The sequence below is a fragment of the Cornus florida genome, unplaced genomic scaffold, assembly GCF_030987335.1.
Source record: "Cornus florida cultivar Cherokee Brave unplaced genomic scaffold, ASM3098733v1 CherokeeBrave_3.0.0_Hap2_Chr01, whole genome shotgun sequence".
Lineage (NCBI taxonomy): Eukaryota > Viridiplantae > Streptophyta > Magnoliopsida > Cornales > Cornaceae > Cornus > Cornus florida.
Genome location: NW_026775571.1, coordinates 35218420 through 35290508, shown reverse-complemented (window position 1 = coordinate 35290508; position 72089 = coordinate 35218420). Strand labels below are relative to the sequence as shown.

General features: G+C 34.4%; 1 protein-coding gene across 1 annotated transcript; it reads left to right on the top strand.

Moving 5' to 3' along the window:
• The first annotated feature begins 42492 nt into the window (after positions 1–42492).
• Positions 42493–43182, top strand: LOC132294743 (monothiol glutaredoxin-S2-like). Its single transcript, XM_059792715.1, has one exon. It carries the CDS (start codon positions 42670–42672, stop codon positions 42979–42981), a length of 312 nt encoding a protein of 103 aa, XP_059648698.1. The 5' UTR covers positions 42493–42669; the 3' UTR covers positions 42982–43182.
• The last annotated feature ends 28907 nt before the right edge of the window (positions 43183–72089 follow it).

The window sequence follows — 72089 nt, the reverse complement described above, 5'->3', positions numbered from 1 at the left end:
TCTACACCTTTGTGTATCCACACATCACATCCGCACCTTTGCATATCCACTGTGATGACCCAAAACTAATCCAAAATGCGAAAGTTAGAGCGAAAATAAGGTCTTTAGGGATGTACGTCATCCTTAAGACACAAGAGTGGCCTCCCAAGGAGTTTTGAGACTCAACAGAAGCAAAGCGGAGACAAGGGTGTCAAAACCATACAAGAGAGGGACCAAGGGTAAAATGGTTATTTTACCCTAAGAGGAGTGAATTTAACTTACAACAAGTCAAATGAGATCAAAAATACCCTAAAACATCCTTTGGTAACTTCACATAAAGTCCCAAGGCCAAAAGAAGAGAAAACCCAAAAGAGCACTATCCCGGTTCAAACTAAATCTGACACCCTCTCACTAAACCAAAGATTTCTTAAGCTAGGTGAAGAATCTAAAACTAAAATTGATACCATTGGAAAGCTTACTTCGGCGTGGTCCATTTAGACTCAAGAAAGGACCAATTTGAAGTTAAAACAAAAAAGTTACGATAGTTCAAAGTTGGAAGACCAAAGTTGAACTTGCAAAAAAGGTTCTGAAGCACTTGAACCGGTTCAACATTCTTGAACCAGTTCAACATAGATAGAACACCCATGTTGGACCCAAAGCACACCTTGAGCTAATTCAGCCCCTCTGAACCAGTTCAACCCATCCAGAACTTAACCCAAACAGTAAAAATGCAGAAAAACCAGAAAAATGGGTTTGACACACGATTTTCGACAACAAAACGACATTTTCAGAAAAATTCCGTGAAGAAACTCCCCCTAAAATCACATTTTCTATGTGACAGTGTCAAGACCGAAATTTATTTCCTGAAGAAAATCTCCAAAATTCCCTTAAGCCAAAATATACAAGAAAAATGTGAAATGAGTCCATAGGAGGCTCATTTCACCAAGGAAGGAGTTTTTCATGAGAACAATCATGCACACAAACATAAATAGTGATTTTGAGTGTGCGAGAATGGTCTACAGCTCCCGAAAATGGCCGATTCAAAATCCGACCCCCCGACGACCAAAAAGGCGAAAATAGACTTGAAATGGAAATTTTGACATCCAAAATAATGAAATGGTTTCAAATGACCATTTGGCCCTTGGCCACACTTCATACATGATTAATAAGACCCTATGAAAGATAAACATGGAATTCCCACACCCGATGCAAGCATGGTGAAACAATGACTTGTCATTTTTCAATATTTTCATAATATTTCATGAAGTTAAAAGTTACATAGGATATAAGATACATGTCATTGGCCTCCAACCTCATCTCATACATTTCAAATACATTACAAAAGGTGCACTTATGTACAGATTACATATATGGAATCAAAGATACAAGTTTTGACATAAAAAGTTACAAAATGACATTTCATGCTAACATTTGCATGAAATGGAAACTTAAAAGCTACGAGTCATCCAAAGAATGATAAGAATCACGAACCAAGTCTTCATACCTGAAAAATGTCCCCGGTAACTTTGGGGTGAATAACATGAAGCTACTCATAGGAGATGAGCATGCATAGACCTAGCATTTTACAATATTATCACATCCATACGAAACAATTCAAGGGGTCATGCCACCTAACGTCTATGTTAAAAGTAGGACTAAGGGATCATCTCAAACTACTCATGTAATTGAAATAAAGTACGGAATACAAGTATACATGCTCAAGTATACTAAACAATGTTAAAACATGTTATATGACATATAAGCATACATTTCCAAGTATACTAAACCATATTAAGACAAGCTATGCAATGTATAAGCATACATACACAAGTATACAATTAATATGGAAAGCCCCTGAATCAAGAATACAAACATAAGTATACTAAAAAATGTGAGTTGGGCATGAAACAAATATACATAGTACAGTATACTAAATGAAGTCTACATACACAGAGTAAGTATACAAGTTCAAGTACACTAAAAAAGACTCGAATACAGAACAAGTACACTAGTCCAAGTATACTAAATGAGATCAAAATACATGAAGCAAGTATACAGTTCCAAGTATACTACATGAGGTCAAGATACACGAAACAAGCATACAGTTGCAAGTATACTAAATGAGATCCAAATACACGAAGCAAGTATAAGGTTGCAAGTATACTAAATGGAATCAAAATACACGACACAAATATACAGTTGCAAGTATACTAAATGGGATCAAAATACACGAAACAAATATACAGTTGTAAATATACTAAACAAGATCCAAATACACAAGGCAAGCACCAATTCACAAGGAACAAGTAATCCATGATTAGCTACTTGGAATTGAATGTGAAAATAGATAGTGGAAAGACTAAGATCCTTAGCTAAAGACCAAGCAAGTTATTCTAGGTTATTAGCCCGCAAAGTATTACCTACTGTGCACGTGTATAAGTTATTCCAGGTAATTACAACCCACAAGGTACTACCTGCTGCGCACTTCATATGACTTAGGAAACTCACAAATCCGTACTAGGGTCAAACCCTAGCCATCACATAAACATGGTCCTTACAAGCCTTCCAAAAATAATAAGTTCAAAACTTATGCAAAATCAATAAGTTAAACCAAACTTATACAAACTCAATTAATGCATAGGAATCAATTTACATGCACAAGTAAGGTTGAATCCACACAAACCATGTCCTAGAGTTCCAAGTCTAAGTAGTATATTACATGTCATGTCCTCAATATGAAATTTATATGCAACACAATAATATTTTACAACAATTGAGCCATATTACCATCCTAAGCCACAAGTACTAAATGAGCTTCAATTTAGTGACTAACTTTCAAGGTAAACAATTATAATATTCTACTAAGCTATATACCTATACTAGATATATTTAAACAAGTTATGCAAGTCAATGATATTCTATATCATGCCAAGTCCAATTACCATTTCAAGAGGGCACAAGCACTAATGCTACATCTAATTAGTAATATGCTCACAAGGTAATTAAACATATCAAGTTTCAAGAGGTTATCAACCTAACGTGAAAAGTCTGTAGAATTCAAATCAATTCCAAATAAACTCAAATTAATATATGTTAAACAATATAGCATGGCCATTACATATATCAAATCAAAAGTGCATAATGAGCAAGATACTATCATGTGGAATTTAATTAATTTAAATTAATTAAATCTCTAGATTTCAAAAGTTATTCAAATGATCCCAAATTAATATATAACAAGGACTAAGTCATGGCCATGCCATATATCAAGTCTAAAATGGAATACAAGTAAGGAACAATTAAGTAGAATTTAAATCAAATTAAATTCATTAAATCTTTAGATTTGAAAACTCATTCAATTGGTTCCAAATAAATATATAATAAAGATCAAGTCAAGGCCATGCCATATACCAAATCTAAAGTGAGTTATATGAAAGTTATAATTAATTATTAATTTCTCAATTTAATAAAAGACATGCATACAAGTTATATTTCACAACAAAAGCAAATAAATTCCTTAGATAATAAACTAGAACACCCCCTACCTCACTAGAGAAGTGTCTCTCTAGAATCCAAGGCAAACAAGCTCAAAATGGTAAACCCTTCTAGGGTTATGAAGAGGAAGGTGAGGCAAAACTTTTGTATTCCAAGCTTTATGGTCTAAGGTGAGTGGAAGGAAGCCAAAATGAAGTAATAAGCTCTAAGCCAAGCTTTTCTTCAATGGTGGCTAGGTTAGGGTTTTGAGAGGAAATGGAGTGAAGAAGGTAAAATAAAATGTGGTGAGTGGAGGATCTAGTATTCCTCCACTCACTAAGTGTTCTTACACTACCTCACGCACACACAAATGCAAGACTAAATTTGGTGCCTACACTTGTCACCAATCCATGGCTCCTTCCTAGGCTTAATCCTAATCCTACACTTCTTAACCATTTAAGCCAACAAGTGCACCTATCCTAGGCCAACAAGTGAGTGAATCTCCACCCTCCACATGTCATCATCCAAGACATCAAAGTGTCTCCACACTTGTCACACTTTTCAAAAATTACAAAAATGTCCTTTTTGAAAATATCTTCCAAATAAAATTGTAAAATGGTCCCTAGGACGAAGAATAATTACTTTACATAATTACACTAAAACATCAAAAATCAAAAATATTTCCGAAGAAAACTATGCATTCATGCCCTTTACGTAAAAAAGTAAGCAACTAGCATGTTTTTCCATAAAGTAAAAATACACATAGCTTGAAATTTAAATATCGCGGACGCATACAAAATAGGAATTAAATTCGAACACGAAAAACGAGGTTGTGCCAACAAAGTGTCAAACTGGAACAAGACGAAAAGTGAATAGTGTTAAAAAAATGACAATGTGGAAATGACTCGGTCCTTAAGGGAAGTCGTCAATCCAAAGGAAAGAGTCATGGAAACTATTTCCGAGCACTCGAAACGACACCAAGAGACAAGAAACCGAACTCAAAAAAGAAAAGATTAATGGAAAAAAAAATATCCATAAAAATCTGAGAAAAATGAAAGGAAGAGGAATGACCGGGTCATTACATCCACGCACAAGTCCCTCAGCCACACGACTCTATGCCCATGAATACCCTTATGCTATGCATATAAAATGCTCCAAATTCAAGATTCTTTCATAATATAATTGAAAATTTAACGATCACACAACAAGATCAATTAACAATTTATAGCATGCTTTAAGCATTGAAATATCATTTTATATATAACTAGCCAAGGACATCACAATAACCATATAAAGGTGATACATAATCTATCATAAAAACAAGTTATTAGCGTGTAATAAACAATTTATACACAAGATAGTCATCTAATCACATAAAGCACCTTAATTCAACAAATTTAAATATCAAACAAAGCCCTAGAATCAAATCACACATTTAGGCCTCAAATTGACATGCTAAAGAGGGCAAAAACCTACAATTAACTACCGAATTCAAGGAGTTCAACAATTAGACAACTCTACCTTGATTTGAAAAAAAAGTCCCAAATTTTTGAAATTTTGAAGATCACCCAAATCAAACTTTACTCGGATCAAATTAAAGCTCTCATCGTGCTCATTAACTTTGCCTTTAGTAGCAAACTCGAAATCTCGATGGAATGGAAGAAATCTAAGCTTGTTTGTGTAGCAACAAGAAAAAGAAAAATGGAAAATGATAGAGAGAGAGAGAGAATACCGCGTGAGAGGAGAAAGGAAATCCGGTCTGGTAATGACCTTATGGTCATTATAACATCCAAAATCCAAATGGGCCCCACTAGAGAAAAAAAAATCTCTAACGACGTCTTTTTAATATTTCTTCGTAGTATTTGTTGGCTGATGTAAAAAAGAATTCAGGAAACACAATATTTACATTCTATAAGTTTGGCATGCAAACACGAGAATTGGGGGGCAATTGATAAGGAGTCTTCATCCAAGAAGTTTGACTGTCACACGAAGCTTACAATAACTAAAAGATAAGGATAAAGTGATGTTTCTTGTTCGTGTTGGAAAAGTAAAAGCAATAACTCTCCTACTTGAATACAGCTTGGTACTTCTATAAAGAGAGGGTTCCGAGTCAACCAAAAAGGTATGACACAAATCCCTAATAGAACCTTTCCACCTTCCTTCCATCTTCCTAATCTAGCACTGACTTGATTGTCAAAAGCTCTTAGGTCAATACCGCACTAGTGCCTTCTCGATCACCTTTCCTCTTTTTTTCAAGTACAACGTCATTTCCGGTTTCCACAAAATCTTGCATCAATAATATAGATGTTGAAAAGACCTAAAAATACTTGGAAACCAAGACATTTTGTGCAAAAAATCTCCTAAAAAACTAACCAAAAATGAAACCAAGTTGGACTAGAATTGCAATTTCCATATAGGTTTCAGTAGCACCTGTTTTAGGCGCGCAACTAGCTCCACCAGACCAGTTTGAAATTCAGCAAAGCGAATTTGAAAAATGCCCAACGCAACAAGTTCCGCTTGAAACACGACCAGTCCTGTTAGCCCAAAGAATTTTAAATCCAAAATTGGATTTTGAAAAACAACTGTGCAACCGATTGCGTGTGAGCGTGACCTGCTTGGCTATGCAAGTGAGATATTCTTCACAAACAAAATTTTGGGAAGCAATGACTGTAGACAGTTGCGTTGAATCACAACTAGCTCTGGTGTGGCAGTGCACTTTTGAAATGTGAAACATTGAAAAATTTTTGAAGTGTCTAATACCAAAAGTCACCAAAAGTAAAAGTAACGTGTCCTCACGAACATACCTTTTCTAACATGATGTTTTCAGCCGAATCAAAATTGAATACGTATTGGTTGCACTTGTTGTTCTGCTTCTGATATCAAAACTCAAAAATAAACAAAAATTACAATTCAATTGAACATGTTGTGACGACCTTGGTTTTTTAGGCCAGCGCGTCCTGTGATGAACCGAAGATTGACCCGATAATGGATCCGAATGCAGAAGCGAAAATAGAAAATAAGACTCTAAGAAGTCAAAGTGACCTTCCATGAGGTCGTGGAACTCAATAAGAACTGTGCGGAAGCAAAAGATCGAAAACATGATAAATAAGCCCCCAGGAGTAAAATAGTCATTTCTGAAAACCGTAGATTCGGGTGCCACCGAGCACACCGCTGGAAGGACAACGAAAAACTAATCAAGATGGACTCAAGAATCGCATGATTCGGAGTCCGGACGAAGGAGAAACGGCATGACGAAGAAAAACAAGCACTTAAGACAAAAAGGATAAACTGGTAATTATCCAGGAAGAACCGGGTGTAACCGAGCATACCGTCGGAAAGACAGTGAAAAATTAGTCAAGTTCAAAAAAAAATTCACTAGAATCGGAGTCCGGACGAAGGAGAAACACCCAAAAGAAGAAATGACGTCGCGACGGCCCGACGAGGGGCCATGACAGCCCCATGCGCACGCCCATGCGCGCGCCCATGCACGCCGCGTGCGCGCTGGGTGCACCATGGCTGGCAGCAGCAGCCATAAAGCTGCTATGGGGTAATTTTTCAGAAAAATCCAGAACAGAGGCTGAATTTGGAGGCCTAGATGAACTTTTTTGCAAAAACACAAAGAAGAAACCCCTCTCAAAATCGAGTTTTCTACGTGAAACACGAGAAAAATCGAAAAAAAACTCACTGTGAAATGCCCAAAATGCCCTCCCAAGAAAACTGGTCCAGAGGGTCCAAAAAGCTGCTAAATTTAAAAACTGAGAGCTGAACTTTGGATGCGATTTCCGATGCCAAGATGGCTTTTTCTGGAAAAACACAGAAAAGAAACCCACTCTAAAATCATGTTTTCTATTCAACCATGTTGAAATAAGAAAATAAAACCACCGTGAAAAGTCTTTAATGCCCCTAAATCAGAATATACAAAAAAAAGTGTGAAATGAATTCACAAGAGGCTCAAAACACAAACGATAAGGTTTTGCCCGGAAACAACCATGCACGCAAACATAACTTACCTATTTGGATGAGCTACAATGGTCCACGACTTAAAAATACCACCGATACAAAATTCGACCCCCCAACGGGCAAAAAAGTAAAAATGGAACTTAGAATGAAAACTCAGAATTCAAAAATACAAAACGGGATCAAATGACCATTTGGCCCTTGGCCACATTTCAGGCCACACTTCAAACATGATTAATAAGACCCTATGAAAGAATGAAAATGGAATTCCCACACCTGATGCAACCATGGTGAAGCAATGAATTGCGATTTTTCAAGATTTTCATAATATTTCATGAAGTTAAAAAGTTGTATAGAATACAATACACATGTCATTGGCCTCCGGCCTCATCGCATACATATCAAATATATTGAAAGGAGTGCACTTATGTACACATTACATACATGGAATCAAATATACATATTTTGACATATAAGTCTACAAAATGACATTTCATGCTAACATTTGCATGAAATGGAAACTTGAAAGTTACACGACATCCAAGGAATGCTAGGCGTCACGAACCAAGTCTTCATACCTGAAATATGCCCCAGTATCGTAGGGGTGAGTAACATAAAGCTACTCGTAGGAGATGAGCATGCGTCAACCTAGCATTTTACAAATTTATCACCTTAAGGTGAAACATGTTAAAGGGATTCATGCCACCTAACGTCTATATCGAAATGAGACTCAGGGAGCATCTTAAGCTACCTTAGAGTGTTTCTAGCATAAATCACATCATCTATGCCATTTAAACAATATAGAAGCACGTTATACAAAGCAACAAGATATAAGTTCTTAAAGGTATTAACTTGCAATCTCGAATACAAAAACAACTAAAGTGATCATGTCACCTAACGTCTATGTTCTAAATACGTCTAAGGAATCATCCTAGGCTATGCTGAACAATCAAAACGCAATTTACAACTTCAATGCAATCTAACCACATAAAAGCATATTATACAAGGCAACAAAATACAATTTCTTAAAGCTATCAGCTTGAAATCTAAAGCACAAAAACAACAGAAGTGGGTCATGCCACCTAATGTCTAAGTTATAAATGAATCAAAAGGATCAATCCTGAGCTTTATTAGAACGTCAAAACATGATTTTTAATATCGATGCAATTTAACCAATATTGGAACTTTCAATACAACGCATAAAGCACAATTTCGCAAAGTTAACATCTTGTAACTTAAAATGGAATGACAATTAATAAAGAACAAGTTACAACATCATCTAGTTATCAACTTGAAAATGAAATGCGAAATCAAACAAAGTGGATACTCGAATGTCACGCCGGATCAGACCGACAACATAGTTACTTTAGGGTTACTAGCCTATGGATAACCTCCCTATGTGCGCACTAGACCATATAGAGGGACTATGCCCCGTACTAGAACCACGTCCTACCCATAGTTAAACAATGACATCCCCAAGTTTCCAAAATCAACAAGTTGTGCAATAACGCATATATCAACAGGAATATGCAAGATAATCAACTATCTACTAAGCACAACCAAATTTGGAAACCTATACAATACATGCTCTAAATCCACAACTAATATGATATGATGAATGTCGAATCTTTAGTGTGCGATTCATTACACGCTATGCATGAAAGATGTTAAACACGAAGTGTGCAAATCATTACACAAGGAAACAATATATTCAATAAGGAAAACATATTTTCATGAATACAAACATAGCAACTATGTTATCCAATGTTTAAAACATAACCAAATGAATATACAACAAGTCTAAGTCCATGATTTGAATATAGAAACCACTTCTAAAGCATAACTAGATCATGGAGCAAATTGATAGAATTTAAATAGATAAACACAATTAAATTCTATAGATTCTGATTCAATTCAAATTAACCTCAATTTAACACATGTTAAAGGACATGGCAAGGTCATCACCTATATCCATTCTAAAACTTAATTAGGTTGTTAGAACAACAAAGTAGAACTTTAATTAAATCATGTTAATTTAAATCCCAAAGTTCTAAAACAATTTCAAATAGTCCCAAATTAATATATATTAGTAAATAAGTCATGGCCAATACAAATATCCAGTTAAAACCTTAATTAAGCTAATGGGACCACAAAATAGATTTTAATTACTTCTTTTAATTAAAATCTCTTGATTTTCAAACTTAACCAAATGCTTTCAAATTAACCTATGTTGGAAAGCATGCCAAGAAGTAATGTAATATTACATTACAAATTTATTTCATTCAATTTAAGACCATGTGAATTAAACTTTCACTAAAATTAAATATAAATTAAAAGTTCCAATTCTCATACAATTAATCTCAATTTAATATATGTGAACAACTATACCTAAACTTAATTTTCTAGCATGCCACAATACAATTCCAAGTTGTATATCACCATGAGGATTAAATCTTAAACATGGAATTTAATTAAACAAAAGGTTTCAAAAGCTCACCGAATATTCTAAATCAAATATATGTGGAGCTATATGGCATGTAGATCAAGAATATTAAGTCAGAATTCAAACAGAGTGAATAGTGCACTCGGGGTAAATTAATTAATCAAATTAATTAATAATTACTAATTTTCAAAACACCTCCAATTACTTTCAAATTTAACTATATTGAAGAGCAAGCTAAGGCCTAATATAATATGCTAACACATATTAATTTCAAGCTAGTTAAGACCGTGTGAATTAATCTTTCACCTAAGATAAATATTAAATAAAATCTTTAATACTTATTCAAATGTTCCAATTTTAATACACGACAATGAGCATATCAAGGGGCAATATAAAATTATGCTACATGTTTAAACCAAGCCATGAGCAACCGGGAAAATTAGATCCCGGACAAGAAAAATAAATAATAAAATCTCTAGATTTTATATTTAATCATGCCAACAAGTTGTATAAGCATCACAAGCATGCTATATAACAAGAATTTAAACCTAGAACATCTCCTACCTCAATTTGAGATGAAAATCTCAAATCCCCACCGAAATGAAAGTGCTTCGAATCCGACAATACCGAGAGGTTTTGTCGGGGACTACCTCGGGAACAAGAATCCGCAAGAAGCCCCATGAAAATCTCAACTTGACTCCAAACCCGAACTCAAAAAATTTTCGGAAATGGATTCTAATAAGGAGGAATGGTAAAGCACGTCAAGGGGAGCGACAAACGTTAAGGCCGAAGACTTTCTATCAAGGAAAAGTAAAACAACAGAGGAGAGAGAAGATGGCAGCACCCCTTGGGCTGCCATGGGAGCTCCAGGTCGTGCATGAAGAGGGGAGAAGATGAAAAATTAAATATCTCACCCCCCTTTTATAGAAATCTCAAAAAGTGCCCCGAACGGGCCCCGCCGGGTCCGAAAAAGTGAAATTTGAGCAGACGCGCTCAAATGGTAAAACTTTGTGAACGAAAAAGATTCAAAATGATAAAATATGAATAACGGAAGAAACGGCGTCAAAAACTGAGTCCCGAACAGAAAGTTATGCCCAAAACAAGTTTGGCAAAAACCGGGGCCAGAAACCCTGAAACTGGAAAACATCGACCAGGAGGAAATTCCAAGAGTACACAACTCGACGAAATGTGAAAATGAATCCCGTACGAGGATCCAGGCTCAAAACAAAGACATTTTGCAATAACTTTCATTAATTGCACAATGGCCCTTCCAAAAAGTGAAAACTGCACTTATGACCCAGAATGAAAATATCTTCCAAAAATATTTTCTTAAAAACCCCTGAAATAAAATATCTTCAAAAGATATTTACGGAAAACACCCCAAGAAAAGAAAATAATTTCAAAAAACTTTGCATCCATATCCCTATGGATACCGGGAGCAACCAGAGTACTTTCTTGCAAAAGTAAAGATACGTATTTCGAGGAAACCACTCAAGATGAAGGCACGTGAAGTCAAAAACCAACTCCGAGCATGAGAAGTGAGGTTGTGCCAACAATGTGACAAATGGGGAAAAGACAGAATAGTGAAAAAGACGAAACAGGGAAAAGACGAAAGACGCATAGTGTTCGAAAAGTGAAAATGCAGAAATGACTCGGTCCTCAAAGGAAGTTGTCAATTCACATGAAAGAGCCTCAGAAACCAATTCTGAGCACTCGAGATGACACTAAGCGACACGAAACACAGCTCAGAAAAGAAAATTAAACGAAAAAAATTCATTTGTAAAATTTCAAGAAAAAGAAAACGGAGACAAATGACCGGGTCGTTACACATGTTTTGACACAAAAACTTACCAAATTCACATTAATATCTCTCACTACCCTAAGCAAGATTAAGGATGGTATTAATCATGTGCACCAACACGAGGGAATCAAATAAATAAATTGCAATTGGTCCTGGTACGATTTTCTATCCACATGCAAATAAAAACTTTGTTCTGAATGTAACACTTTTCTTTTTGTTGTGTCGTATTTATAAAAGCAATAAAGGCAAGCATTTAATATGTTCACTGGCTTTCCGATCATCTGTCCTCTTCGAGGAGAGAAAAAAAAAAAAAAAAAAAACAAAATATCTGAGTTTGTACATCAATCCCGTACCTCGCCAAATCTGACACTAGATAGTGGGATGCCAAGAACTGCTCACGCATTCATCTTAATCTTCGAAATTCTCTCCCCATCTACTTTCGCTGGGTCCTGGGGGACCTCATCCGCTCTCTCTCTCTCTCTCTCTCTCTCTCTCTCTCTCATTCATATATATCAAGAATCTTTTTATTTTCTTGTTTTTTTGTCTTCCTACTTTATCGTTTATGCATGCTAATGTACATGCATGTTCCATATTTTTACATGTGATCAAATTGTATATCATGCTTGTTATATTGTATATTTATATAGCCAATACTTGATACTTTCATGAGATGATGAACTATATCCTTTTAGTTAATGTGGTCTAATATAATTTAGACATATATTTAAATTTTTAATAATTGTTATTATCCAATTTCTTATGGTTAAACCCAAATTTAAATTTTTTTTTTTTTTTTTTTCCTATTTGAAAATTTTAAAATCCCTTTTTTAACAAGACTCTTTTCTCTCTCTTCCCGCTCTCTCTCCCCCACAAATCTCTATACCCAACCTCCATGTAAAACTTTAGTCTATCTACATCAATCAAATACTCAACTTTTATTCAATATGTATACAAACACTATTATTCAATATGTAATATAATATACAAACCAACATAAGCTCAGAAGTGATATAAAACTGCATCAATCGGAATGTGTAGTATTTACAAACTTTTAATCTTTCTTTTTCATATTTTCCACCAAAAAATAAAAAAAACCCCAATTGTTGGCTGTATCAATTGAAGGTGTTGGGAACTTGGGAGAGATCCAAAAAGATAGATCTAACTAAAAATAGATACACGAGAAAAGCTAATTCTGACTAGAAATTAATATACGATAAAACCTTTATTCAAATATAAGTTAACACCAAATTTTTATATAATATTTTAAGCTCCTATTCAAAATTCAACATTTGATAAATAAATTTAGTAATTTTTCAATTTTAAATGGAGGTTAGGCATAGAAACAATCGTGATTCTTTTGGAAAGGAAAAATAAAAAAATAAACGGTTTAACCTGTAAAAAAAATGGATTTTGATTATTTTTAGAAATTTTAAAATTTTAAACATATGTCTAAATTGTATTGTCCTATTTGTTTGTATTGTCCATTTTAATGCAATATATTTGCGAGGTGTGAATACCTTATATATATGTATATATATATATATATATAAAGATGAAACAGGTAACAGATCAGCAATATGAAGGTCAGGTAATCCTGGGATTTGGCCCTTGGCTTCCTACTGGGGACAGTTATGGGCATTGGTTTGACATACTCTAATTTGCCCAAAAAAAAAACATGAAAAAGAATTAGAGTTGTCAATGGATTTGGGCTTCCAGTGGTGGAATGTCCATTCGATATAACAATTCGATGATGAGGGGCCATGTAGAATCCACATTGGCTTGCAAATAGGTGTATGCGTAATTGAAGAATATGGCTTGTGGATGCAAAAAATTGGGATTTGCAAATGAAACATGCATTTGTTGTCAAGGGTGGGTTGCCAATTCAACAGGGCAAGCCGAAAAATAAATTTGTGTTTTGGATTGGAGGGATGAGGGGATTAGTGGTGGACGTGAGAATGTCTGGGAATTGGGCCTTAATTGATGCAGAATTTTGCACAATTATAACAAATAAAATAAACTTTATTTTTCATAAATAACTCCATTTTTGTAGGCTGAGGGTATCTTTGTCTGAAATTTCCAGCCTAGACGTAGTTTAAAGAATTATTATTTTATATTAATAGTACCAAGAGTTTCTTGATATCAGGGTCGTACCTAGAATAAGGCAACCATGGCTAAGGGCTTCCAAGTTAGAAGGAGCTCAAATTTAGGATCATATTGCATATATAGTAATATATATGTAAAATTATGATAATAAATAACTTTAAAAAGTATATACGGCAATAAACACACGTATTAATACTATCAACTTATATAGGTATCACAATCATTCGCATGGTAAGAGCATCTCTATCAACTTATATAGGTATCACAATCATTCGTATGGTAAGAGCATCTCTAACCGTTGTGTATATTTTTTTTTTTGTGTAAATCTGATGTGTGATGATAGATTTACACAAAAATTTTGAATTATTTAATTTTAGCTCTAACGGTTATTTTATACATTTTGTGTAAAAATATATTTCCTAATAATAATCAACCATTTGTTATGCCAAGGCCCGCATAATTTTTACAAACTTACTTAATATATGGTTGATTCTTTAATGGAATGAGAAAAATGGATAAAAAAGGAAATATGGCCATGTAAAAAGGTTGTGTATTTTCCTTTTACACATTGGTAATGTAGCAATGTAGGTTAACAGACTGCTGGAAATGAAAAAAAAGTTACACATCATAGGTGGCAGTGTATATTTTACACAAAATGGTATTTTAACATACCGCTAGAGATGCTCTAACAATAATTTATTTCTATTCCCTCCTTTCAAAAGAAAATTATTTAATATTTTATATTGAGGCACTTTTCTACAATTGCACTCTACTATTAAAGAAAATAACACTTGTATCTCTAATATTTTAATTAAATAATTATTTTTTCTCAAATACCAAAATTACCCAGCCCATTCAGTTATGGAAAGATTTATTGGTCTTCATCTCACTCTCTCGTCAATTAACGTTTTGGGTTACTTTCAACCTCTGTGACTTATTCGATGCCAATGATGATGGTAAATTTTTCTTTTATTTTTCTTTTAGCGTTGTATGCTTTGAGTTTCAATTTTTTATTTCTTTCATGTGATTTTTAAGAATTCGTGGAATAAGTGGACTTGCCTGATTGTAATATTAGAAAAATGATACTTGTAGCAGTATCAAATTCAAAAAAAAAAAAAAGTTGTGTATCTCATGAAATTTTGAAAAAAGTTTATTCGTTAGTATACTAAAATGTTACTAGAAGCAGTAGTTTATACATCAAAGCTACGAGAAATGATATTAAATCTTTTTTTCATTTATTCAATTTAGATGATGTTAAATTCTATAGCCACGGCCTAAGAATCAAATTCAGAATAAAAAATAAAAATAGAGAATTATAATAGATACCAAAGTGATATAAAAAAGGAAGTTGTTAAAGTGACCCGTCAACATTCCTCTCCTTTCACTTCTCCTCGATCTCTTTTATTACAATCTCACACCACATTCTTCTTTTTTAGAAAAAAAAAAAAAAATTTACAACACAATTTTGGTATTATAAATTAAGGAATGATGCATAAAGGAGTTTATGAATTTTTTTTTTTTTTTGTCATTTGCTTTAAAGAAAAAAGAAAAGTAGAGTGCAATCATAGAAAAGTGGAGAATGTGGAGGAGTGCCAATAATGCCGCTCTTTTTTATATTTAAACTCAGAAATTGGTTTATTTTATTTTTAAAAAATAATCAAATTTTTAATTAATGGATACAATCAACTGTCACATTCTCCAAAATAATCTTGAAAATCTCTTAAAACATGACATGATTTGTAATATTGATGTGACAAAATTAGTTTTAGAGTTACAAGTATTAAGAGAAGCTTTACTAAAAAAAAATAAAGACAATTGAAGTATTAGATTTTATAAAAAGACTAGGTTATTGTTTTCCAAATTCTTGGATTGCATATATTATTGATTAGTTACAGTTACAACTGAGATAAGTTTTTCAAAGTTAAAGTTGATCAACTCTTACCTACGGTTGATGATATGTTTGAGAAACTTGATTGTAGCACTTTAATTGATAATTTTGCGTCTCAAAATGCAAGATGATCGCATTTACTTTGATATGAAGTTGAATTTTGATTTTTGTGACAAAGTTGTGTTGAGTATTTCTTTAATTTTTTTTTTATGTAAACTTGATCATGCTCTTTATAAAGCACCAAGAGCGGGTTTTGTTTTGTGTTCAATATTAATATATTTTATATGTGTGTTGTCTCATTTTAATGAAAAGTTTTCCCTCTTATAAATTTTGTTGCGTGTGTGAAACCTTATGTATAGAGGGCCTCCCATTTGAAAGTTCGCCTAGGGCCTCTCAAAATTTTGGGAATCTTAGAACTGGCTCTACATGATATATGGGTATTGATAGAAAATAACATTATATGTAGTATGATTTTCAAGGAAAAAAAAAAAAAAGAAAAGAAAAAGAAAAAGAAAAAGAAAAACATGATTAATATGAAGTATGTGCGCGCGTGTGTGTATATATATATAGATATATAGGTGCTATAACAAACTATAACGAACTACAAAAATAATCGAAAATATGCAATAAAAACAAAATGAAAAACCACAAACCACATTAACGTGTTTCGTCTTATAACCTACGTGCACGGGTGAAGAAAATAAAAATCTCACTGTGCCAAAAAAAGAAAAATAAAGGAGATGTATGAATTTCTTAAATCCTAACCCTTAACTCTCTCTTTCTCTCTCTCTAGAGATTTCCAAAATTCAACTTGAGCAATACGAACTAGAACCTTGTGGGGTTACGAGAAAAACTAAGAATTGGATCAATACCCCATGTTTTCTCGTTGAATTGGTCGCATTGTTTCATAAAATTTATACACCTCTCACTGCCTCCACATACCCCTAAGTGTCCTCAACAATTCAAAATACCAACCAAGTTAAGAGAATGCCTAAACTTGACTAGGAGAATGACCTTACTAATCATTGTTGGAAAAATGAAATTTTAAAAAATTTAGAAGTATGAATTAAAACCAAAATCATGTTTATATGTAGAGACATTGTACATGAACGTCGATGATGAATACATACGTATATAAGGTTGCAGAGCCTTATACCTATGAGATTTGAGCAAATCTCAACACCACCAACTCTATGGAGATGTATCTATCAACAAAAGTATCTCTAATAAACTTAACTTGACTTACCTCACTTTCAAAAAAATTCACCTTACCTTGTAGATCTTGATTGATCGACCTTGTTTTCCTCAAGCAACTTGTGTTTTGCTAACTTTCCTTTTTCAAAGCTTAGTTCCCACTTTCTAACTCTCTTAGCTCTTTAGACTCTTTAGCATATAACTCTTCAAATGCTTTTTGGAAACTAGTTTTGCTTGATTTTTCATCACTTATTTTTTTGGAAGGTTAAGCACACACACACACCCCCATACCTCTATTGAGGCTTGAACATCCGACCTCCCATTTTAGGAAAAGGGTGTGTATCAGTTGAGCCATTGCCCATTTGGTGATTCTTTATCACTTGAATCACCTAAATCTTCAGAATATTCTGCATTAGACAAATAAGAATTCTTAGAAGTATCATCATTCAAAATAGCAACGAGCACAATAATGAATGATCAATTAAGATTGATTCAAATTGGAAATACATAAATCTTTCGTTTTAATGATACTATATAATATATGCATACACAATGTGTGGGAAAATAGAGTTACGCGGGGTGCGAAAATTGTTAGTTGATTTCACTTGTGATTAACTCCTTTAATTACCTAGATCTGATTATTAGGTCAACTTGCTCAATTTATGATTAAAAGTAATGATTAAATATAAATGATTAAAAGTAAAGCAAGTTAGGGTTAGAGAGATTGCACCAGGATTTTTAGCGATGAAACCCCAGTTGATAAAATATGTCAATTGTTTGCATGGAAAACCTCGTGGACTGTTCAGTCCAAAATAAACTGATCCACTATGTTTGAAATAAAGTACACTGAACTTTGACTCTGGCTCACACCCTATCATTCTACCGAACACCAATTGCTGACAATCCTCTGGCTTTGCGACTCCCCGTCCAGCAACAACTTGACCTCAAGCTTATGCTTGATCTTTGTAGAAGAGTAGTAGGTAGATTAGACAACACTCCTCTAATGCTCCAACCCTTTCAATATGTGATCGTTTTTACTTCTATTCTTCAAGATCTGAACTCGATGTAGAAGAATTAAAACCTATTTTTTCTCCAGAATCTTTAAATCTTCAATATAGCTCCAATTCCAATGAGATAAAGAACAATACAACTAAATCACTCATAAATATATGTGTATGCTCTCATAAATAAATTCAGAACAATCAGATTTGATTTTCTGAATTTTCTCTCTCTAAAAGGCTTTCTCAAAATATATAATTGATGTTCCCTAAAGCCATGAATAAACTTAGAAGACTAACAAGGTTTATATAGAGTTTAGAAAGTCCTAATCCCTTAGAAAATATGAAAATTTTTATGCATAGGACTTGGAAAGAAGTTGGGATAAAAAAGAAAATAATCAGACAAGGAAACTGAAAGTTGGAATACCACCAGGATGCCTTGAACTGGTTCAGAGGGGCTGAACCGGTTCAAGATGGCAAGCAAAGAATCGACGTGATTCTTGAATTGGTTCAGCCCTTTTGAACCGGTTCAAGATGGCCAGTCGGCAATTCTGCTAATGTTGAACTTATTCGATAAATCTTGAACTAGTTTAAGATGGACAGAATGTAAAATCTTATTTAAAACCTTTCAAAACTCTTCCTAAATGTTCTTACTATCTCTCAAACTTCCTATAGCATTATTCTCATTATCTCGGAGTGTAGTATATTATGAACACTTGACCTTCTTCAAATCCGCATCTGATCTTCAATCTTTGAATTTTGAACCGAAATATTACAACTCAATCAGACTTGTTTTGATAACGAAATTAGCTAATTTACAAAATATATATCTCACAATCTCCCCCTTTGGCAATTTCGTGACAAAACCCTAAAAAAAATTCAGCAATCTACCCAAGCAGGAAAGTTGTGATACTCCCGGATTTCCGAATGTGGGTTATCTAGGCCCACGCCCGAACGCCCGAGAATATCAAAAACAAATCAGCAATAAATAAACATAAAGTACAAAAGAATAAATATGAATAAATAAAAATGCTGAAATGTACACTAAAATGTTAATCCAATAAATTCTTAGAATAAATTTTCATTAAATAATAAACTCTTCTGATACGACTAATCTTCCAATACAACTCGGGAATCCATACTGTGTGTACCACTAGAAAAATCCAAAATAGAATAAGTAATAATATTGACTGTCTACATGAAACATAAATGAATCTCCTAAATAAACTTGGAAGAGTGAAGTAGACTGATCCCTGCTCAGCACGAACAATCATCTACACCTAAAGAATACCTGAAAAATAATGATGGGTCAGGCCCACAAACAAGTTATATTCTACTACAGTCCAAGTAGAGATCCGATACACGTATACATCCTAGTCAATCCAATAATAACTAGTAGTCCGTACATATATATATATACACACACTAAAGGAACCTCACTAGACTATAGGATTGCCTTAGCCTGAATAGTAGACAATATGCAAAACGCACATATAGTGGGCATGAGTATCTAGACCTACCAGAGCACACAATTACACTATATCTAGCTACACATCCCTAGCGATATACGTGCCCTAACTACTGATCCTGAGACTCAAGCTCATATCATGGCACCATAATTATATATATATATAATCCAGTATCCATTCTATCTAGTATAAAGTAATCCTCTACAAGTAATCCTCTATAAGTCATTTTACTTGTTCAGCTTACTTGACTTGAATATAAGTAGGACTTAACATTTTAGTTAATCCATTCCCTTATACAAAATAAGTAGGACTTAACTGATAAGTTAATCCGTCCCTAGAGTGCCACCATCCCATATTGGTGCATTACATCCACACAATCCAATAATCGATGTAACAAATAAAATAATACATCAATTAATACAAAAATTAACATAATAATAGAATATCATGCTATAACAAAATATGAATAACTTATAAACTTCTTTAAGCTTCTTATATTATGTATCCTACACAAACTGAATCTTAAACATGCTGATATTTTATTATACAATCAAGTAAACATTCTCCATATGCAATTCATGCTACATATTTAATCTCAATTGTTAGAACAATTTAAAAAGATTAAATCCATTCATTCCTTAAAGATTTCAAATAGCATGCATTGTTGCATTTAAGTCTGTTTAGAATTTGTTTAAACTTATACCTAGTCCTTATTTAATGATTAGGACTCCTCAAAATCAATTAAAATTAATTTAACACTGTTTACGAAACTTCTCCAGGTAAGGCTCGAGCTTTTGTCCTAATTGCTCGAGTTTCCTGTTTTGGGCTTGAGCTTCCTGTCCATTGCTCGAACTTTACATCCCAGGCTCGAGCTTTTTACCTATGACTCGAGCTTTTCTTTTCAGGCTCGAGCTTTTCACCCATAGCTCGAGCTTTGCCTCCAAAGCTCGAGCACTATATCAACGAATCAAACACTATTTACACGATTCTGCCCAGAATTTCTATTGTGATCAATTTTTATTGTTTAAGGATTCCTAGGCATGTTTCTAAGTTCCATCAATCCACAAATATGAAAAGAAAAAAAATTCATTATTTAAAACATATAAAAATTCATAAAGAAACCAGATCAAATCCATGAATTTAACAATTCATACAACAAGAACAAATATGAACCAAATTCAATAAAACCTATGTTCTAATCCAATTAAATATGCATAGTTATTTAGTTTTATGTATTTAAGAATCCTAGAATCTCCTAAGCATGTATAGAAACACAAATATAAAGGAGAGAGATAGAAGAAGAACTTGCCTTAAACTTTCGGATCGAAAGTTAAACTTCTTTTTCCTTGATCTTCTTCTCTAAAGATTCTTCTCCTTCTTCCTTCCTCAACCTCCTTCTCTCTTTAACTCTATCTCTCTCTAAAATATATTACGTGATATATTTTTTAACCCCCTTTTTCAACCTATAGTTGTATATATATAAGCTAAATAGTAACCCTATTCCTTTTGCCCATCCAAGTCAACTTAATAAAGAAAATAAAAATTAAAATATTGAAAGTGTAACTTAAAATATGTTATGTATATAATCTATGTATATCATTTTTAAATAAATAAAATATATACATCAGATTATTTATTAACAAATTATTTAATAACATTTAAGTTACCATAATATTAAAAGGTAACTTAAACATGATACGTATAAAATCTATGTATATCCTATTATATAAATATAAAATATATACATCAGATTAAATATTAATACTAAAGATACCATAAAGTAATTAATAAATTACTTTCTTTTTATATATGTATACACATATTTATTGATATATATACATATACAACTATCTATGGATAATTATCCATACCCATTAAACCTTCTATCCAAGTAGTCCATGGGGCCTAATTGGTTGGCCCATTACTACTAATCGTAACCATAAAATAAAATAAAATAAAACATTTAATCATTTAATCTACAATTAATTACAATTAATTAAACATATCTTTTAAGCATATAATCAAATAAACAAATAATACAAATAACACCTAGACAAATAGTCAAATAATCAATTAAAAAATTAAAATTGTAATTAAAACAAATAAATAAATACTGAGACTATCCTTTTAAAATTAGGAGTATTACATTCTTCCCCCCTAACAAAAGGAATTCCGTCCTCGGAATTCGCCCTTACTTTCTTCTATTATTTCTGGAAACTGTGAGCGAAATTACTTCCTCTAGATCCTAAGTAGACGCAGCCTCACTATGATGACTCCACTTAACTCCAATATATCCAGTAGTATACATGGTTCCTATATGTAAGAAACACAATAATCATACAATTCATAGATTGTATCGAACGATAACGTAATCCACCCAACTTGACAAGGTAATGATCTATATTCCTCCAAGTTCTATAGATTATACGCATAAAACTCCTATGCACCCAGCGGTAATGATTTGGTAATGCTAATCTAGAGGCGACTGCCTCAATTTATAAACACAATCCTCTTAAAGTCAATGTAATAAGTAAAATTGACATTTCTCCAAAAATCGCCTTGCTTCCTCTGTGGAAAACAGAACGAGAAAACTGCTCTCTGATAGAAAACTCTAGTATACGAGTTCGACTATTTACAACATCCCACTGCCGCTTCCAAACTGCACGCAGTCCATTACAAAGGGGAGTATTTCTCTCTGACATATTTTGAATTGAAGTCAAGGTCTGATTGTATAACCCTTGCTTCCATTTCAACCCAACAAATGAGAGGTATGCAAGAGGTAATATACAAAACCTCAAACGTTGTCACCCTAACCTCCTTGTGCCAACAATACCACAGACAAAAACTGAAAAATGAAGTAAATGCTTCCAATTGTCTATGAAAACTTAGGATATATGCCTCCAACATATCCTTTATGGTCTAATTTAATCTCTCTATCAATTCATCCATCTAGAGATATGAAGCAAAGTTGCTGCTCCAAAATCTTTATAAAGCTCCATCGAAATAACATTTTGTATTCACTATAATGGACATCCACATGCTATAACACCACTATCGTTGCACTATAGAACTACTATGAAGCTTTAAAATGAACATCACTCCAATTAATGTTCTCAAGCGAACTTTCTCAGTCCACCACTCTTATTCCATATGGAAAATTGAAATTCCAAATCAATATCAATAAATCCCATCGACCGGCCACTCCTGTTTAGTCCTACTTCCATATTCGTTATAAGAAGTGGCTAAAGATTCCTATGATATCCGATGATCAACTTTCCACCTTTCTAGTAGGTATTACGCTTAGGTCAATTATATACATGTCCCTATCCATACATGTTCACCAAAACCGAAATTTGATGTCGTGATGTACCTTCTAACCGTCTGAGTACACCGAGAAAAATTATAAACTTTCCATCTTAGTCACCCGACCGTTATATCCCTATTTACAAAAACTACTAAATCCTCCTCCAGTACCTTAAACTCCATCTGAGTAAGGTAACACCTTTTCCAAGGTCAGCTTCGATATTCAAAGTTGACCTCCTGAATTACCTTGGTAATAACAAGTGTTATTATTACACCTGCTATAATTGTTAAAGGAAATAAACTGCAGAATTTTTTTCTTGAACCTCATGAAGCTTCAACACATATAGTAACCTGTAATCTACACATTAGCTCAAACACAACTACACGTGAAGCTTAATCAAGAAAATAAACACAAGCATAAAATAGCAAATCTAATAATGCCTGAATACGTGCATTGCATTACATGTACATTGAGTTGATTAAATTTTCTCCCTTTTAATGCAAAAGTATCTTTCCCCCTGAATGATAAGATTCTAAACTCTCTCCCCTATTTTGTCTCAAATTAACAAGGGCCTCAAGAAAGAAAAATCCTAGAAGTAGGAAGCAACCAACCATATAAATCTTGTAAATTGAAACCAATGAGAATGTAAACTCCACAAGACTATATGTAACAACAAAATTAACCAAGATAAATTCTTTTCAGTTCCACAAACTTAGTAAGTGCAGTAAAATCACCACCAAGTTCCAAAAGCATATGATCTGTCAACTGTATAAATTTTAGATAATAAATCAATGATATCACATATCCTTAAAAATCAAACAATCAACATGTGCAAAAGACATTTTTTTCTCTCTTTATGCTTCATTTTTCTTTTTGCACATTGGCGGCTTTCACACTTATGGGCAGCCAGCTCTTTCTTTTATTCTCATTTATTTCGAGTCAAGGTAACTTTCGGACAAATCCCAAAGGTAGCCTTTTCCATCTCACCTTTTTTTTTTTTTTTTCAAAACAGTAAATATTTTTCATTCCTTTTTAAAAACTTTTCATTCCAAACTGTTTTTTAATTTTCTTTTATTTTCACTCTTTTGGTCTAACATACATAAATCAAGTTTAAATCCCAAGACAATGATCAATCATGTCAACATTATCTTTGACCAAAATAATGGTATCTCAAGTAAATGTACTATCAATGATTCATTTACTATACGAAATAAGTAAGCAAAACCAATTTCATTCATTCATAGCCATTGTATGTTTTCCATAGATAATCCATGTGTTATTAAACTCCCTATGTTCAACATACTCAATCAATATGGTTTGCTTAACTTCCCAAAAACATAATCTAGACTCTCAAGATAAGCATGAAAATCCTTTCTAAACTATGTCTTTGTAATGCATCTAATCAAGACAATAGACACCAATAGATTTCCTAAAATGAGCAAACTTAGGAGTATCTAATGGTTTAGTATGAATATCAACCAAATTCTGATTAGTATGCACTTTTTCCAAAGACACGACATTTTGTTCAACAAGTTCCCTAAGAAAGTGATGCCGAATGTCAATGTGCTTAGTCCTAGAATGCAAAACTGGATTCTTTGAAATATTAGTTGTACTAGTATTATCACAAAAGATAGCAATAGTACCTTGATTAACTTCATAATCCAGAAGCATCTATTTCATCCAAAGTAATTGTGTGCAACAATTTCCAGCAGCAATCTATTCAGCCTCACAAGATAATAAAGATATGCAATTTTGCTTCTTGTTGTACCATGAAACAAAATTAGTACCAAGATAGAAACAACCATCTAAAGTACTCTTTCTATTATCCTTGTTACCAGCCCAATCAACATCAGTATAGCATGTAATCTAAAAGTAAGATTCAGAAGAATAATGCAATCTATAATTCAATGTACTACTGACATATCGAATAATGTGCTTGATTACAAGAACGTGTTGTTCTCTAGGATCAGCTTGCTACTTAGCACAAACACCTACACTAAATAAAATATCTAGCCTAGTTGTTGCCAAATGTAACAAGTTACCAGTTATACTCTTATACAACAAATGATCAACTGTGTTAGGATAAGAGTCTCTATCCAATTTGGATGAAGTACTCATAGGGGTTTGCACATGCTTTGAGTCTTTCATACCAAATTTCTTAACTAGCTCCTTTACATATTTCTTAACTAGCCCTTTTTGTAGTAGATAAGAAGTTAACTTTTCATACCATGCTCTAGGAGCTTGCTTTAAACCTTAAAGATCCTTTTTAAGATGAAAAACAGAATCAGGATTATGTGGATTAATAAAACTTTTGGTTGTGCTACATAAACTTTTTCCTGTAAAATACCATTTAGAAAAGCACTTTAAACATCCATTTAAAACAATTTGAAATTAAAGTGACATGCAAGAGTAAAAAGAAGTCGAATAGACTCAAGTCTAGCAACGGGTGCAAAAGTATCATAAAAAATAATTCCTTCAACTTGAGTGTATCCTTGTGCAACCAATCTAGCTTTATTTCTCATCACAAGATCATGTTCATCAAGTTTATTTTTAAAGATCCATTTGGTCCCTTGATATTGACATCACTAGGTCGAGGTACTAGTTCCCAAACATCATTTTTCATAAATTGAAGCAATTCTTCTTGCATAGCCATAAGCCAATCAAAACTTTGAAGAGCTTCATTAACATTCTTTGGTTCAAGCTAAGCCATGTGACATAAATGTCCTATGTCGTCTACAATGCATGAGTGTCCTAAATGATCTTGGACTGTACTCCTAGTACCCAACTTATTCCATGGGCCTATCACATTGTCAACTAGATGACTCAATCGAACTCTAAAACTACTAGATGTGGGAATATCTAAGGATGGTGCAGGAATTCCTATAGGTTCATCAATGGTGACCTATAATTCCTAATCATCATATTCTTCAACCTCTTCACCTTCTCCAACTAAATTCTCAACTCTTTCTTGCTCATGAATTGTAGGTTATATCATTTCTTCTGCAATTTCAAAATTAGTTTCTTCATTATCAAGTTGAAATGAGGTTATCTTAGATTTTATATCATCAAATACAACATTAATAGACTCCATAACCACTTTGGTTCTAAGATTAAAAACCCTATAAGCCCAACTTTTCTGTGAATAACCCAAAAATACGCCTTCATCACTTCTAGAGTCAAATTTTCCTAAGTATTCCCTATCTCTAAGGATATAACATTTACTTCCAAAGATTCTAAAGTATTTAACAGTGGGCTTTCTATCATACAAAAATTTATATGAAGTCTTTTTAGTTCCAAGGCCTAAGATAAACTCTATTCAGGATGTGACAAGTAATACATACTAATTCAACCCAAAAGTGACTAGCAATTTTATTCTTATGAAGCATAGTACGTGTCATACCTGCAATTGTCCTATTTTTCCTTTCCACTACACCATTTTGTTGTGGTGTTTTAGGTGCTGAAAATTCATGCTTAATACCATACTTATCACAATATTCAAATAAATTCCTTAGGTTTGAATTCACCTCCATTGTCGCTTCTAATCCGATTAATTCGATATCCCTTCTCATTTTGAATAAGTTGGCAAATAGACCTGAAATTCACAAAAGTATCAGATTTTTCTCTCAAATATGCAACAAAAGTAAATCTAGAAAAATTATCAACCACAACAAGCATATATCTTTTTCCTCTAATTCTATCAGGTAATATGTGACCCATCAAATCTATATGAATCAATTCTAAAGGCTGAGAAGTGACTTTATGAATAAGTCTCTTATGTAACACTCTAGTTTGTTTTTCTAATTGACATGGACCATATATTTCATTCTTAGGCATTTTCAATTTAGGGAAACCTTGAACGAGATCATTATTAGACAAATTTACTAAATCATTAAAATTGTTCACATATCCAAGTCTTTTATGCCATAAAATAGCCTCATTAGTAATTGCAGAAAAACACATTAGTGAAGGATCTGAAAACACCATATAGCAATTATTAGAAGGTCTAGTTCCTTTCAAGATGCATTCACCTTTTTCATTAGTTACAAAAGACCCTTGTTGAGTAAAATTGACTTAAAACTCCTCATTACAGATTTGACTAATACTCAACAGATTAGCAGCTAAACCTGTCACATATAGAACATTATTTAACTCTCCAATTCCTAGAAATTTGATCTTATCTTTACCACTTCACTAGATGCATTACCATCACTAAAAGTAACAGTTCCAACAGTGCATTCCTTAAAAGTGGTCAACAATGTTCTATCTCCTGTCATATGCCTAGAGCAACCACTATCAAAGTACCAACCACATGGACCAAGTGCTCTAAGTGTTGTGTGTATGACAAAACATTTAAAATTCTCTTTCTTTACACAAAGAATTTTAGATTCATTATGCAATGATTTCCTTATTGTTTTAGGCAAAGTGTCACAAGGCTCAACAGTCCTAACCATCTTCTTCTTCAAATTTGAACTTTCTAGATTTTTCAATTTCTTCCTAAGTTCAATTTTTCTTTTCTGACACTTGTACTTGATATGCCCTTTTTCACCACAAAAATGACATGTTGAAATAAGTTTAGAAGAACTAGAGATAACACAAGGTTTGGTTTCAACTTTCACAAAAATATCTTTTGACTTTGAAAATACAAATCCTTTGAAGTTGAGCCAATTCTTTGTTATAACTAATATTCTCAACCACTCCTTTCAACTTATCAATTTTTCAAGTGTCAAATTCAACTTTTTGAAAAGACTATTTTGATTTAACAAATTCACTACTCAAATTATCAATTTTAAGTTCCAGTGATTTATTAAACAAATTTACCTTCTTAAGTTCCTTTTCCAGAAAATCAATCTTATGAGGAAGATTCAAATTTTTATGACTAATTTTTTCCAAATTTTTATTAGAGATAGAAACTTCTAACTTATAAATATCTCTATCAAGTTCCACAAGATTCAATTTCTCTAGTAAATTTTTAAAATCCTTTTTAAACTTGGACCATTCAATTTACATGCTTGTGACAGAATCAAAAATAGGAGGTAAAGATAATAGATCAACAGATGAATTTTCAGACATGATGCAAAAATCAACAATTAATCAACAAATATGATCAACTCAGTATATCGAGTTACCCGCCCTAATACCAAATGTGAAAATAGAGTTACGCGGGGTGCGAAAACTATTAGTTGATTTCAATTGTAATTAACTCCTTTAATGACTTAGATCTAATTATTAGGTTAACTTGCTCAATTTATGATTAGTTAAATTGTATGATCAATTAAACATCCACAAAAAAAAATATAAATACTTAAAAGTAAAACAAGTTAGGGTTAGAGAAATTGCACTAGGATTTTTAGCGAGGAAACCCTAGTTGATAAAATACGTCAACTGTTTGCATAGGAAAAATCTCGTGGACTGTTCAGTCCAAAGTAAACCGCCACTACGTTTGAAACAAAGTACACTGAACTTTGACTCTGGCTCACACCCTATCGTTCTACCAAACACCAATTGCTGACAATTCTCTAGCTTTGTGACTCCTCGTCCAACAGCAACTTGACCTCAGACTTATGCTTGATCTTTGTAAAAGAGTAATAGGTAGATTAGATAACACTCCTCGAATGCTTCAACCATTTCAAAGTGTGATCGCTTTTACTTTTGTTCTTCAAGATTTGAACTTAATGTAGAAGAATTAAATCCTATTTTTTCTTCAGAATCTATAAATCTTCAATATAGCTCCAATTTCGATGAGATAGAGAACAACTCTACTAAATCACTCATTGATGGCAATAATTTTTTACCACTTAAAATTACCACTTACAATAGCATATATAACAATGTAGAATAGGGCTATTATAAGGGTTTGTCAAACCACAAGGATTGTTAGTTTATGGTAACCAAAGTTATAAAATCACTTTTTAGTTTGATAAAAGAGATGATATTTTGATTAAGTTGTCACTTTAAACTATGAATTTAAATTGTATAAAAACAGTAAATAAAATGAATTTGAACGAATTAAACTTATAAAGATAAAGGCTAGGGAATTGACTTCACCAAAACCTTATAAACATGCTAACTTGCATTCAACTTGGGAATAAACAACTATGTATATAAAATGATGTGTAGAAGTATAGAACAACCCCAACATCTTCCAGAAATTCATACATTTTAGAACTAAGCAAAACCCATCTTTGGTTGGAATGGTTCATCCATCTAAACTAAGTTGTGGTATGAATCATCTTCCCTAGATATGGCCTATCAAGGTCTTTCAATTGTATGTTGAAGCACATGAAATTCAATTATCTATCATAAATTATCTTCAGTTGGTATGGACAATCTACCTAACAGAAATTAACCTAAAGGTGTAGCATGGTCCATCTTCCTTAAGTATAATTTATACATATTCTCAATTAACATGATAATATAACCATTTTATAAATTCATTCCCATTCACTATAGGAATATCAAGTGCATAATTGTGCCAATATGATTTCTAAGATAAGATAAACATATCAACATAATTATATATTCAAATAAAGATCACATACATTAATTCAATGTAAAAACACATTAATTCAATGTAAACAACTTCTAATTTATGGAATAGAATATATACAAGATGAGTACCCAAATTGAAAAGACAATTACAACATATTTACTTGGTCTAGATTACTTCAACTCCCTAGGAAAGGAGTTAGTTCCTCATAGACATGGCAGCAGCTTCAAGGATTGAAGGAAAAGAAGAATTCCACGCCAGCCCCATGAATGAAGAAGAACACATAAACCCTAAGAAAATCCCCTCTCTTTGCAATATCTTTTTTAATAATAATAATGATACCTTCCCCTAGCCTTTTGCCCCTTCTTATTCCCTAAATGGGTTGCCAAATAACCCAGCCCGTTGAAATTCACAATTCCCTGGTAAAAAGGAACAAACTTTGACTAAAGAAAAGTGGAGACCTGTAGGTTGGCATCCGAACGCACGGATTGGTGTCCGAACACGAAACTTAGCACCCAAACGCGAGGTGAAAGTGCATGGCCCAAATATAGCTGTTTTTCATTTTTTTAGCTTTGGACCATTGAGTCCTTCTTCATCCAAATGTGTTGCAGAGAGTTTCCATAGGTACATCGGAACCTCTTTCCTTGACTAGCCCTAGATGTTGACACCCGGAATGCATTTGATCTTTAAAAACTCTTAAAGTCTTCTTTTTATTTCTTTTTGGAAAGTACACCTGAAAATAGACAAGAACACAAAAATGAAGATAATCTATATACAAAGACTAAATAATAGACTTAACTAATGTAATTAAGGGCACTTGAATATACAATATTCAGCGCTTATCAGATAAACACCCTCTATATAGTACTATCCTACAAAGATTCGTGCTATTGCAGTGGTAATAAATTGAACACGTCAATAAGCTATGCCTAAGGAAGATGAGTTAACTACAATATTAGTTAAAAGTAGGTAGGTTGATAATTCGTACTAACCGAAGATAGGTTATTGTTAATTGAAATTTATGAAACATCTTTCTTTAAAACTGAATTAAATGAATGTTATCGAGTTGAATTATATATGATACAAAAATTGTTGAAATCCCAAGGTTGAATGATTGACCATAGTATGAGGTTCGTGGTGAAGTCAATCCCTAAGACTCTCTCTCTGATCTCTTTACTTTATTTTAGTTTAAATTTATTTTATGTTCGGGACAAACACAAAAATCAAACAATCTTTTCTCTCTGAATCAAAATCGGATTAATTGAATGCTTAAATAAACTATAATAGTCTCTGTGGGTTCAACACCTTTAATATATCCCTATCCTACAAAGATTCATGCTATTACGAGTGGTATAATTTGACACACATCAATACCCGATCCATTTCTAAATTTCTCTTTCCCGCCCATCCTAAGATGGCTAACTTGTTAATTTCCTCCAACTTTACCATTCTAAAATGGTCCATTGTCCTTCTCATTTAAAAATTCTCACCATGCCATGCATTAGCATTAATGCTATGAAAATGGCATTTTCAAGTAAATTAACTCAACAAGGCATTTTATTAGAAATTGAATACCACCATAGTATTTTTCACATTAGAATCACAAGCATGACATTCTCATTTGATTTAATCACAAACATGTTCTTTATAAAATCACTTCAACACAAATCATGTTATAATCATCATTTAAACAACTTTTGCACCAAGGGTATGTTATACATGTGATGGCCCAAGGTTTTTCAACCCTGTACGTCAGTGATGAACCAGAAGATGAACCGATAACGGATCTGAATTACGGAAGCAAAAGATGAAATGACATCCCTAGGGACACAACATGTTTCTAGGACACCAAAGAGACCCTCAATGAGATCATGGAACCCAAAGAAAACAAATGCGGAAATAAGATTTCAAAAATGGACAAAAGGAACCCAAGGGTAAAATGATCATTTTCATCCTAAAAGTGAGTACTACCAAGTACACCATTGGAAAGACAACGAAAAATAAATGAATTTAGACTCAAGAATCACTTGATTCGGAGTCCGGACGGCAAAGATATCAAGTCTTGAAGTCGAAGGAAGAAAAGCCCTATCCCGGTTCAAGCCAAAAACTGACACCCCTCCACTAAAACTTGAATATCTTTAGCTACCAAAAGAATTTGAAACTCTAATTGGTACCATTGGAAAGCTTATTTCGATGCGGTCAGTTTAGACTCAAGAACGAACCAATTTGGAGTTAAAACGAGGAAGATATGACAACTTGAAGTTGGAGGTGCAGTGCTGAACCAAGACACACAAACGCACCCTATGAACAGTACTTTGAGCGCTCAAACTAGGACTTCGAGAGCTCAAATAGTACCTGCCCGAGGCCAAAACTTTCTGCCCAAACTTCGAGCACTCGAACTCCCCTTTAGAGCGCTCGAACTCCTGTAGCTACACCTGAAATGCAACCTTGAAATGCAATTTTGAGGACTTTCTGGGCCTTTTTTGGAAAAAAGTTGTGAAGTAACCCCCCTTAAAATCATGTTTTCTGGTTAACCATGTCAAGAGCAACATTTATTTTTCAAGTAAAATACCAAAAATGCCCTTGAGGTCTCATTTAGCAAAAATATGTAAATGAATGCTACTCTAAGTGTTCATTTCTTCAAGAATAGTGTTGTGTGCCAAAGTGAACATGCACACATATGTAAAATGAGTAAATACATGTGTTCCAATAGCTCATGGTCACATAACATGTCATATAAAAAATACAACCTGTTAAACCTCGAATTCTCATCATTTCATAAGACAACTATGGGATTAAATTAGCATACATGTGATATAAATGTACATGGCACTTGGCCTCATGTTATACATACAAAATAGACATCTTCAAGTGTTCTTAGATATACATTACACATCAAGGAAGCCATCTTAGCTTCTACAATACCATACATCCATGGTATACAAAATTTAACATCCAAAAGGATGGCATGCTAAACAAGTGCATGTCAACATACAAAAAATGCTTCAAATAACTCAAAATCTTCTAAGGATGATGAGCATCCAAGAACATGATCTCTTTACCTGAAAAACAACCCAACCACTAGGGTGAGTAATCAAGTTACTCGTAGGAGAAGCATATGCGTATACCCTAAAGTTTTAATATCATTGCGAGATCAATATAGACGAATACAAGGGAGCATTCCACTTAACGTCTATGTTCAAGGTGTGTTAAGGGATCATCTTAAGCTAACTTAAATGATTCTTAAACAACACATAACAATGTCAATGTATTTAACAACATCAATTCGCAATCAACCAAAAATTACAAGTTACAATTAAACATTGGTTGTCAACTTGAAATTTAATGCGAAATCACATAATGGAAAACTTGGACATCTCGTCTTGGACTAAACAAGATCAATATGGTTATTCCGGGCATTAACCCGCTGGGAAGACCACCCTAGTGCGCACTATCTCAATTGAGGAGAACTCATACCTCCTGCACTAAAGCCAAACTTTAGCCATGTCACTTGTAACACAATGTCCCAAGAGAATCCAAAATATATCAAGTTCAAAACTTATATATCATAATTTAAGGCATATAAACCACCTTCCATGCACAAGTATCTTTGAAACCACACAAACCATGTCTTAGGGTTCCAAATCTAGAATGGCATAATAAATGACAAGTTCTTAACATGATATAATGTGCAATATAATACCATACTCATCAATTTAAACCATATCTCAATAATAAGCTTTATATACTAGATTACAACATTTATAGTATTAAGCTTCTAAAATAATTACAATCACCAATAGTAATCAACTTGAATATAGAATTATCATCACAATAGTATAGTAATTCAAATCAATAAGAGTTATATACAACATCAATAATCCTACACAAGATACATACACAATATACATGCTTAAATCAAATAAACCCTAAGTCAATCATAAGGATTTCCTATAATATGCAAGACTATCATATTAGAAGCATATACACAATTTATATTAAACCTCAAAGGATTATAAAACACTTAAAATATAAACATACTACCACCCCTACCTCAATAGAGAATTGAATCTCTATAATCCAAGCTACCAACCACAAAATGGAAAACAAGTTTAGGGTTCTTGAAGAGGAGAATGAGAGGAAACTTTTCTCTCCTAAGGTTTTTAGTCTAAGGTGTATGGAAGTGAGCCAAATTGAAGGGGTAAGCTATGGACTAAGCTTTCCTCCAATGGTGGATTTGTTAGGGTTCTTGTAAGATAGTGAAATGAAGAAAGTAAAGTGAAAAATGGTGAGTGGAAGGGCTAGAGATCCTCCACTCACTATGTGCTCTTGCATTACCTCTCTCACACACACAATGCAAGACTAGATCATGGCCTTACACTTGTCAACAATCCAATGCCTCTTCCAAGACTTAATCTTAAGCTTACATTTGTCAACAATCTAATGCCTCTTCCAAGACTTAATCCTAAGCTTACACTTATCAACAATCCAATGGTTACATGTGCACCAATCTAAGGCCAACACATGGATTAATCTCCACCAACCAAATGTCAAGAGGTCATGGTGCCAAGTTTCTTCACGTAAATGCCAACAAATGGCTCCATGAGAGTGTGACACTTGTCACACTTTCCAAAAATTGCAAAATGGTCCTTTTTCAAAATATCTTCTAAAATAAATTGCAAAAAGGTCCCCCAAACGAAAAAAAATAATTTTGCATAATTACACTAAAATCCCAAAAGTTATGAATAATTACACTAAAATAAGCATTCATGTCCTTTATGAAAAATAAAAGTAACTAGCATGCTTTTCAACAAAAGTGAAAATACCAATGTCATGGAAATCAAGTATCATGAATGAATGCAAAATCGGAATCAAATCCGAACACCCGAAGTGAGGTTAAGTAAGGAAAAACGATAAACGAGTAAAAGACGAAATAAGAAAAAGGCGAAAAAAGAAAATCACCAAAAATGAAAAAGGAGGAAAAAGAACGGGTCATTACAATACACATCTTTAACATATAAATAAATAAATTTTTATCTCAACCACTAGCATGCTTTCAATCATATCAACACATCATCATCTTAATCCATAGTTATATATTCAAGAATGGAACATTCAAAAAGACAAGGCAAGAATGTTCAATTGAAGGCAAAGTTTAGAGTGTTAGATAACCCCTACCTCAAATAAGCTAGCTAAACAAGGCCTTTAGGAATCCCTAATTTCAAATTTCTCCTAACCTAGCAAGACCGATCTCAAAAGATGGCCCTCGTTGTTTAGAACAAGACTCCTTTCTTGACCTTTTTCAAAATCACACCCTAACCTTTTCAAATATAGCTTACAAGTGTGTGTGTAGAGATACAGAGAGAGAAAATGAGATTTGTAGAGAGAGAGAGAGAGTTCTGCCAAAGAGAAGGAAGAAGGAAGCAAATGGTTTGGTCAAAAGTTGACTTATGGTCCATAGCTTGCCACATGTCAAAATGTGGTTGATTCCTCTTTTTGGTTGGTTTACCCTTTTGCCCATCTACAACCCTTCCAATGCCAACAAGGTTCCCAAAATATCTTCCCACCAAATAGATACACATATATGCATATGCTGGTGAAAAGTCCATAGCGTCCCTAAGGCACAATAGCGCAACCGGGGGGGGGGGGGGGGGAGTAGGTTCCCAAACACGGAAGTTGTCCCGACTTCCGACAAATTCTAAAAATGATTCCGTCAACTTTGATTTACTTAAAATAATTAAAATTACTTTTCTAAATCCCTCAGCTCAAAAAATGACCAAAACAGCCCCCGGAACCAGTGTGGCACGAAAAAAATTAAAAAAAAGAATTTACAAAAATCCAAAAAATTCAAGACATTACAACAATCATTCCCATAATCATGGAAAATAAAAATGATTTGGGTTCAATTAAAACAAAACCAATTTCTAAGACAAGATAATGATTTTATTAAGATTGGGTTTAAACTTTAAAACACAATTGCAATTGGTACAACCAAATCAATTCTTATAGTTAAGCAATTCATACATAGACAAATAATTCCCCAAAAATAAGTACAATCAAACCATGTTACATGGATAGGATTACATCAATTCCCTAAGAAGAAGTTTAGCTATGCATGGAGAAGGTAGAAAGTTTCATCGTTGTTGAGCACGCCATCTCTATGCACTATAATTTCTTCCGATTTCTCATTCTTCAATCTTCAATAAAGCTTCCAACCCTAAGCCACCAAAACTATCTCTTCTTTGTTCTCCCCCTCTGCTAAACATCTCCTATATATATGTGTGTGTGTGTGTGTGTGTGTGTGTTTATGTGTTGTAGGGTTTCCTCCCAAAGAAAGGAAATAGAAAAAGCTTGGCAAAAGAAAGAAGCCTAAACAGTTTTCTATATTTTTGTCAGATTGCAACACTATTTTGACCTATTTGGAGTACGAATATCGAAAAGCTATTAGACATAAAAACGACGGTCTCTGAGTCTTATCTCTAGAGCCGTTGAGTTTCCCAATTCTGAGTTTTGGGTAAAAAGTTATGCCTAAAATACTGAAGAGGGTTTAAAATTTCCTACTCAAGTTGTTTTATTATTGGAATAGGAAACCTTATTTTTTTTCCTATAATGACCCAAAAATGAATTTAGCTTGATGGAAACTCCTTTTAAAGTCATCTAGACATATCCTTGAATGATCTTAGCCATTGAATTACCTTAGATACTCTAGCTCTCGCGATCTCCATCCATTGGATTAAACTCAAATACCCTAAAAGCAACAAAATTTACTGAATTTATGAAAATTGACTGAAAATAACAAAAATAACATAAGTAACATGAAATAAACATTACTAAGGTATTAAATATCAAAATCTAAGGGCTCGAATGTGCAACATTCAGCACTTATCACTTATCAATCTCTATAATATTCATTCACCCTCGATAAGGGCGTTGGACCACTGACCAGGCTGTTGGTAGCAATAGCACTTAATTGGGCCTGGACGTGTATAAGGATTATCATTCATGCCCTTATTTTGCCTAGGTGTAGTAGGATTTCGTTCTTGTACGTTACTTCCATTAATGCCTGAGGAATGTTGTGGTTATTAGGTCTAGTGTGGTTGTTGTGGTGAAATAAAAGTTTGTTTGCCTTTGTTCTACGTAGTCCACCTGAAATTAGAGTACGATTTGTTTGACTCCTAATATTGTGATGGTGATCATGCCAATTGTGCCTCGATATAAAAAGCCGGATTAATAGCTTTTGATAAGTTTTAGACTATATACATAGTAATCTGATCCTAGATCGCCAATCACAGCCCCCCGGTATACCCTGCTACCTACTTGTTACCCAAGTAATGACTCTAGAGGGGGGGTGAATAGAGTCTATGGCAAATAATGGACGATTTTCAATTTATAGTAATGCAATTTCAGCAAACTACTTAATACAAATATACAATTGTAAATATATGGAGATAAGCAATTAATAACATAAATGTAAAGGAGATAAGGAAAGAGAAATTGTAAACTATAACACGATGATTTTTGTGAGGTTCGAAAACTTCTACTTCTCGGCTCAAGAACCCTCTTGAGACTTCCCCGATCCATTATGGCACCTCCTTATGGGTGGAGAGCAAACCTTGGCTCCTCTTTATAGGTGGAGAGCAAACCTTGATATGAAGCAACTTCTTCCTTCTCCTTGTAAAAATATAAACCTCTCTTAGTCTTCCTTTGGGTCTTTACCAACCCTTACAATTTCTTTGCTAAGAAAAACTCATTCTCTCAGGCTTACAACATATTTAAAGATAGTAATTGAAGTACAAGAATTTCTCTCAAGTGTTTATACAAATCGATCCTCACTTTAGAATATATATAAATTCAAATGAAGCTCCAAAATCTAAGTATGAAATGTATGAGAGATGATGAGAAATATACAGAGCAGCAGCTCTGTGAGAAGAGGAAAAGGCTAGAACAAAATTTCAGTTGAGCCTCATGAAATGCCTCTATAAAGTTCTTTGTTTCAGCTATATAAGCTTGTATAAGAGAGGATGATTAATCTTCAGAACTTTTTTTTTTTTTTTGCCCTAGTTGGTACTCTCACACATATGTCTCTTCTGAGACTTAAACCCCTTAAGGTAAGAGGCTGATACCGCTAGGCCACTGCCTCGTTGGTTTAATCTTCAGAACTAAAGCTTTGTGAATGAGTAATACCAGAACAAAAGCTCTGTAGAATGCTAGAACAAAAGCTCTAATAGATTCACGAAAATGGCTCCCTTAGGTCTATAAACTTTGCTTTGAAACTGATGCATATATATATATATATATATATATATATATATATATATATATATATATATATAGTTCATGAGATGCAATATGACCATTTTTTAATTCTACTTGATGGGTATATGAATATATAACTCAATGATGCTCGAAATATATGTTTATAGGTGTGAAAGCATGGGAGCAAGTTTACAACAGGTATATAGAATGACAATGCTCTGGCAGATAAGGAACATAGCCGTTGGATGTTCCTTTCAGGCATAAGTTGACTTGGTTAAAAACTAAGTTGGCTTAATTCATGAATGAGTCGACTTAGTTAGATACTAAGTCAGCTTAGTTGCTATTTTCCTGAAAAACAAAGTGACAGCTCTCAGTCAACAGCAGTTGACTCAGTTGAGGAAGAAGTCGATTTAGTTGAAGAACGAGTTGAGTTAGTTTGAGAATGAGTCAGTTTAAGTGAAGAACGAGTCAGTTTAAGTGAAGAACGAGTCAGTTTAAATGTGGGAGTAAGTCACTGCTTGCAGCCTGCTCTTGATTTAAGTCCAGGACTTTTACACACCTTTACAATTTTTATTTGTCTATTGACTTTAAGTTTATAATGTAAATAAGGAAGTACCCCCTATTTAGATTTAATAAAAAATACAAAAAAATCTATTTCCCACTAAATCAATATGTAAAAATTCAGTTTTAGTGAAAAGTAAGATTCTTGACAATTTTAGTAAAAATGATTTTTCATGTAAGCCAATGTAGAGTAGATAATAAAATCCTATAAAATCACATTAGGCTATTTTTAATGTGGGGAGTAAATACCGGGAAAAACTATCTTGAAAATATGTTTGATTCAAAAATCCATTTTTCATACTTAGCCAAAAAAAAAAAAAAAAAAAAAAAAAAAAAAAAAAAAAAAGAAAAAGAAAAAGAAAAAGAAAAACAGTTTGTCATAAGATGTATGAAAAGGGTCCTAAGGTCATTTCCCAAGTCATGGTAATGAAGGCTTTATAGATAAGTAATTTAAGTTCTAAGCCTTAACCTTTACTTTCTAGAGACCAAAATGAATCATGTGATTGATGTGCATGGTCCTAGCACTCTAGCTCAAGTGTTGAGTTCTTTCAAAGCTTAAGCAAGCTTGAACTAACTCATTCTTTAGCAAAGACTCCATATGTCAAATATATATGTGTGATGAAGTTCATAGTCTATTGCTAATGGATATTGAAACATATGAATGATGTAATGATATGCATGGTCCTATAGAGATGAGCTTCAAATGGATTCATAAATACTTTGACATTGAATCATAAACATTCACTATCCTATCTATCCCTTTCTTTATGCTTTTTCCATAATCGTTTAGGCAATGAGGTATTCTTGCTTTCTTCCTTTCTTTGAGTTGTTTTCTTACTTATTGTAGTCCAAGCTATCTTTGGATGTACTTTGTATTTGGTTCCTTGCAAGTCTTCTTTGTATCCTTGCTTTCCATGATGTGGTCTTGAATAATGGAATACATGGAATGATCTTTATTGCTTCATTGAGGTTATTCTTTGAATGTGAATAATCTATAATACTTAATGAAAACATTAGTCTTTACACACCTTTAATGGTTTGTTATCATCAAAGCATCTAGATTGTCTTTGGATGAAATCCTTAAGGTCAACACTACTCACTATCAATTCCCAACAAGTTATTTTCTGCACTCAGCCTGTTTACTCTTTTGTATACTCGCTAACAAGTCGGTTTCCCTGTCTACAATTCTAAAACTGATGATACAACATCTATTCATAGTCAGGTGGCAAAATTTTGGCCCTCATCAACTGCTTCATCTTATGCAAGGTCCAGACAGGTTGTTTTCCCTGCCTCCTCTAGTTAGTCTATTCCTATTCCCACTAGGCTGAAGCGCCTCCTCTAAGCTTGTATGCCACAAACTTAACCTACTTCTCTTTGGATATATTTGTATACTCGAAAAAGTGTTCAACTTCAATAATCTAGTCAAAGAAATCTTCAATGTGAAGATGTTCATTGGAGGTGGGTATATTCATCTTCATCTTGTAATCACGAGTGTCCGGTTCTTCTCGGTTTATGTTTTGTCTAGCACGATCACGCTAATCAAATCCCCCGAACTCTTCATCACTGAACGACTCCACATAGGCCTCTAGCCTATGTGAAGATATATGAACGTTAATCATATTCGGGTGGCCATGAGGAACATCATCAACATGAAATCGAACTGGTTCATGCACCTGGTTGCATGTAATCCCAAGTCTAATGATATCCTATTGGACTTCTTGTAACATGCGTTCTTTTCATTGTTTCTGATTTTACATAGCCGCCCAAAGGGCCTGCACACCTTTAACAACGTCGCCGGAGTGGGTGATGCCATTACCATCCTCTGCCATTAGACCAGGTTAATTAATCAAGCCTCTGATATCAACATATTTATGCAAAAGCTATGAAATCGTTCATAAGGAACAAGGTTGTTTTGAATCTACAAACAAGGTACTTTGAATCTATAAAGTAGAAGAAAATTTGCGAATTCTGAAATATTATTAATAATTGAATGAATGATATGCTCTGTAGTACATGTACTTATAAATAAAAACCCTAATCATCATAAGAAACCCTACAAACATAAGAAAACTAGCAGCATAAGGAAACTGCTAAACATCAAACTTGCTTGGTTTGTAACTCTAAAAATAGCTCTTAAGAATTTAGAAAACAGAAAACTATTATCAGAGAATAATCTTTTATAGTTCTCTGAAAATAGACATTTTTATAACTGAGTTTTCATAAAACAGTTTTCTGAAAGCTGAACCAAGCAGAGTTTTTTGTACCGTTTCAGTTTTCAGTTTTTTACAGAAAACTGTTTCCATAGTTATAAACCAAGCAAACCCTAATTGTTAAAAACTACTAAATACCAAAAGGGAAAGTAATTCAAATCCATTTAGTCTTCTAACAAAAATCTCAAAATATTTAAATGATTGAATTTGACCGAGTTATAAGAGTGTGGCTTTTTTGTCCCTTTCCACTAGCTTTGCGACTCCCCCGTCCAAATGCTCTCCACTTCAGGCTTGCTCCTCAATCTTCGTAGTAAGGTATCTGAATGAACACAAACACTCCATGAATGCTTTGTCCCCTTCAGAACACGATCAAATCCTCTTTCCTTCAAATCTGAATTTAAGAAGGTAAAATGAAAAATCTGCTTTTCTGAACGAAATCAGCTGAATATTTAATTGGCACCAACCTTGATCAGAATGTGAACACCAACCTAATATTACTCTCATGTAACCGTGTGTTCTCTCAAAACATAAAAATACTCGGGAAAATCAAAAGGATTGTCTGCAAAAAGCACTAAAAAAGGCTCTCTCAAATTACTGTAAAGTGATCTCAAAAAGCCGTACTCAATTATGAGAGAAAAAGTGTTTATATTAGATAGTCATAACCTAACTCGATAAATCAGTCATGGTTGAACAGAACATGAACTTCCCTAATGAATCTAAGCCAAAATGAAATTATAATTTTGCAAAAACTAAAGTTTCATTTTTAATCCCGTAAAGTGCGACTGGTTGGACTTTAGCAGTTGTAATCCTACAATTTCAAAAATAATTCCTCAAGTTTTGCCAAGGTTCGACCGGTCAAAGGAAGTTGGACCGGTTGGACTTAAGTAGATTGCAATTTTTCAACAACATGTGCATCAATGTTTCCTCACTCGATACTTGTACTACATGATATTCTCATTGAATTGAAGTATTCTTGCACTTGTAATTCCGCTTCTTATCAAGACTCAAAATAAAACAAAATTTATAATTTGATTGGACACATTTTGATATTGAAATTAATTAATTACAAAATATATATTTCATATTATATGCTTACAGGTATAAAGTGCGAGTTCATCCGTACATGTAAAGAGATAAGTATTGTTGTAGTACTGTTATATGTTCTCTCTATATATATATCAACCCGGAAAAAAATATGATTTATCCAAATTGCCTATTTTGCCTATGCATTTACTTTTTGTGATCAATTGGATACGAATATTGTTCGTGAAAAAAAGAATGGTCCCAAATGGATAAATCCCAACTTCATTCCCCAGCTCAGCAGATGCCAACAAATAAAGTAGACAGTTCTTAGTGGGAAAAAATTTGGACCACTCACAGGTATAGAAGTACAATCTTAATTATTGATAAAACCTTACTCATTGTTCAGTCTCTTGTGGTGACAACCCTCGTCAACCCAAATGTAAAAATTGATTAAAATTATATTTGAGAGAACAAAATCGACACTTTAAAAAAAAAATTTTAAAAAAAATAATAATTTTAAATTTCAACTAAATTTTCTAATGAGTGATTTCAGAGGCAAAAGAATTAACATCATCTACCCTTATGTCCATTTATACAAAGTCATATATATATATGTGTGTGTGTAATGTAATCACAGAAAATACGTAAAAGAAAAATCATTGGACAATTGTCACCATTCAATACGAAACCGTACTATCATCAGGTCGCTATTTCCGTATGCAGAGATTCGTTATCGTGCAACTTTTAACGCGGAGCACTACAAATCCATCGTAGTCAGACAACCCTAAAGACAATTTTGTGATCAAACAAAATATACCCAATGAAAAACATTCTTTTACCTCAATTAGTTAGGGAGTGCAACTTTTTCTACTTACACACAGATAAAAATATATATATTTAAATTAAATAAATAAAAAGAATTACACAATCCTACCATTATCATAGAGAAATTATTACTATTGATCCTAACCAATCACAATTTGACACTGAAATAAGAGCGAATGAAATTAACACATTTGTGACACATTTATTTAATTGTTCAATTGTGATTAGTTGGAACCAATGATTTTGGAACCATGTAATAATAAAATATATAATAACAAGTAAGTTGAAATTTAGAAGAATAAGAAAATATGTGACGGATGAGAAATAGATCGATGAAATAGAAAATCATATAATGACCTCAGTTTAATTCAATCTAAAGTTTTGTAGAAAATATATAATAAATCTTATCCATATGGTGCCTTTTCATTGAAGGTTATCTACGTGAAGCCTTAGGCAGACTTTCTCAATTAATTGTTAATTTAGTGACTGAGCTGGCCCTGCCTATATAAATGTCCTCATAGGGACTCAAGTTCTTCACAGCAAAACCAAAACCAAAGTGTTCTCTCAATCATCACAACCCACATTGCTCTACTTTCATTCTCAATCTTGAAATCTTTGCATCACTGTTTGCCATTTCAACTCACTTCTGAGGCAACATTTGAAGTTGATAGCTTTTATCACTTCTTTATTTAATGCAATGGAGATGGTAATGAACATGGCGTCCCAAAGGCCACTGGTGATCTTCAGTAGGAGCTCTTGTAGCATGTGCGACACCATCACAATCCTCTTTCGGAACTTTGGTGCTGACCCGGCCATCCACCAGCTAGATCAAATGCCGAGAGGCCGAGAAATAGAGCAGGCTCTATTGACCCTCGGTTACAATGCTGTGCCGGTAGTGTTCATTGGCGGCACACTGGTGGGAGGAGCTAATGAGGTCACCAGCCTTCACCTCGAGAGGTCCCTAGTCCCAAAGCTTAGGGAGGCAGGAGCTATATGGTTGGACGTATAATTTGCATTTCGACGTTACGTGCCCATATATATATAGAGAGCCTATTTCACTTCTAGTGATGCTACTAAATAATGTGCACACGGGCTTGGTTTTTCCTTTTTTTTTTTTTTGCTAGTAATAAAGTTTTCATGTAAAGAGTTTCTCGTCTCTTTGGAAGCTCACTATCAAAACAAAATGTGATCCGGAAGTGTTGGTTGCTAAGTTCAGTTGTTGTATGTTGATGTTGTCGCTTGATTTTATGTTGGTTTCTTAATTCAGTTGTTTTATGTTGGTGTTGGTTGTTTAATTTGTTTTGTTACTGTCCCTTAAAGCCCTAGCTAGCTGCTTGTTTGCTTTTCATGGCCAGCTTGTACAGGTAAGGTTCTCATCATTTCTAATACGTTCTTACCTTATCGAAAATAATAATAATAATAATTATAATAATGGCTACCTCAGATTTGTAGTGTGTGCATGTGTGGGTTGATGTATAGTTTTCATTTCCGGTCCATCTTTAACACTGAATTAAAACTAGTAGGTATTGACCAAGACAAAAATAACAAACATTAATTTAGTTCTAATCTTCAAATAAGTGATTTTATCCATGATTATATGAATAAATTAAATGAGCGAAACTTATATTTATAATAATATATTATATTATTATTTTTTGATGCATCCATGCATGCTTATCCATGTTCTATTGCTAAAATAACCAAATATTTTATCAATTGCAATTTATTTTTAGAAATAATAAGAATAATAATAAATCAATTCCGCAGCACAATCTGCATAAAATTATGGCTGCTTTTGGAAGGCCAACAAATATGTGATATATCATAGGGATAATTCCAAAAAAATGAAGTTTTGGGGGTCAAAGGACAAAAGAATGGAATCAAAATCAAATTTTCGAAATTAATGGAATTTTCTCAAAATCTGATGTGAACATGGAAGTTTACTATAAATCATATTTTCATTTCCAAAATATCCTTCTATTGTTGTCATGAAATTATGTTACTCTCATATCGAGAGAGAGAAACCCATCTATGACAACCTTTCTTCCCAAATGAACAACCAACAAACTTGAGAAATTCATCCAGAACTTCTGGTCTTTCTTCCCAAATGAACAACCAACAAACTTGAGAAATTCATCCAGAACTTCTGGTCATTTGCACTTTTCTAATATGATTAAATGGATTTGCTATTTTTTAAAAAAATGAGTTTGCTAGTTAGGTGGGTGAAAGAGAGAGATAGCTAATCAAAAAGAAAGAATTATTTTTTCCATTGCAGATGAACACATTAAGAAGGGGCTGGTTTAGGGGTGTGAGAGAGATTGATGATGAAATGGGTTTGCTATTTTTTTTTTTTTTAAATGGGTTTGCTCTGGGGTAGGTCTGGAGCAGCTTCTGGAACAATTAAGATTTCTAGTCTTACGGGCCTTTGGTCACCTCCATGCCATTCGAGAACCGATTAAAAGTATTCCACTACACTAGAGAGAAGGCCTTTCACCCAAAGAAAAGAAAAAAGCTTGAGGCATTTGTTAAACACTAATTGATTCTAGGAAGAAGGGGGGGGGGGGGGGGTGTGAATAGAGTCAATGGCCAATTTTTCAAATTTGGAACTATAAATTCTAATTAACAAATATACAATAATCAATTAAGATAGACAAGTAATTTAAAGTATAAATGTTAGAAAGATAAGGATGAGAGATTGCAAACAATGACTCGGAGATTTTAGCGAGGTTTAGAAACTCTTACTCCTTAGCTTAAGATCCCTCTTGAGACTTCCCAATCCACTAGAGCTTCTCCTTAAGGATGGAGAGCAAACCTTCACATGAAGCAAACCCTTACTTCTCTTCCTAGCTATGAGAACACCCTTCTCCTAGGCTTCTTTTGGGTCACACCAACCCTTACAAGTTTGTAGCAATGTATATAATTGAAATACAAGATAAAATCTCTCTCAAGACAAATGAACAAGTGTAAGCTCATAACTAGAATAGATATATGAATCAAATGAGGCTCAAATCTCTAAGATGATATGAGAGAGTGAAAGATATGAGGTAAATGCTCTTAAATACTATCTTGAATACTCTCAAGAATGCTCTCAATAGTTGTGTATTGATTTCACTATGTTCAACCCATATTTATTGAGAGATGAGCACAATATAGCTGTTGGAGGTGAGGTGTGCAAAGTCAACATCTACAGGTAGCCGTTGGTTTTGAATCTGTGATTGTGTCGGTCGGCTGATGGAGTACCTTCGGTTGGCGGAAAGTCCCTTGTCGGCCGGCTGATCCTTGAACAACAGTCGGCCGAAATGATGGTTTGAAAAACTCCAACTCTCTGTTTTTATGAGTGCTTCTTACCGATCGGCTAATGAATTAATTCGATCGCCCGATCCATTCAAGTAGAGCCTTGAGATGTTTGTCAGTCGGCTGAACCCTGATGTTCAGTCCGCCGAAACGTTTAACATGAAAACCTCAACTCTTTGTTTTGTTTGTCGGCCGGCTAATTCTTTACTTCGGTCGACCGAAACACCTTAAATGTGAACTTCATTTTTCTGTTTAAGTCCTTTTTATCTTTGCTATGTTTAATTTCGAGATCAAGTAGAGGATAAGTTATATCGATCAATTTAGCATGAAGTGGTGAATGAATGATCCTAGGATGTGAGCTTCATAAAATTCATATACTACTCTGACATTGAATCTAAAGCGCTCACCAAACCAATCTACCCCATTTGAGTCACCGATCTTGATCACTTTCAGTCTTCGTGTTTCATCTTTGAGGCTTTGGGATTAAATGACTCGTCTTCTTTAATCATTGGAGTGCATGGAATAAGTCTAGCTTGATTTTGCTTGGACTTGATTTATTTTCCATTTTGGACTTCAAACAATTTATCTGACACATAATCTTAAGACAAGCATTAGTCCTTAAAACATCATTAATGGTTTGTGATCATCAAAATTAATCTTAGGGTTAACAATCTAGCTCCCGCTTTTTGATGATGACAAAATCTTAATGTATTTTAGAAATGAGTGGAGTTGCGTTTAAAATTGCTCCCCCTATCATTATGCACATTGTTACATCATAGCAAGATAATCAATCGACAATTTTAATTTGCAGCTGAAAATAGGCATTTTACATTTTAATCTCCCCTATCTTTATGCACTTGATATCAAATTTAAGAAATAGTCATATTCAAAGACTCATATAGAACCAAAATAACTTTTCATTAACTTTGATATTAGAAGATGAGTACATGTCAAGGTCTCGCCCCTTCCTCTAAGTGATTAAGAAAACGAACTTTTTAATGCGAGAGGTCACTTTGCAAGGTCAAAATATGAATGTGGTTTTGGAAGCGTTTCTTGTCAAATTTACATTTATAAAAACCACAACTACAACTAATGAAGTATAGCGAGTAAGGATCGTCCGCAGGGATTATAAGTGTTAGAATTTAACTTCGACTCTAATGTATCAATTGATTGCAAAAGAGAGAGTTGGGTTGGTTGATTACTTTAGAAAATAATTAATTAAAATGGAAGTAAAATAAAACTAAGTTGAGATAGGGATTTAAGAGATGAGAAGTGTGGTCTTGGGGTGCATTGGAATCACCTCCAAGCTCGTTCACCAAACCACATACTTTCAACTAATTTGGGGAAAACATTCTTGTGAACAAAATGCGACTACCAATTGCAATATTAAGCATGGATCATCAAATTTATATATGAATTATCTACTTAACGGACAAATAAACTAAGTGTAACATAACCCATCAATTCTAAACATGACTCATCAAACTAGTCACAATTGTAGCACACATCAATTTAGAGAATCATGAAATTTGCAATAATAAGCCATGGAATATTAAATCAAGTAAAGATTGTCTACCCACCTACAAGCATGAATTAAATTGTAGAACCCATCAAGCATAGTATAATCCATCAAACTAATTGACAACCCCATCTAATAAAAATCATATCTAACCATCACTAGATTCTCAATCAACCACACATAGACATACAATTAATATAGAAAAACTAGTGTAGAGATCAATTCCTAAATAATCATACATAAGATAACATGTAATCATATAGAGAATCAACAAAAAGAATTAATCCATAGAAATCAAATAAGAACCCAAGATTCATTAAATTCACAAGGCTAAAACACTAATCACAAGACATTATTCCCCAAAAAGTATAAAAGAGATAGAGGTTTAGATTACAAACTTAGGGCTCATCTAAGCCCTAAGGAGAAGTCTAACCAATCATGGAGGAGATGGGTGTGATCTTGGAACCCACAAGGGCAATCCCCAAACATGGCTCCATCTTCTTCCTCTTATTCTTTATTGAATTCTAGAGAGAGAGAGAGTGCGTAGATGTTGAGATGTGTTCTTGGAGCCTCCACTCCTCTCTTTTCTTCAAACCCTAATCTCTAACTTTTCTAGAGAGGGAAAATAAAATTACTATGAAATAAAATTGAAGACAAAAGATATATTACAAAATTGTTCAATTCCCCTTTTATACAAGGTCCTTAGAGTAGTGAACAAGTCAAAAAATAAGCCTTCAAAATATCTAATCCCGCAACTATGTGGTAGGTGGAGTTCGGGCACGCGAGAATAAAACTGCTCGATACCAACACATTTTCGATCGATTGAAGAAAGAAGATTTATTCGATTAATCCAAAAAATCTCGATCCATAAAAAAATTCAGCATTTTTGACATTTTTTTGGATTTTTCTAAAATCTTCTCAGAACTTTTGCTTGACTCCAAAAGGCTGTAATAGACAATTTTTCACCCGTTTGAACCTTATTGACCTGAAATAGACAAAAACACAAATAAGTACTAAAACGGGAAAATAAAGACAGATGAATGGACTAAAATACCCTCGCTTAGGTGCTAAAATGCGTCACATTTGAACACTCATCACACTCCCAAACTTAGATAATGCTAGTCCTTAGCAATGAACAACAAGGAAAAGAAAGAAATAAACATCTAAGTAATTATGAACTAGAAAGTAATAAAAGGATAGCGCCACTTTCGTAGGGAACACGATTGCATTTAGCGTATGCAACAAGTCTTTTAAACCCCTAGATTACCCCTAGTGGACGAGTGAAGTCTCGTGAGGGTTTCCAGAAATAATACCCACAAACATTAAGCTCATTCTCACAAAAGAGGCACCAATATACAAAACAAGCATTGGGAGAAAACTACTTCAAGTATGCAATTTTTCAACCCTTTCCAAGCAATCTCCCAAAATCTTAACATCAAGCAAGTAAGTATGGTCCTCCACACATCAAGACAACGATCATACAAATCAAAACAGCTCTAGAATCCTTTTTAAGTGGACCGGCATCAAATATGTTGCTGTTTAAGCTAACCAAAGAAATAATCACATCCTTACCCTCAAACTAGAACACAAATCTAGTACCGATCATCAAGACAAAGAGTGGACCTTTTATTACAGCTTTATTCATCTAGGTGCACTTATTCTTTTCACTCAATTTTTTTTTTTCCTAATCCTAAGGATCAAAGATGGAAGCATAGTGTAATGTGTTGATCTTTTAAGCTTTTTAGCGATCTATGAGGTCGAGCGTTGGGTCAATGACTTCCAAACCGAACGGCTTTAGGGCATACAAGCTCAAATCAATTAGGTTATAAATCAAAACAACCTCAATCTAATCATTTCCCACTTCTCACCTTTTGGGAGAAGTCCTCCCGTTTTCTTTTTTTTATTTTATTTTTTATTATATATATATATTTAACCTAGAGTTTGGGCCCTCCACCTTTCGACGCGAGAAATTCAGTGCTTAATGAGGCTAGAATCCTAGCTACTCAATGAAAAGGGTTTGTTATCCATCTTTATCAAAAATGAAAGTTTTCAATGCACTACTAGCTCAATTGGGATATAACCAAATCAATAGTCAACAAAGCATGTACCCCACAAATGAATGCTAGTATGCGCCTGTGCTAGTATAGAATCCTAGAGTGAATCTCAAAACAATCACAATCACAAGATGATGTGGATCACAAATGCAAGCAAGATATCAATCTTTCGAAAACTTTACTCCTAAATGGCATCCACAAGGCATATAAGGAGTATTGGACTCTCAAGTCAAGCAATTTTTAAATTCTAAGTATCATGGTCCTCAAAAGATCAAAATCATTGCTAACAAGGATTTCACATCTCAATCATGCAATTAAAGCTCCAACTTAAGTAGAATGCAATAAAGTCACCTTGCTTCCAAACTTAAACCGCATATTGTCCTCAATGTGCAATGAGAACAATGGAAAAGATGAAAAGAATATACTGTGGTGGTAAAGAGATGAAGCCTGACAATGATCCATTGGGAAAAAGTTCACCCCCAAACTTGGAATCAAATACTTACTTGAATAACCACACTAGCAAACTCACATCAAATATGAAATGGGATAAGATAAGTAAAGCAAGCATTCTAAGGCAATATAGTATGAGTACTATGAGAGATATGAGGTCAAGTCTAATAGAAAATATGAAAATAGCATGACTACATATAAGGGCACACTGATGAATTTTTTTTATATTTTTCATTTAATGAAAGCAAGTATATACAAAATAGAAGAAAATCAAAGAATAAAATACATGAACGAAATACAAAAAGAAAAATAAAGAAGATAAAATGTAATAAAAGAATATGTACAATACAAGAAATGAAAAGTAAAAAGAAAAAATGATGCAAGAACAAAATAATAAAAAATAAAAATAATTTTTATTTTTTTTAGACATAACAAGTATGTACACACACACAAAAAATAAAACAAATAAACATGCAAGGAAAGAAGGGATGCAAAATTATTTATTTATTTATTTTTGAACAGTGCTTGATCTATTAAAAGTCCTTCAATCAATCGAGATAAGCTACGATGGATCGAATTCTGAAAAATAGTTGCTCTGGGATCAAAATTTTCTGACGCAATTCCGATCGATTGAAAATAATTCTGATCGATTGAGACCATTTTCGATCGATCAGAATATGTTTGAGCGATCGAACTAGGCGCTGCCTGGGCACAAAATGCTGAATTTTGAAAATTTTTCAAAGGCAAAATTTTTTCTAAGGCCCCAAAATGCATGAATATAATTTAAAAACCTGATTTTTGACAATGAAGTGTAATGGAACATATCTAGACGACGCAAGAAATAAAAGATAAAAAGAAATGGGAGAGGAATAGAGTTGAGAAACTCTATGAATACTAGGGTTTAACGTCTCTAGCAAGACGTTGGTTCGACTCACTAGTCAAACGTATCAAAAACCGGATATAAAACATCCTTATTGACCCTCTTTTCCATTTTCTCATTTAATACCTCACTTATAACAATGAAATCATCCTCCAAAAGAATGACTTAAAAAGAAATGAAAGAGATGATTTCTTTCCTTTTATCTGCGGTCTTGGAAACAAAATCAATCATTGTTGGCCTTGCCTCATTTTTGTGCTCTTGAAGTGTATTCAAAGAATCACTTCTTTTGTGAATTGGCAAGTCAATGTCTTTTAAAGACTTATTTGGAATATCAAGAAACACCTTCTCTTCATCCTTTTTCTCTTCCTCAAAAATCGATATCTCCTCACCTTCCAAGTTAGCTAAGGAGTTTATTAGAGAGTTTATTTCATTTTTGGAGCTTTCAAGGTCAACACCACCATTTTTTTACATTTCAAAAAGGAATATCTCAAGAGGGTCTTTGGAGATAATAGAAAGAATGCCCTTTTCAACAAGTTCCTCCTCCTCCTCTCCTAACTCTATAGTGGTCATCTCCTCACTCTCTAAAGTATCAAAGGCCAGAATCAAATTATGATCAAAACAAGAAAAATCCTCATTAATCATGTTGTGCCCTATTGAATTAGCCATTGGTGGACTCATTAACTCCTCAAAATGCTCACTTGCTACTTCTTCCTCTTCACTCTCATCATCCTCATCTACATAAATTGAAGTTCTTGCCATTTTTTCATTTGCCTCATCCTCCTCCTCTTGACGAGAAAGAGTACTTGCAATTTGCTCAACTTGAACTTCAAGCTTGGCTAAAATTTGAGAATCTGAAAGGATAAATTAAGTTTATGAATTAAGCCCATCAAGTACAGCTAACATTGTGATGGCCCAAGTTTTGTAAACCCGGTCCGTCAGTGATGACCAAAAGATGACCCGGTAATGGATTTGAAATGCAGAAGCGAAAGGTGAAACAACGGTCTCTAGAGATACAATGCGTCTCTAAGACACCAATGTGACCCTCAATGAGGTCACGGAACCCAAAGAAAACAAATGCAGAAGTGTCGTTTAAAAAACGGACAAAAAGAACCTAGAGACAAAATGGTCATTTCGCAAAAAGTGGATTCAGGTGCTATCGAGCACACCGCTGGAAAGACAATGACAAATTAGTCAAGTTCAAAATTTTTTTTACTCAATTTGGAGTCCGGACGGGGGAGAAAGGTCAAAAACAAAAATGATGTCGTGGCGGCCCGACGAGGACAACCCACCACTACTGCAACTGAGAGTAAAAATGGACATCTAAACGGACTTTTTTGAAAAAATTCAAAGAAGAAACCCCCCCTAAAATCAAGTTTCCTACCCCAAATGTGGGCGGAAACAAAAAAAAATGCATTGTAAAATGCCCAGAATGCCCCCAAGAAAATCAGGTCAAGAGGAAAAAAAACTAATCTGAGCTACTGCCCAAGTTTTGGATATAGGGCTTCGGGAGGTTTTTAAATTGCCTAAATTGAAAATGTAATCTTAAAATGCACCCACAAGACCTCCGGAAGTTCCGGATCGGTCGTGACAATTTTCAAAAAAAAAGTCAATGAATATTACCAACTACATTTGTACTAAAAATTTACAAAACCTGGCAGCAATCATTTTTCGGAAAAATATTGATTTTTTAGGGCCAAAATGATGTTTTATGGCAAAACGCAAAGAAAAAACCCCCCTCAAAATTGAGTTTTCTATGTAACACTAGAGGAAAAATGAAAAAAACATATTGTGAAATAACCGAAATGCCCCTAGAACAGAATAGGGTAAAACTTCCAAAAAATGGTACTTAGAGTTTTTGTTTCATCAAGGAAGGTATTGTTTGCCAAAATGAGCATGCAAGTGTATGAAATATGATAAAATAGATGTGCTATAATGGCTTATGGCCTCATTACAATACATTTACAACATTTGACATGTCAAAGCTCCAAGTTAGAAAAATTACATTTCATAGACAAATCATGAACATGCTAACACTTGCATGTGAACAAGAATGCTTCTAAAGAAGCTCAACTCAGCAAATCACGCAAGCAATTGCAATCTCCAATCTTGTATCCTGTACCTGAAATATGCCCCAGTATCGTAGGGGTGAGTAACATAAAGCTACTCGTAGGAAATGAGCATGCATCGACCTACATTTTACAAGTGTACATGATTTAATCATTGTGGTTCATTCCACCTAACGTCTATGTCAAAGGTGAGACTCAGGGAGAATCCTAGCTACCTAAGATAATTTCTAGCATAAAACACATCCTTTATGCAATTTCAACAACACAAGAGCATGCTACACATAGCAACAAGATATAACATGCTTACACAAAGCAACTAGTTAGAAACTTGCTTACACAAAGCAACCAGATAGAAACATGCTTACACAAAGCAACTAGATATAGATTCTCAAAGTTATCAACTTGAAATCTAAATGCTAAATCAACTAAATATAGCAATTTAGTATGGATGTACTTAACAACATCAAATCGCCAACAGCCAAAATCACAATCACAATATAAACATGATTGATAACTTGGAATTGAATGCGAAAACAAATAGTGGAAGACTTGGACATTAGTCGGATGAGATCAATACAGGGCTAATTTGGAGCTACTAACCCCCAGGTAGCATACCCAACGCGCGAACTTTTCTGGGCTAATTTAGAGCTACTAACCCAAGGCAGCCTACCCAATGCGCGAACTTTTGACTCAGAGGACTCTTGTCCCCGTACTAGAGCCAAACCCTAGCCATCATGCAATGTCCCAAGTGGTTCCAAAATAAATAGATAAGTTTACAACTTATATACGTATTGAATAGTACACGAAACTACCTTCATGCACAAGTAGGCTGAAACCACACAACACATGCGCTAAATCCACAACTACTAAAGGATGACAATGTCGAATTTTCAGAGCGCGATTCGTTACGCGCTATAACAATATAATCCAACATTGAAACATAACTCATAAATCCATTATAAGTCAAAAGTCATGCTTTAAATATACTATCAATGTCAAATACATGAGTTAATCAATAATACAATAGAAACAGAATTTAATCAATAGACTAATTAAATTCCCAAGGTTTATAATCTCAATCAAATGGCCTCCAATTAATACATGATAAACAATATAACATGGTCATTACATACACCACATCAAAACTCGATTAGGCCATAAGAACAATAAAGTGGAATTTAATTAAATCATGATAATCAAATCCCTAACTTCTAAAACAACATCAAATGGTTCCAAATTAACATATGCTAGAACATAAGTCATAGTTATCTCAAATATCAATTTAAACACTTAATTAGGCCAATGGAACCCTCAATTAGATTTTAATTAATCATTTTAATTAAAATCTCTACATTTTCATACTTGTCCAAATGCTCTCAAATTAAAGTATGTTAAACAACATGCCAAGACAGAATTTAAAAACATATCACAAGTCAATTTTATGCTAGGTACGGCCATGGGATTTAATCTTTCACAAAAGATAAATCTTAAATAAAATATGCAATTCTTATTCAATTAATTCCAATTTAATATATGTTAACAAACATATTAAAACATGATTTTCTAGCATGCCACAATTCCATTCTAAGTTATACACATCCTCGTGAATTAAATTTCATACAAAGAAATAATTAATACTAATTTCCTAGAATCGATACAAGGCATGCAATTAAGTTATATAATCATGTTAAATACTCAATACAACACACATAAAAGCCTAGAACATCCCCTATCTCAATTTGAGATGAAAATCTGAAAAGGCACCAAATGGAAACCGCTCCGAATCCGACGAAACTTCTAAGTTTTGTCGGGAACTACACCGTGCACATAACCCCCAAGGAAGCCCCATCAAAATCACAACTTGACTTCAAACCCAAACTTGAAGAATGGTCAGAAATGGGTTCTAATAAGGGTGAAAGAAGCGCATAGTCAACACGAACACTAAACGCAAAGGCCCTTCTATGTTCTGACGAAGGAATGAAGCTAAAAAGAGGAGAGAGAAGGTGGCAGCCTCCCTTGGGCCGCCATGGAAGCTTCAGGTCGTGCAAGAGAGTGGGGAAGATGAAAAAATAAAATATCTCACCCCCCTTTTATAGAAATCTCAAAAAGTGCCCCGAACGGGCCCCGTAGAGTCCGAAAAAGTGAAATTTGAGCAGACACGCTCAAATGACAAAACTCTATGAACAAAAAAGATTCAAAATGAGAAAATATGAACAACAGAAGAAACAGTCTCAAAAACTGAGTCCCGAGTAGAAAGTTATGCCCCAAACAAATTTGGCGCTAACCGGGGCTAGAAACCCTGAAACTGGAAAATAATGACCAGAAGGAATTTCTATAAGTACACGACTAGACGAAAAGTGAAAATGAATCCCATATGAGGATCCATGCTCAAAACAAGGCATTTAGCAATAACTTTCATTAATTGCATAATGGCCCCTCTAAAAAGTGAAAACTGCACTAATGGCCCAAAATGAAAATATCTTCCAAAAATATTTTCTTAAAAACCTCTGAAATAAAATATCTTCAAAATATATTTACGAAAAACACCCCAAGGAAAGAAAATAATTTCAAAGAACTTTGCATCCATGCCCCTATGGACACCGGGAGCAACCAGAGTACTTTCTTGCAAAAGTAAAGATGCGTATTTCGTGGAAACCACTCAAGATGGAGATACATGAAATCAAAAACCAACTTCAAACACAAGAAGTGTGGTTATGCCAACAAAGTGTCAAACGGGGAAAAGACAAAATAGGAAAAAGGACGAAAAGTGAATAGTGTCGAAAAAATGAAAAATATGGAAACGACTCGGTCTTCAAAGGAAGTTGTCAATCCACAGAAAAGAGTCTCAGAAATCACTCCAGAGTACTCGGGACGACACTAAGCGAAGAAGAACTGAACTTAGAAAGGAAAGACAACGAAAAGAAAAAAAATATATATATATCCGTGAAAATCCGGGTCATTACAACCTTCCCACCTTAAAAGGATTTCATTCCCAAAACGCGATACAAAAGCAATCCCAAAGCTGAAAGACAACGCATAGACCAATGTCATTCGCACCCATGTGCTAATGACAGGACAACCCCTCAAAAAGAAAGTGGCGAAATGGCCACCCAACAAGTCGGAACTCACACACAGAACCCAAGGTGAGACAAAGGAACAGAAGACAACAAACGTAAACATCCCTCTAGATGAACCATCATACCGATCCAAAAACGACCACCAAAAGATCTCCAAGATAACCACGTATCATATCAGGGTACCGAACAAGACGATGTGGCAATACGAATAGCGACCAAAACCCGCCCACGACGTACTCAAATGTGTGGTAGCAATGACAGTGCCTAGTGCCCACCCACACTTACTCGTCAGTAAGGTAGCATCGACGGCAACTAGTACTCTCCCACAACACACAACTTTGTACGATAGCATGGCAGTATAAGGCACTAATTCATAACCTGCCCCCCCACTAGGTCTACCCAAGAAACCTCTCGATACAAATGACATCAATGTCAAAAATGATCATTACCAGAAGCACTACGGGGACCAACATTTTGTACCAGAGTTAAGATATGTTCCAAAGATGTCCGGCCGGACCACCCTGGCCAATCCCAAAACTCTGACAACAATGCTATAGGTACCGCTATGCTTAAGGCCTTAAATCCTCAATACAACAAAACCAATATCTCCAATGTCTCCAAATACCTCTATTAACAACATTAATCAGGAATCCAAAACCTGACAGATAAGTCAACCCCACCATGAATCAAAACGAACCTCAATACAAGACATTTCATTGAAAGTCCCACATATCTCCCTGAAGCAGATCAATTACAAAACTATACCGAAATTAAACATCATATCCACATCCTTATCATGGATAACTAAGTTCTCGAAAAACAAGTCCACCACGTGGCATACACATCAAAATTCTGACAACCATAGTCATAAAAATAGAGTCTCTCAAAACCGTGCTTGGCAATACCAGGCTAAATCAAAATTCCTCAATTTCATTCCATACCCAATCACTGGAATTATAATTCCTCAAAATGATGCCTAGCCATAACTAGGACGAGAAAACTTCATAAATAAGCCGAATCCAACTGCGATCCTTCAAAACCTCTCCTAAGGGTCAACCACATCCAGGTCTCCAAAATCGAAACAAGTCTCCAAAAGACATTCTCAAAAGAGCATCGAGCTCACCTGACAAATCAAAAAAAATCCTCAATAATGTGGACACAAGTCCTCGTAAAATGATCTCACACAAATCAACCCACCCTGAGCACCATAACTCCGTCAACAAACACAGTAAAAACTCCCCAAGGGAAGACACGAAAGAAAGAAAACCACCAGTCCTAAGAAGGACAACACCACGACTCCACCTCTAAAACAAAAGACAACAAGGTTAAAGACTTCACCCCCTACTTGGAAGTAAGTCAACCAAAATCCACCAAACCCTCACCAAGGACTCAAGACAACCACGGTGACCCGCACGGACCAACTAACCCCAAAACTGTGCATGATGGGACGAAAGAGAAGAGACAACCAAGAAAAAGAAGAGGAACCCTATCCCCCCATGAGTGTTAACACAACGAACATGAAAATGGAGCGTTCTTCCCACCTTAGGGAAGCGCACAACTCAAAACAAAACAAATGTGAAAACTCCTCCACAAGGAATCTCACAATGGAACCATTACAAAACCCACATACGCACTAAGTGCGACCGGAGGAAACAAAAGGGAAAACTAAACATGAAAGTCATGCATATGACAAGGAATGCAACTACCAAGTAAGCAAATCTACTTACATAGATAAAATCAAAGGTACATGAAGCATGTTTCCACGTAACGCAAAAGCATATTATTAAAGCATAGTAACAACATGGCATTTATAAGCATGTAAATAAGGTATGCTAATGTCATACAACAAGAAAACAAATGTGGATAGACCTCCACCTACTCATGCATCGCAATAACATAAATCATACTACTAACATGGTAGTAACGAAACTGTAGAAGATAAGATGATGCAACAATGAACCCTATGGACATCGTGTCCTAGAGTGTCTAGGTAAAAGGAAAACAAGTCCTAGCTATAATTTGACTCCAAACAGACGTGAGACCTTACCACAATGGTAAGACTCTAACAATCTAACTCCGAATCTAAAGGTAACACTACAAGTGACACTAACAGTGCAGTGCTCTCACTACCCGAAACATCAATCAATCGACTTGATCCCAAAAACGTCATTACGCAAGAACTCCTCAAGGAAAATGGCAACTACAGCCATACCAATAACAACTAAATCAATCACCATGACTGATCCCTAAAATAACCATCATCATTACTGATCAAAGGACAACGCCTATCAAAACAGAACTAACACTGATTCCATCCAAACTGCGCTTGTAGCTAGCCAGCACGGTAGCATGACAGTGCCATGCACCCGCTCACAATGTACCCGCCCACGAAAAACGCAAGTTCCAGAGGAATCATCCTGAATAATCAAGGATCCTAAGAGGTCCATAACCTCATAATGGTCCCAAACCAATAAATCCAGCACTATGGTAATGCCAAACAACTCATCTCATGAGAGCCTAAACAAAAGGTGACCATCCACCTACCTTAAAACCAATACTAGGTCGACAATAACTTATACTACCACAAAACTATGACTACAATCACCATCAACCTCAACTCGTGCCTCAATGACCAATTCCGTGTCATGCCAAATATGCAACACAATTATGCATATACAATTCTAATCTAGCATACGTCACATGTCATGCTCTTTACATTAGAATAAAACAATGCTAAATGAACGGCATACAACATATAGCACGTAAGCACATAAACATGTTATCAATCAAAACATGTTATCATAAAGCATATAAACACATAGAGCATGGTAACAAAATCATGATATGCACCCAAAACCCGTTGTCCTAAGGTTTTCGAACCTAGGAGCTCTGATACCACTTGTGACGGCCCAAGTTTTGTAAACCCGGTGCGTCAGTGATGACCCAAAGATGACCCGATAATGGATCCGAAATGCGGAAGCAAAAGGTGAAACAACGGTCTCTAGAGATACAATGCGTCTCTAAGACACCAATGTGACCCTCAATAAGGTCACGGAACTGAAAGGAAACAAATGCAGAAGTGTCGTTTCAAAAACGGACAAAAAGAACCTAGGGGCAAAATGGTTATTTTGAAAAAAGTGGATTCAGGTGCTATCGAGCACACCGCTGGAAAGACAATGACAAATTAGTCAAGTTCATAAAAAAGTTTACTCAATTTGGAGTCTGGACGGGGGAGAAAGGTCAAAAACAAAAATGATGTCGTGGCGGCCCGACGAAGACAACCCACCATTGCTGCAACTGAGAGTAAAAACGGGCATCTAAACGGACTTTTTTTTGGAAAAACTCAAAGAAGAAACCCCCCCTAAAATCAAGTTTCCTACCCCGTTGGCGGACGGAAACAAAAAAAAAAAAAATGCATTGTAAAATGCCCAGAATGCTCCCAAGAAAATCAGGTCAAGAGGAAAAAAAACTAATCTGAGCTACTGCCCAAGTTTTGGAAATAGGGCTTCGGGAGGCTTTTAAATTGCCTAAATTGAAAATACAATCTTAAAATACACCTACAAGACCTCCGGAATTTTTGGATCGGTCGTGACGATTTTCAAAAAAAAGTCGATAAATAGTACCAACTACATTTGTACTAAAAATTTGCAAAACCTAGCAGCAAGGATTTTTCGGAAAAATATTGATTTTTAAGGGCCAAGATGATGTTTTATGGAAAAACACAAAAAAGAAACCCCCCCTCAAAATTGAGTTTTCTATGTGACTAATGAGGAAAAATGAAAAAAACAAGTATTGTGAAATACCCGAAATGCCCCTGGAACAGAATAGGGTAAAACTCCTTAAAAATGCTACTTAGAGTTTTTGTTTCATCAAAGAAGGTATTGTTTGCCAAAGTGAGCTTGCAAGTGTATGTAATATGATAAAATAGATGTGCTACAATGGCTTATGGCCTCATTACAATACATTTACAATATTTGACATGTTAAAGCTCCAAGTTAGAAAAATTATATTTCATAGACAAAACATGAACATGCTAACACTTGCATGTGAACAAGAATGCTTCTAAAGAAGCTCAACTCAGCAAATCACGCAAGCAATTGCAATCCCTAATCTTGTATCCTGTACCTGAAATATGCCCCAGTATCGTAGGGGTGAGTAACATAAAGCTACTCATAGGAAATGAGCATGCATCGACTTACATTTTACAAGTGTACATGATTTAATCATTGGGGTTCATTCCACTTAACGTCTATATCAAAGCTGAGACTCAGGGGGCATCCTAGCTACCTAAGATAATTTCTAGCATAAAACACATCCTTTATGCAATTTCAACAACACATGAGCATGCTACACATAGTAACAAGATATAACATGCTTACACAAAGCAACTTGTTAGAAACATGCTTACACAAAGCAACCAGATAGAAACATGCTCACACAAAGCAACTAGATATAGATTCTTAAAGTTATCAACTTGAAATCTAAATGCTAAATCAACTAAATATAGCAATTTAGTATGGATGTACTTAACAACATCAAATCGCCAATAGGCAAAGCCACAGTCATAATATAAACATGATTGATAACTTGGAATTGAATATGAAAACAAATAGTGGAAGACTTGGATATCAGTCGGAAGAGACCGATACAGGGCTAATTTGGAGCTACTAACCCCCAGGTAGCTTACCCAACGCACGAACTTTTCTGGGCTAATTTAGAGCTACTAACTCCAGGCAGCCTACCCAACGCGCGAACTTTTGACTCAGAGGACTCTTGTCCCTGTACTAGAGCCAAACCCTAGCCATCATGCAATGTCCTAAGTGGTTCCAAAATAAATAGATAAGTTTACAACTTATATACATGTTGAATAGTATACGAAACTACCTTCATGCACAAGTAGGCTGAAACCACACAACACATGCTCTAAATCCACAACTACTATAGGATGACAATGTCGGATCTTCAGAGTGCGATTCGTTCCGCGCTATAACAATATAATCCAATATTGGAACATAACTCATAAATCCGTTATAAGTCAAAAGTCATGGTTTAAACATACTATCAATGTCAAATACATGAGTTAATCAATAATATAATAGAAACGGAATTTAATCAATAAACTAATTAAATTCCCTAAGAATCAAATCTCAATCAAATGGCCTCTAATTAATACATGATAAACAATATAGCATGGTTATTACATACACCACATCAAAACTCGATTAGGCCATAAGAACAATGAAGTGAAATTTAATTAAATCATGATAATCAAATCCTTAACTTCTACAACAACATCAAATAGTTCCAAATTAACATATGCTAGAACATAAGTCATAGTTATCACAAATATCAAGTTAAACACTTAATTAGGCCAATGGAACCCTTAATTAGATTTTAATTAGTCATTTAATTAAAATCTCTAAATTTTCATACTTGTCCAAATGCTCTTAAATTAAAGTATATTAAACAACATGCCAAGATAGAATTTAAAAGCATATCACAAGTCAATTTTATGCTACGTACGGCCATGGGATTTAATCTTTCACAAAAAATAAATCTTAAATAAAATATGCAATTCTTATTTAATTAATCCCAATTTAATATATGTTAACAAATATATTAAAACATGATTTTCTAGCATGTCACAATTCCATTCTAAGTTATACACATCTTTGTGAATTAAATTTCATACAAAGAAATAATTAATACAAATTTTCTAGAATCGATACAAGGCATTCAATTAAGTTGTATAATTATGCTAAACACTCAATACAACACACACAAAAGCCTAGAACATCCCCTACCTCAATTTGAGATGAAAATCTCAAAAGCCGCCAAATGGAAACCGCTCCGAATCCGACGAAACTTCTAGGTTTTGTTGGGAACTACACCGTGCACATAACCCCCAAGGAAGCCCCATCAAAATCATAACTTGACTTCAAACCCAAATTCAAAGAATGGTCAGATATGGGTTCTAATAAGGGTGAAAGAAGCGTGTAGTCAACACGAACACTAAACGCAAAGGCCCATCTATGTTCTGACGAAGGAATGAAGCTCAAAAGAGGAGAGAGAAGGTGGCAGCCTCCCTTGGGCTGCCATGGAAGCTTCAGGTCGTGCAAGAGAGTGGGACAGATGAAAAAATAAAATATCTCACCCCCCTTTTATAGAAATCTCAAAAAGTGCCCCGAACGGGCCTCGTCGGGTCCGAAAAAGTGAAATTTGAGCAGACGCACTCAAATGACAAAACTCTGTGAACAAAAAAGATTCAAAATGAGAAAATATGAACAACAGAAGAAACAACATCAAAAACTGAGTCCCGAGCAGAAAGTTATGCCCTAAACAAATTTGGCGCTAATTGGGGCCAGAAACCTTGAAACTGGAAAACAATGACCAGAAGGAATTTCTAAGAGTACACGACTCGACTAAAAGTGAAAATGAATCTCGTACGAGGATCCAGGCTCAAAACAAGGCATTTAGCAATAACTTTCATTAATTGCACAATGGCCCCTCTAAAAAGTGAAAAGTGCACTAATGGCCCAGAAAAAAATATCTTCCAAAAATATTTTCTTAAAAACCCCTGAAATAAAATATCTTCAAAAGATATTTATGAAAAACACTCCAAGAAAAGAAAATAATTTCAAAGAACTTTGCATCCATGCCCCTATGGACACCGGGAGCAACCAGAGTACTTTCTTGTAAAAGTAAAGATACGTATTTCGTGGAAACCACTCAAGATGGAGATAAATGAAGTCAAAAACCAACTTCGAACATAAGAAGTGTGGTTTTGCCAACAAACTGTCAAACGGGGAAAAGACAAAATAGGGAAAATGACGAAAAGTGAATAGTGTCCAAAAAACGAAAAATGTGGAAACGACTTGGTCCTCAAAGGAAGTTGTCAATCCCTAGAAAAGAGTCTCAGAAATGACTCCAGTGTACTTGAGATGATACTAAGTGAAGAGGAACTGAACTCAGAAAGGAAAGACAACGGGAAGAAAAAAAAATAAAAAAAAAATATCCGTGAAAATTCGGATCATTACAAACATTTTTTCTTGAAACTTAGGTGAATTAGGTGATGGATGTAGTTTTTCATAAAATGGTGGGGGAGGGCAATAGTTATATGGAGGATTAAAAGAGTGATCAACCCATAATAAAATGATGCATGTTTTACATTAGACTCAATCTCATAAAGACTAAAATATGATAGAGGAGCATAAGGTGAAGGGATGTATTTTTTCCCGAAACTTGGATCAAACAATTCCTCCATTCAAAATTAAAATCCAAATGCAAGAAAAAAAATTGGCCTCCACATGGGCTGATGTTTAGACAAAAATTTAAACAATATAATGAGCATCACAAGCATGTAAAGAAGTGTACAATTAAAATACAAGAGTTCCAAGAATTTCTCACAAAGGTCCTTAAGCAACTTCAAATTCCAATGCTAGCTTTAAACTCCAATGAATGCTTTAAGATCCAATATTTGTCTTCTTTGTAGTCAAGTACCTAATTGACAAATAATATCAAGAATGAGAAAAGAATATATAGCGGAAAATAAAATAAAAATAGAAACAATTAAATGAACACTATTGTCTAGTCTAATTCCAATAAAACTGTTAATCCCCGGCAACGGCGCCAAAATTTGACGAGGTCTCACCGCTTCCTCTAAGTGATTAAGAAAACGGACTTTTAATGCGAGAGGTCGCTTCGCAAGGTCAAAATATGAATGTGGTTTCAGAAGCCTTTTTAGTCAAATTTACATTTATAAAAACCACTACTACAACTAATGAAGTATAACGAGTAGGGATCGTCTGCAGGGATTATACGTGTTGGAATTTAACTTCGACTCTAATGTATCAATTGATTGTAAAAGAGAGAGTTGTGTTGGTAGAAAACAATTAATTAAAATGCAAGTAAAATAAAACTAAGTTGAGATAGGGATTTAAGAGATGAGAGTGAGGTCTTGGGGTGCATTGGAATCGCCACCAAGCTCATTCACCAAACCACACACTTTCAACTAATTTGGGTAAAACATTTTTATGAACAAAATGCGACTACCAATTGCAATATTAAGCATGGACGACCAAATTCATGTATGAATTGTCTATTTAACCGACAAATAAATTAAGTATAGCACAACCCATCAATTCTAAGCATGACCCATCAAACTAGTCACAATTGTAGCACACATTAATATAGAGAATCATGGAATTTGCATTAATAAGCCATGGAATAACAAATCAAGTAAAGATTGTCTACCTACCTACAAGCATGAATTAAATTGTAGAACAACTCATCAAGCATAAGTATAATCCATCAAATTAATGGACAAACCCATCTAATAAAAACCATGTCTAACCATCTCTAAATTCTCAATTAATCACACATAAACATGCAATCAATATACAAAAACTAGTGTAGAGATCAATTACCAAATAATCACACATAAGACAATATGTAATCATATAGAGAATCAATAGAAAGAATTAATCCATAGAAATCAAAGGAGAACCCAAGATTCATTAAATTCACAAGGCTAAAACATTAATCACAAGACATTATTCCCCAAAAAGTATAAAAGAGATAGAGGTTTAGATTACAAACTTGGAGCTCATCCAAGCCCTAGGAAGAAGTTTAGCCAATCATGGAGGAGGTGGGTGTGATTTTGGAACTCTCAAGGGCAATCCCCAAACATGGCTCTATCTTCTTCCTCTTCTTCTTTGTTGAATTATAGATGAATTATAGAGAGAGAGTGTGTGTAGATGTTGAGATGTGTTCTTGGAGCCTCCACTCCTCTTTTTTCTTCTAACCCTAATCTCTAACTTTTCTAGAGAGAGAAAATAAAATTACAATGAAAAAAAATTAAAGACAAAAGATATATTACAAAATGGTTCAATTTTCCCTCTATATAAGGTCCTTGGAGTAGTGAACAAGTCAAAAAATAAGCCCTCAAAATATCTAATCCCGTAACTATGTGGTTGGTGGAGTTCAGGCGCACGGGAATAAAATAGCTCACTACCAGAACATTTTCAATCAATTTAAGAAATCTTCGATCAATCTAAAAAATCTCGATCCATCCAAAAATTCAGCATTTTTGACCTTTTTCTGGATTTTTCTAAAATCTTCTTGAAACTTTTGCTTGACTCCAAAAAGGCTGTAATAGACCATTTTTAGCCCATTTGAACCTTAATGAACTGAAATAGAAAAAAACACAAATAACTACTAAAATAGGAAAATAAAGATAGATGAATGGACTAAAATACCCTTAATTAGGTGCTAAATTGCGTCACATTTGAGCACTCATCAATACACATAGTCATGAAGTCTATAAAATAAACTGTGTTAGCAAAAGAAACTATATCAACCAATATCCAACCAAAATAAACCATCAACATCAACAAAATAAAATTATCAACCACCATCAACCTACTACTCATCAAACACATCTTCTCCCCCTTTTTGTCATCCTCAAAAAGAAAATATAACCTAAGGAGGCTAAACTGACTAAAACTAAAGTAAAAGTAATGCAAAAGACTAGCAAAGATGAAACCAATCTGAGATGTCCTCAATATAGAGGAAGATCACTATCCATACGCATTTCTTGGAGATTCTTTTTGATGGTGTCGATATCACCCTCTATGGTGTCAAGTAAACTGGCCATATCATTAACCTTAGCTTCAGTCCGGCGAGAGATGCCAATATGCTTGTGAAAAAAAGCATTTTGCTGCGTGAGAAGCTCGGAATGGCGAGATTGTTATGTGGAGGAGGCATAGAGGCATGAGGATCAACGAGAGGAAGGTCGTTATGATCATCATCTTCATGCACACCGGGGACTGGAATATTAAGTGGGACAAGAAATTCCCCATCATCCCAAAGTTCCCCTATTTCTAAAGCCTCAATATTCCAGCCCTGCTCAATGGGATTGAACCAATGCCCATTCTTGTCTACCTTAAACCCCATTAACCCAAGAGTAGTGGATGTGAGTTTGTCTCTAGGTTGTGATGGCCCTGGTTTTTAGGCCAGTGCATCCTCTGATGAACCAAATGTAGATCCGATAACGAATCCAAAATGCGAAAGGAAAAAAATAGAACCCAAGTCTCTAGAGATACAATAGGTCTCTAAGAAACCAAAGTGAGCTTCTAAGAAGCCACGAAACTCAACGAGAACTAACACAGAAGAAAAAGATAAAAAATAGACCAAGTATGCCTCCAAGGGAAAAATAGTCTTTTCACACGAAATGAAAGTCTAGAGAGATGTACGCCATCCCTAAGACACGAAAGTGGCTTCCCGAAGAGTCCCGCGACTAAAGGAAGTAAGAAGGGAACAAGGTTTTCAAAAAAACCTACAAGAAATGGACCAAGGGTAAAATGGTCATTTTACCCATGAATGGGTGCTACTGTGCATACCATTGGAAAGACAACAAAAAATTAATCAAGATGGACTCAAGAATCGCATGATTCGGAGTCCGGACGAAGGAGAAATGGCATGACGAAGAAAAATGAGCACTTAAGTCTAAAAGGGGTAAACTAGTAATTATTCATGAATATCTAGGTGCAACCAAGTACACCGTTGGATAGAAAATGAAAAATTAGTCAAATTCAAAAAAAAATGCACTCAATTTGGAGTCCGGATGACAAAGTTATGATCAAATGAGGAAAATGGGTCAAAAGATGCAAATCAGGACCATCTAATCGATTAGATGCCAAAACAAAATGCTGGAAATCCCACAGAAGACCATCTAATTGATTAGATGGCTCATCTAATCGATTAGATGAGGTTAACAGCAAGCAAAAATTTTCTTACCAAAAAATTGAATTTGAAATGGGGTTTTCGTGTCTAAGACAACATTTCTTGGAAAAACACAAAGAAGAAACCCTTCCTAAAATCATGTTTCCTATATGACCATGTCAAGAGAAGTTTTTATTTTTCAAGTAAAATACCCAAAATACCATTAAACCGGATTATGCAATAAAAATACAAAATGAGTCCATACGAAGCTCAAATCACCAAGGATGAGGTTTTTTTCTTGAAAACGATCATGCACGCAAACGTAACTTACCTATTAGGATGTGCTACAATAGTCCATGGCTTAAAAATACCACCGACGCAAAATTCGACCCCCCAACGGCCAAAAAGATGAAAATGAACTTGAAATAGAAATTTTGAAATCCAAAATTAACAAATGACTTCAAATGACCGTTTGGCCCTTGGCCACACTTCATGCATGATTAATGAAACTCTATAAAAGAATAAAAATGGAATTTCCACACCCGATGCAACCATGATGAAACAATAACTTGGCATTTTTCAATATTTTCATAAAATTTCATGAAGTTAAAAATTACATAGGATACAAAATAGATGTCATTTGCCTCCGGCCTCATCTCATATATGTCAAATACATTGCAAAGAGTGTACTCATGTACACAATACATGTTTAGAATCAAATATACACATTTTGACGAATAAGGCTACAAGTGGCATTTCAAGCCAACCTTTACAAGAATTAAAACCTTCAAGTCTGCCATCATCCAAGCAATGATGAATATCATGAACCAAGTCTTCCTTCCTGAAAAAAAACTCCAGTAACTTCGGAGTGAGTAAACAAGTTTACTCGTAGGGAATGAGCATGCATACTCAATTTTTTCACATATTTTTACATTAACTTGAAACAATTCAAAAGAATCATGCCACCTAAAGTCTATGTCAAAGTGAGACTCAGGGATCATCCTAAGATACTCATGCAATTGAAACGAACAACAGCATACAAGTATATATACTTAGGTATACAAAACGATGCTAAAACACGATATACAACATATAAGCATACATTTCCAAGTATACTCAACCATACTAAGACAAGTTATACAACGTCTAAGCATATCTACTCAAGTATACATTTAATATGGAAAACTCGTAAATCAAGTACACAAACACAAGTATACTAAACTAAAAGGATTGCACATGTGACAAGTATACATAGCACAAGTATACTAAATGAAATTTAAACTCATGGAGCAAGTATACAAGTTCAAGTATACTAAATAGGATTCAAATACCCAAAGTAAGCATCAATTCTCAAGACACAAGTAATCCATGATTAATAACTTGAAATTAAATGCGTAAACAAATAGTGGAAAGACTAGGACATTCGGTCACTAGACCAAGCAAGTATTTTTGGGTAATTACGACCCACAAGGTACCACCTAATGCGCACTTATGACTTAGAAAACTCTTGTCTCCGTACTAGAACCAAACCCTAGCCATTACATAAATTAAGTCCTCATAAGCTTTCCAAAATCAATAAGTTTAAGACTTATACAAAATCAAATGCAAGTTACCACATTCCATACACAAGCAAGGTTGAATCCACACAAACCATGTCCTAGAATCTAAGTCTAAATAATATATGACATGTCCAGTCTTCAATATGTAATTATATACAAAACAAGAATATTATGCAACAATTGAGCCACATCACCATCCTAAGCCACAAGTACTAAATAAGCTTCAATTTAGTAACAAGCTCTCAAGGTAAACAATTGTAATATTCTAGACAATCTATATTTCTACGCAAGATATTTTTAAACAAGCTTTGAAATCAATGATATCCTATATCATGTTAAGTCTAATTACCATTTTAAGAAGCCACAAGTACTAATTCTACATCTAGTTAGTAACATGCTCACAAGGTAATTAATTGTACTACATTTCAAGGGATTTTCAACCTAACATGAAAAGTCTCTAAATTTCAAATCAATCCCAAATAACCTCAAATTAATATATGTTAAACAACTTAGCATACTCATTACATATATCAAATCAAAAGAGTAAAATGGGCAAGACATCATCATGTAGATTTTAATTAATCTAAATTAATTAAATCTCTAATTTTTCAAAAGTTATTCAAATGATCCCAAATAAATATATATCAAGCACTAAGTCATAGACATACCATATATCAAGTCTAAAATGGAATACAAGCAAAACACAATTAACTAGAATTTAAATCAAATTAAATTCATTTAATCTCTAGATTTGAAAACTCATTTAAATCATTCCAATTTAATATATAACAAAGATCAAGTCATGGCCAAGCCATATATCAAGTCTAAAATGAGTTATATACAAGCTATGATACATCATTAATTTCTCAAATTAACAAAAGACATTCATACAAAAGCAAATAAAACCACTTTGAAAATAAATTATCATACCCCCTACGTCACAAGAGGATTGTTCCTCTTGAATCCAAGGTAAATCAACACAAAATGGCAAACCCTTTAAGGGTTATGCAGAGGAGGATGAGGGGAACAAAAAGTATTCCAAACTTTATGGTCTAAGGTGAGTGGAAGGAGGCCAAAAATAAAGTTAAAGCCTTGAGTTAAGCTTTTCCTTCCATGGAGGCTAGGTTAGGTTTTGAGAACAAAGTGGTGAGGAAGATGAATTAAAATGTAGTGAGTGGAGGATTTAGCATTCCTCCACTCACTATGTGAGTCTACATAATGGTCTTCATACACACATAGTGCAAAACCTAAAATGAACCTTACACTTGTCATTGATCTAAGACTCTTTCCTACACTAAATCCCTAGCCTACACTTGTCAACCATCTAACCCAACAAGTGGTCCAATCCTAGGCCGATAAATAGGTGAATTTCCATCCTCCATGTGTCAACAGATTAAGCTTCCAAGTGGTTCCACCAAAATGTCAACAAGTGGTTCCATAGGAGTGTGACACTTGTCACATTTTAAAAAAATTGCAAAAAGGTCCTTTTCTAAATTATCTTCTAAATTAAATTGAAAAATGATCTCTAAAATGAAAAATAATTACTTTATGTAATTACACTAAAACCCTACAAGTTAAGAATATTACAAAAAGGTTATGCATCTATACCTTTTACAAGAAAAGTAAACACTTAGCATGCTTTTCTACGAAATTAAAAATACACATAGCGTGGAATTTAAATATCATAGATGCATGTAGAACCGGAATCAAATTTGAACACGAAAAGTGAGGTTGTGCCAATAAAGTGACAAACAGGAAAATGACGAAAAGTGAATATTGTCCAAAAAGTGAAAATGTGAAAATGACTCGGTCCTTAAAGGAAGTTGTCAATCCAAAGGAAAGAGTCTCAGAAACCATTTCTGAGTACCCGAGATGACAAGAAATTAAACCCAAAAAAGAAATTTGAATGAAAAAAATTAATCCGTAAAATTCTGAAGAAAAAGGAAATGAAGGAAATGATCGGGTCATTACATAGGCCATTATTCCTTTTTCACTTCTCTTCCAACCGACACCCCTATAGCATGAAAGATGCAACTCAATGGCATGGCATAAAAGAGGTGCTTGTCTTCATTCCTTTGGCAGTCAAGGATATGGTGAAAAATGAGGAATGCAAGATCAAAATCCTTGCCATTTAAGACGCACCAAATGAGGAATTCATCCATGTAAGAGATATCCGAATGACCATCGGATTTTGGAAGGATGGCATGCATGATAATGTTGTAAATGACTCGGGCTTCTAAAGTGAGCTGTTTGGCAATAATTGTCTGATTGTTAGTGATTCGTTTATTATAGCTCATTTGACGAATGGCCTCAATCTCATTGAAGTCCTCAACTTAATACCATGTGAAGGTGGTGAAGTACTTAATGGATCCCTCGGTTAATCCAAGAATTGTGTGAATGGTAAGGATATCTAAGGTAAAGCTTGTAACTGCAACAAAGGATTCCATTGTCAGGGAATTTGGAATAGCTACAAGGTGCGTGTAGAAGAGACAGACCAAGTGAGGGTAGAATGGAACATCCATGGCTACAAATTTTCCCAACCCAATGGCATCAAATAGGTCATAAATGTTAAGATGAAGGGCCTCACACTCAGTTTTTGATAAAACCTTCCCAAGGGCAACCTTTCTATGGAGGAATTTAATGTCAAGTCATCATTGCAGGATTTTGTAAGAGGGAAAGGTTAGAAATGGGTAGAGAATCGGTATTACTAGCCTTGGCTTGTTTAACATTACTAGAGTTCTTTCGCTTGGCATGAGGGTGAGCGGGATTGCGCTTAAGTCCAGAGGAAGACATGATAAACTAGGATTTAAAAAAAAAAATTTAACAGATAGAGAATAAAAATCCCAACCCTTAATTTGATAGAAAGTTGCACAATCTTAATCTACAACTTTTGTGCACAAAGAAACACAAGGGACATTCGATTTTGTTTTGACGGATTATCAATGGAAACCCAAATCAATTTTGACTGAAACTTCACAGCAATAATCCCAAAACTCAGTGCAAATGAAAACCCCCAATTTTATTTGACAAGAAAAACCTAGGGCATGGCAAATTAAAATCGCGGTAATTTTGAAACCCCAAGATAAAGACACAAGATGAGACTTAGAGTTCCATAAGACTAACCCACAATACCAACTCAGAATTTGTGCTTGACTACTTTATAATGAAATTTAGAGTAAGGAAGAATTGACAAAGTAGTGCATAAAGGATAACCTCAATAATCGTTCTTATATAATGAATTAAGAAAATGAAAGGATTAACCAAGGAGAGATGAACTTACCAAGGGAGATGAACTTAACGCCGGTGAGGGAGGTAGATTTAGAGCATGAGGACACGAAGGGGAATGAACCAAAGAGGAAGAGGAGAAAAATATAGAAAATGAAATGACAAAGTGGCTGTAAACCCTAAATAAAACATCTCAGATCTAAATTTTGGTCGGTTAACAGTCCATGGTCGGTCGGCCGAACCTATGTTTTTCAGTCGACTGATAAGGAATTTTTGGCCGGCCGAAATACCTTTTATCTCAATTTTAGCCAATGGTTAAGATAACCTCCTCAAAGGCCATTCCTAGTTCTCTTTTGATGAAGCAAAATGTATCCTCTTGAAGAGGTTTGGTAAGAATATCCGCTAGTTGCTTATTGGTGCTTACAAAGACTAGTTCAATGTAGCCCTTTGAAACATGATCTCTAATGAAGTGATATCGTATCTCAATGTGTTTCGTTCTAGAATGCAAAATGGGGTTCTTTGTGATACAAATGGCACTAGTATTATCACAGTTTATTGGAATGTGATCAAATTTAAGCCCAAAGTCTTCAAGTTATTGCTTCATGTAAAGTGTTTGAGCACAACTACTTTTGGCCATCACGTATTTGGCTTCTGCCGTTGATAGAGCCAAGGAATTTTGCTTTTTGCATGACCAAGATACTAGAGATTGACTAAGGAAGTGGCAAGTACCACTTGTACTTTTTCTATCAACTCTGCATTCGGTAAAGTCGGCATCCGAATAGCTTACAAGATTGAAACAAGTATTTATAGGAAACCAAAGACCCAAATTTATTGTACCACGTAAGTAGCGAAAAATACGTTTAACAGCACACAAATGAGATTCTTTAGGACAAGATTGAAATCTAGCACATAAGCATACACTAAACATTATATCCGGTCTACTTGCGGTCAAATACAAAAGACTACCAATCATGCCTTTATTCTTTTTTATATCCCTACCCTTTTTCTCTCAATTCACTATCTAGGGTTTTTAGAGACTTACGATTTTTTCTTTTCATGCTTCTGGTTAACCGACCGACGGTGGTGAGTTTTGGTGGGTTGTGCCGATATGGGGGAGAGCTCTCCCTCATCTACCCCGCCAATGGGGGCTGGTTTACCCCATAAACCAATTAATCAACAAATAAATGTGCATCAAGAGTAATAGAAACCTTCATGCAGAAGTGTTTTTTGATGATGATTCACAAAAGAAGATAGAGATACTCCTATACTTA

Coding starts and splice junctions, on each gene's coding strand:
- LOC132294743 (XM_059792715.1), top strand. CDS start 42,670: ATGGAGATGGTAATGAACATGGCGTCCCAAAGGCCACTGGTGATCTTC.